The sequence below is a fragment of the Bos taurus genome, chromosome 14, assembly GCF_002263795.3.
Source record: "Bos taurus isolate L1 Dominette 01449 registration number 42190680 breed Hereford chromosome 14, ARS-UCD2.0, whole genome shotgun sequence".
Classification (NCBI taxonomy): domain Eukaryota; kingdom Metazoa; phylum Chordata; class Mammalia; order Artiodactyla; family Bovidae; genus Bos; species Bos taurus.
The window spans coordinates 38150944-38223032 of record NC_037341.1 but is presented as its reverse complement, the minus strand read 5'-3'; the positions used below and the strand labels follow the sequence as shown (position 1 = coordinate 38223032).

The window sequence follows — 72089 nt, the reverse complement described above, 5'->3', positions numbered from 1 at the left end:
GAAAAACATATGCCAAACCAATCGAAAAAGATAAATGACAAACTGTGCAAAGGTGTTTTAAAATAAATACTCCAGACAAGGAACGGATATATTTACTAAACAAAGAGGTTATTCACATATAAGAAAAAATACAAGGGTCAGATAAAAAATCATTTGAAATCATGTAAAATTAATTTTAAAAACCACTCATAAGATGAACAATTAAAACTAATCTATGTTAGGGTATCATTTTTCTCCTAGCAAATATGCAAATGCTGAAGACTGTTTATAAAAATATTTTGACCAGGATGTGGATATGGATGTGAACTAGAGACAAATTAAGTATATTTATTAAAATTTAATTGTACTTCCCCTTGACTGAATAATTTTTTTGTCTATGTATTCAACCTATAGATAAATGCACAGCATGCATTCGCCATTAATTTTAGCATTTTTGCAGTAACAGAAATAAAAACAAAAGAAACTATCCACCAACAGGTTGCTGCTGCTGCTGCTAAGTTGCTTCAGTCGTGTCCGACTCTGTGCGACCCCATAGACGGCAGCCCATCAGGCTCCCCTGTCCCTGGGATTCTCCAGGCAAGAACACTGGAGTGGGTTGCCATTTCCTTCTCCGATGCATGAAAGTGAAAAGTGAAAGTGAAGTCGCTCAGTCGTGTCCGACTCTTAGCGACCCCATGGACTGCAGCCTACCAGGCTCCTCCGTCCATGGGATTTTCCAGGCAAGAGTACTGGAGTGGGGTGCCATTGCCTTCTCCACCAACAGGTTAGTCTATGTGTATTCATATAAATGTGTACGTGCTATATCCATTCAAAGCAATGAGTCCGGTGTATGTTTACTGACATGGAGTGATTTCCAAAGTATGTTAAATGAGAAAAGTAAGATGTAGAATAGTGTGCACACACCATCACCTGTGCCAGAAATGGACAGTGGACATATATATGTATTGTCTACATTGAAAGTTTGTAGGAGGATACACAAATAACTGTGGGGAACAGTTGCTGCTGAGGAGTTACTTTGTATTGATTGTAATTTTTATTTTAACAGCTGCATAAATTATCCATTTACAAAGAAAGAAGGAAAGAAGAGAAAGGAAGGAAGGGCTGCAAAAAGGAAGGAAAAAGGGAGAATTGGTGGAAGGTGATGAATTCAGTTTTAGACCAGTTAAATATCAGGGAAGCCTGGCACGCTGCAGTCCATGCAGTCACAAAGAGTCAGACACGACTTGGTGCCTGAACAACAAAACATTAAATATATGCGTTCTGCAGGGCCTCCTGGGACAAATTTTCAGTAAGCAGATAGAATTTCAGTCTAGCGGATGATAAAGGGAGGAACTGGAGTTTCAACTGCTGTGATTCTTCAATGTATAATAGAATGTGGAGGAGTAAGATCATGTTGAGAGAGAGAATTACTAAGACAGGAAACAAGAGAAACAGTATTTAAAAAGCAGGCAGAGGAAGAGAGGCCAACAAACGTCACAGATGAGTGGCCAGAGGAAGGGAGACAACCGAGCAAGCAAGGAAAAAGTTTCAAGAAAAAACACAGATTCTCCCACAGGTTTTAACACCATTGAAAAAGCACATGATATATTGTATGGACAGTGACTCTAGAACAGAAATTCTGTGTTAAATAAGACAATAAAAATAAATATATATTTAAAAAAGAAAAAAGTCTACAGTATACCTATGCTTATACTCTGCAGATGTAAAATACTACATTTTGAATTGGTAGACTGTATCCCTGCTTATGAAAATTATTATTAATATTTTTCTGTGAAGGGGACTATGGTCCTACAAAAACCTAGAGTTTATTTCTCATGGATCAAAGGGAGAATAAATATCTGATGTTTGACATATACAAAATCAGTAAGCAGCTGTTGAATAAATGTTGAACAAGTACAACGTACAAAATGTTAATAGTTTAAAAGATATAATAGATTCTACAACCATGAATTAACCAAGCAGCTATGAAATTGAGAAAAAATCAGTTATGAGTGGGAAAGCTCTGTTTATAGCCTTTATTCTCCCTAATTATAAGCAATGGACTTAAGACATATGTTAATTTCCTAGCTGTGGTGCAGGGAAGGAGAAAAGGAGGATGAGAGGAGAGAGGGGCTATTTAAACATCACTACCATTGCGATACACACTGTCTCACACACACACACATACACAAATATAATTGTGTAATTCACAAAGAACACATAAGACATAAAAATGAGCATTTTTCTAGTTACTATATTAAAGGTGACTCAAGATGACATTTGGGCTTCCAGGTGGTGCTAATGGTGAAGAACCCATCTCCCATACAGGAGATGTAAGAGACTAAGGTTCAACCCCAGGGTTGGGAAGATCCCCTGGAGGAGGGCATGGCAATGACTCCAGTATTCTTGCCTGGAGAATCCCATGGCCAGAGGAGCCTGGTGGGCTACAGTCCATAGGGTCCCAAAGAATCAGACATGACTGAAGCCACTTAGCATGCAGGCCCTCAAGATGACATTTAAATAATAAATATCTATTTATTACAAAGTAGAGAAGGCATTTTGAAAGACATTTTGGCTGTTTCTTACAAAAGTAAACATGCTCTGAGCATCAACCCAGTAATCATACTCCTAGATATTTGAAACTTATTCATGTAAGAAGTTACACACGAATGTTTGTTTATAGCAGCTTTATTCATAGGTGCCAAAAGTTGGAAGCAACCAAGAAATATTTCACTAGGTAACTTTATACTTCCTTTGGCCATGCTGCGTAGTATGTGGGATCTTAGTTCTCCAATCAGGGATTGAATTCACGCTCTCTGCATTGGAAGCCGAGAGTCTTAAACCACTGCACCAACAGGGAAGTCTCCAGTAGGTAACTAAGATGATGTTAACAAGGGCCTGAGAGGTATCTCTTTGATTATTAGGAAAGATAGGCATCAAACAAGAATATGTTGAATACTTAGAACCTGCCAGCTAATGTGAAAAAACATATTTGTTTTCTACACATTTTTAGGCATTTTAAAGAAATATTTTTTTATCCATTAGTTTTTTAAGGAGCTTAGTTTTAGACAGTTAAGATACCTTAAAACTGACTACATTTAAGGTAATGAAACTGAAAAAGTGAGTGTTAGTCACTCAGTCATATTCAACTCTTTGTGACCCCATGGACTGTAGCCCTCCAGGCTCTCTGTCCGTGGAATTCTCCAGGCAAGAATACTGGAGTGGGTTAACATTCCCTTCTCCAGGGGATCTTCCTGACTCAGGGATCTAACCTGGTCTCCTGCATTGCAGGCAGATTCTTTACTGTCTGAGCCACCACATTTCTCGTGGATGTGTACACAGATATCTTGTATGAAAATTCTGCTTATGTATACTTGAAAAATCAATATTTTCACTATTTCATAACCAAAATACACTATGGGTTGCAGATTCAAACAAGGGCATATGGTCCATTAATAGAGGCCTCCAACAATGCCACTATAAATTAGCCCAATAGTCTGCTGGCTTTCCAGTTTTAGAAGCCACTTGTTTTTTTTAAACTGGAGGATAATTACTTTACAGTGTTGTGGCAGTCTCTGCCATACATCAATGTGAATCAGTCATAATTGCATATGTGTGTGTGTGTGTATATATATATATATATATATGTCCTCTCCCACTTGAGCCTCCCACCCCCCATCCCACCTCTCTAGGTCATCGCAGAGGGCTAGCCAGGCTCCCTGTGTTGTATAGCAGCTTCCCACTAGCTATCTAGTTTACACGTGATAGCGTATATGTGTCCATTCTACTCTCTCAGTTCATCCCACCCTTTCCATCCCCAACTATGTCCACAAGTCCATTCTGTATGTCTGCCTTTCCATTTCTTCTCTGTAAACAGTATCTTCAGTACTGTTTTTCTAGATTCCATGTATACACATAAATATGCGATATTTGTTTTTCTCTTTCTGACTTATTTCACACTGTGTAATAGGCCCTAGGTTCATCCACCTCACTACAACTGACTCCAGTGTGTTCCTTTTTATGTAGAAGCCACTTTAGCTTTGTTCAGTGTTAGAAGAGAGCTTGGTCTTTGTTCCTTGGATGCAGTTAGATGTCAGTAAAGCATGACTTCCTCTGAGGGAAAAAGGCTTTTGGCCATAAGATAACTCTTACCAAAGTCTTGATGAGTTAAACGTAAATGAATCAGGAATGTATTATATTTCCCTTGTAATACACAGGGATTTAAAAGTTAAGGGGAAAAATCTTGGCAAAATGTGTAAGGAGAATGTGCCAAACCCAAACATTTGATATTCTCAGAATCCTAACTGCCACCAATTGTGCTGGCCCTTAAGTTTTACACAGTCTGACATTTAGTCATGGAATCTGGTAGAACAGTAGTGAAGATTTGGGGGGAAGTGGGTTACAAACTAATTTCCATTTGGTCTGTAAAGCTGTGTTTTTTGTAATCAGCTATTTAACAAAATCTAAATCTACATTCGAAGCAACAGATTTTCATTCTGACCTGGGTTTACATGCTGCTTCTTCCAGTTAGCAGCTGTTTGACCTTACCACAGAGTGACTTAACATCTCTGTGACTCAAATTTCTTATCTTTAAAATGAACATAATTATACAATATTATTTAGCTGCTCAGTAGTGTCCAATTCTTTTGCAACCCCATGGGCTGTAGTATGCTAGTCTCCTCTGTCCGTAGGACTTCCCAGGCAAGAATACTGGAGTGAGTTACCATTTCCTATTCCAGGGGATCTTCCCCACCCAGGTTTTGAACCCACGTCTCCTGCACTGGCAGGCAGATTTTTTACCAGTGAGCAACCAGGAAGCCTGTACGATGTTCCCTACATATATAATATATTTAAGAGCCTCAAAACATAAGATGTATTCAATAAATATTAACAACTATTAGACATCACAACTGCTTTGGTTATTGAAGACAGGCCAGTTAAAATAACTTTTCTTTCTTAATTCCAGGGTTTTCTCTGGTAGCTCAAATGTTAAAGAGTCTGTCTCCAATGCAGGAGACCTGGGTTCAATCCCTGGGTCAGGAAGATCCCCTGGAGAAGGGAATGGCAACCCACTCCAATATTCTTGCCTGGAGAATTCCATGAGCAGAGGAGCCTGGCAGGCTATGTATAGTCCATGGGGTCACAAAGAGTCAGACACAATTGAGAGACTAACACTTTTCTTAATTTCTACTGAAATTAAGAAATTAAACATCCAGACTCTAGTTATGGTGTATAGCTTGAAGCCCTAATCCAGTTTTACTCTAAGTTCTCCAGCTCCTTATCTCCACTATATACTGATGCTTTCCTGTGAGGTTGCTCTACCTTCTGTCTGCAGAGGAGGAGGTGTAGGCAGTTGGAATCAGGCACTGTTCCTCTGCTGGGCCATCTCATGGTTTACACTATTGCAGCAGCTCCATTCCTGGTTTCTTCTAGTGTTCTTTCTGGGAGGAGGATGTTTTCTGCCATCACAAAACCTCCTCCTCTCCAATTCTTGACATCACCAATAGAAACATCAATACCAGAAAGAAAGTCAAAATCTCATCTTGAGGTGGTAGATTTTCCCTGAGATGCTTCTCAAGACTGACCTTTGATCATTCATGCATTAAATCATCAAATATGTATTGAGGATGTCACAAATGGTTTAATCTGTTTCAGAAACCACACTTCATGAAACACAGGTAAGTTATTGTATCATTGCCATTCAAAATGTGTGATCTAGTGAGAAAATGGCAAGTAGCAAGTGCTCCCTCAGTCATGTCTGATTCTTTGTGATCCCATGGATGGTAGCTGTCCAGACTTCTCTGTCCATGGGATTCTCTAGGCAAGAATACTGGAATGGGTTGCCTTGCCCTCCTCCAGGGGAATCTTCCCGACCAAGGGATTGAACGCACGTTTCCTGCATCTCCTGCATTGGCAGGTGGGCTCTTTACCACTGAGCCAACTGGGAAGATGATGGATCCATAAGTCTTGATGTCACGGTGCAGACTACCTTTAAAGGTGGACCGAGGAGAACAGAACATAGTGCTGGAGAAAAGGACAGTGAAGGTGAGAGCTTTTTGAAAACTGAAGGGATCCAGAAAGGCCCTGGGAGACATGAAACTTGAAAGCTAAATCTTGTCAAATCAGACAGATATTAAATGGATTAAGGAAGGAGGCAAGGACATTCTGAGAGTCCAGAAGAAGCAAGCTGAGAATAAAGTCAGGGAGTTTACATGTGACAGGAATAAGACATAGCTGGAAAGAGTACAGTAAGAAAGTGTACATTAATGTTTTCTGAGAATGGTCTGCATATGGGGAATATCTATCTATCTATCTATATAAAGGGCTTTCTTAACGGCTCAAGCAATAAAGAATCTGCCAGCAAAAGAGGAGACACAGGAAATGCGGATTTGATCTCTGAGTCAGGAAGGTCCTCTGGAGGAGGCAATGGCAACCCTCTCCAGTATTCTTGCCTGCAGAATCTCATGGACAGATGAGCTTGGCGGGCTATAATCCATGGGGTCCCAAAGAACCAGACATGACTGAGTACACACACATACATGCACACACACACACACACTCACAACTTCCTAGTGAAATTGAATGTTCAAGACTCTAAATTTTGATGCTCTTATAGTCTGATCATTGACCTCAACTGTTCTGACATTTGTCACCCAGGGTACAGGGGTATTATGTGCAAATCAACTCCAAATGATCTACCTGACACACTGCAGTTCCCCAAATCAGCATATTCTCCAAACACTGACTCCCTCCTGCTTCCTTCTCTTAAACTTAAAATACAGAGAATTTGCAAAAATGATCCTTGGCCCTTTCACAACTCTGGTTTCCAAAACAATTCTTAAAGCCTATGAAAATGAATCTCTCGTTAACTATTTCATGTAGTTTCTGAAAGTTTGCTGATCTGAATTAAATTTTTATGGATCTCTTCTCATTAGGACACAATCAAGCCAGAAGTTTTGCAATATATGCAATTAAATGCAGAGTGGGAGCAAATGAAAAAGGTGGCTAAGGTCAGTTGGATATTGCCAACATTTCTAGGAGAAAGAATCTACTTTTATTAATGAAGAAGTGACATATATCAATTGATTAAAAAAACAGTGAAATGTATCACTTGATTAATAAAAATGCTCTTTAAAATTTTAGTGAGATAAATCAAAGTTGAAGAAATAATTGTTTTCTTAATTTAAACTTTTTATTTTGTATTGGAGTATAGCCTATTAATAATGTTGTGATAGTTTCAGTTGGACAGCAAAGGGGCTCAGTGATAAATACACATGCATCTATTCTCTCCTGAACTCCCCTCCCATCCTTGCTGCCACATAACATTGAGCCAAGAACCCTGTGCTATGTAGTACGACTTTGTTGATTAGTCATTTTAAATACAGAAAAGTGTACATGTTGATCCCAAACTCCCTAATCATCTCTTTTCCCCATTCTTCCACCTTGGCAACCATAGGTATGCGCTCTAGAAGAAATTTTAACAAAGATTTTTCAAAGGTTTGCAAAAGTCCAAGAAGAATTGTATCACTAATCAAAAGAATGTGTTCTGTTAACTTTGCAAATGCATTTGTACACGTTATTCCTTAGTTCTGGAATGCCCTTCCCTTTAACTTTATCATTTGCAGTTCATTTTATTATCTACCTTTTCTTCTCTGAGAGCATGCCTGTCTATAATTCAGTACAATCCTATGTTCTCATAAAACACTGAGATTTCCTCTGTTAAGGATGTTTTAAATCAGAAACATAGCAACTGAAATCTGATTTTCCTTCACCTCTGTTCTTCATCACTGGTGGACAATTTGTCTTGAAATCTGTATGTTTCTTAGCTACATGAAAAAGGAGTCTTATTAGGGAGTCACCAATGTTTCCAGGCAGATATGGAAGTTTTAGGATTGGAAATTATGATCACCATCTTTAGACTGAGATATAAGTTGAGATGTAATATGGTCTTTAAGTAGAAATCACAAACTGATTATATAAGCAATGAATCCAAGGGGAATAAATTAATTAATTCATACATGCATGCAATCAATCCTTCAGCCTTCATTTAGTTACCCATACATTGAGATGTGTCAATAAGTAGAATTAAAAGTTATTATAATCACTTAAAAATTACCTAAACATATAATTTAGGAGAGTAGAATTGCCTGCCATTAAACAATTTGAGAATTTTGGTCAGAATTCTCATGGAAAATCTGAGATCACTGAACAGAGATGAGGCATCTACAATGAAAACATAAAAATAATATTTTAATAATTTGCTCAAGATGAAAAAAAACACTGCTCTTTCAGGCTTCCAATAGTTTTTCTCACTGGCAGGATTTTTACTAAGAATCTTGCAAGTCAGGTTCAATAATTTCCCATAAAAAGAAAGAAACTGAGATTGTATTTTTTAGTTTTCATTTATTCCCTTCTGAGATTTTTGGCTAAACTTGAATCATAGAGTATTTAGTTGTTCTTACTATCACTTTTTTTTTTTTTTAGAGTTTCAGCTTGAGTTTTATTTATTTATTTTTAAATTTTATTTTATTTTTAAACTTTACAATATTGTATTAGTTTTGCCAAACATCAAAATGAATCCGCCACAGGTATACCTGTGTTCCCCATCCCGAACCCTCCTCCCTCCTCCCCCCCCCCATACCCTCCCTCTGGGTTGTCCCAGTGCACCAGCCCCAAGCATCCAGTATCGTGCATCGAACCTGGACTATCACTTTTTAAGTAAGGTTATTAGACTATGAAGTCTTACTGAGATTTAAATAGTTAGATCTAAGACATTGGGGAATTCACCCCATTGATTCAACCACTTGTTTAAGATTATAATTCCTTTTCCTGCCTAATGATACTGACCACGTCAAATTGGTCCCTGACTAGTGGCTTTCTATCTGGTGTTGCTAGTGCAAATAGAATGAGACCTAGTTGAGTTAAGAAGCAAAAGAAAGATTTACCCTTAAAAAAAATAAACTAATTTTTATTAGATATAGTTGCTTTACAATATTGTTAGTTTCTACTACACAGTAAAGTGAATCAGCTATACGTATACATATATCCCCTCTATTTTGGATTTTCTTCCCATTTAGGGTCACCATTGAGTGGAGCTGCCTGAGATATACAGAAGATTCTCAATACTTATCTGTTTTATGCATGTGTGCTAAGTCATTTCAGTCCTGTCTGACTCTTTGTGACCTCATAGACTATAGCCCACTAGGCTCCTCTGTCCATGGGATTCGCCAGGCAAGAATGCTAGAGTGGGTTGCCATGTCCTCCTTCAGGGGATTTTCCCAGCCCAGGGATGGAACCTGCATCTTTTGTGGTTCCTGCACTGCAGGCGGATTCTTAACGCTGAGTCACCAAGGAAGCCCCGTCTATTTCATCCGTGCTATCAAACATGTATATGTGTTAATTCCAATCTTCCAATTCATCGAACCCTCCCTCTTTCTCCACTTGGTATATCTATGTTTGTTCTGTATATATGTGTCTCTATTTCAGCATACTATATATGTGGAATCCAGAAAGCTTTCTTCTTGGATTAAAGATTGAAAAAGTGTGACCTTATGTTCTAGAGCAGTAGCCCACAACCTTTTTGGCACCAGGGACCAGTTTCATGAAAGACAGTTGTTCCACAGACCAGGGTTGTGATGGGGGTGGTTTGGGGATAATTCAAAGTGTGCTACGTCAATTGTGACTTTATTTCTATCATTATTACATCAGGCTTCACTTATGGCTCAGCTGGTAAAGAATCCACCTGCAATGTGGGAAACCAGGGTTCAATCCCCCAGTCGGGAAGATTCCCTGGAGAAGGCAATGGCAACCCGCTCTAGTACTTTTGCCTGGAGAATTCCAGGGACAGAGGAGCAAGACAGGCAGAAGTCCATAGAATCGCAGAGTTGGACATGACTGTGCGACTAACTTTCACTTTCACAGCTCCACCTCAGATCATCAAGCATCAGATCTCAGATGTTGGGGACCCCTGCTCTAGAGCACACACTTCTCGCTCTCCCTGGCGAGGCTGCTTTATACCCTGTCTTGTCATCCCGAGAGGGGGAGGAGTTCTCGCGAGGCTGCACTGCTGTGCTGCTCAAGGCTCCAGATCTCAGCGCTGGGTACATTGTCTCTGCACGTGACTCGCCACTGCTATCTTGAATTGAGTGCCCTGTGCAGGCTTCTGCACACAGTCGGCAAACCTGAGGTGTTGACACTGCCGTTTCCAACCTTCAATGCCGGTCTGAAGTGCCAGATTCAAGGCTTCTGCATATGACTCCCAGTGAGTAAGTGACATTCAACTGAGCATAAAGGGGGGAAAAAAAAAAAGTTAGACTTTATTTTATTACTCACATTCTGTTTTTACTCTCAGGGAATTGTTAACAGGCTTTGCTGGTGACAGGAACTTTGAAAAATTATTAGAATCTTTTATTTTTTCAAAATTAATTGAGTTTACTAGACTAATTATAAGGTCTTCTCTCGATAAAACAGGCTTCCCAGGTAGCTCAAATGGTAAAGAATCTGCTTGCAGTGTAAGAGACCTGGGTTTGATCCCTGGATTGGAAGGTCCCGTGAAGGAGGGCATGGCAACCCTCTCCAGTGTTCTTGCCTGGAGAATTCCATGGACAGAGGAGCCTGGCGGGCTACAGTCCATAGGGTTGCAGAGTCAGACAGGACTGAGCAACGAACACTTTCACTTTCACTTGGCCATTAGCTAGTTTCTGTATAATTGATACACATAAGGTTTTGCTAGTGACACTAACTTTGCAAAATTATTAGAATTTTTATTTTTTTTAAAAATTAATTGACAGTTTACTAAACTAATTATAAGGTCTTCTTTTGATAAAACATGAACATAAATAGTACCATAAAACTCCCTGGATTGAAAAACTATTGAAAATATATTTTCTTATTTGGCTTTTTTCACTCAGCATAATTATTTTGAGATTCTTCCTTGTCATGAATATCATGTATAGCATATAATTTATTTACATAAAACTCTACCAAAATACACACAGAAAGCCAATTATAGGTTGCCTAGGAACCAGAAGTTCAGAGGAACCCAGGATAGAGGAGCAGAGGGAACTTTGGGAGCGATGGATGCAGATATTCCTTATCTTGATCATGCTGAGTATTTTATAGATGTCGTTGTTGTTCAGTCACTAAGTGATATCTGACTCTTTGCAACCCCATGGACTGTAGCACACCAGGCTTGCCTGTCCTTCACTGTCTCCTGGAGTTGGCTCAAACTCATGTCCATCGAGTCGGTGATGCCATCCATCCATCTCATCCTCTGTCATCCCCTTCTCCTTTTGCCTTCAATCTTTCCCAGCATCAGGGTCTTTTCCAAGGAGTTGGCTCTTCGCATCAGGTGGCCAAAGTATTGGAGCTTCAGTTTCAGCATCAGTCCTTCCAATGAATATTCAGGGTTGATTTCCTTTAGGTGTATTCATACACTAACTCATCTGCCATGTAATTTAGATGTATGGTTTATTGTATGCTAATTACAGCACAAAAAAGCTATTAGAATACTGTTTAAAACATGAAAAAAGTTTTCACACTTTTTTAGATAAATCGCACCAATGCTTCTTACGGTTCAAGTTCATTAAAAATTCATTAATGGTGATCTTGTTTTTAAAAATTTTGCCTCCCAAAACCTATAAAAACAATAAAATGCAATAGTCAAAGTTTTCAGTATTATATATGAGCAAACATGCATCCAGAGGACAAAACCTCAGTCCAATTTATGGCTCATTTTTGAGCTATACCTACCATCTGAGCCAATATGGAAGCCATAGCTAATTGTAGCCATACTTTGGAAAACATCTCTCAAGAACAAGACTTAAATGTTGAATGAAATAATCTAAGTTAAAAAAAAAAGTGTCCAGTAGTTCTATGTAAAGTAACTATGTCATAATGGTAGTTAAGTAATATTTTTCACTGTTCTTTCTCAGCTGTGATAATGGAAATATCATAGCATATTTAGTATATATTTTAGTTATCTTTTTGGTATATGTAAACTGGCTCAGACAGTAAAGAATTTGCCTGCAACGCAGGAGACCCAGGTTTGATCCTTGGGTCGGGAAGATCCCTTGGAGAGGGGAGTGGCAACCCACTTGAGTATTCTTGCCTGGAGAATTCCATGGACAGAGGAGCCTGGCAGGCTACTGTCCGTGGAGTCACAAACAGCTGGACAAGACTGCACAACTACTAACACTGCTAAACTCCTATTAGATTCTGTCCTTGTAAAGTGCAGGGCGTGGGTACTCAGTCATTCCAGTTGTCTCCCATTCTGTGCTACCTGATGTACTGTAGCCTGCCAGGCTCCACTGTTCATGGGATTCTCCAGGCAAGAATACTGGAGTGGGTTGCAGTTTCCTCCTCCTTTGGATCTTCCCAACCCAGGGATTGAAACTGCATCTTTTGCAGTTCCTGCATTGCAGGAGAATTCTTCACCACTGAACCATGAAGCAAGTCCCTTATGCTTGCTGTGTGTGTGTGCAAAGTTGCTTCAGTCTTGTCCGACTCTTTGCGACCCCATGGACTGTAGCCCACAAGGCTACTCTGTCCATGGGATTTTCCCGGCAAGAATACTGAAGTCGGTTGCCTTTTCCTTCTCCATGGAATCTCCCCAATGAGATGAGTGTGGAAATGAGGTGCTTTCCACACTTAGGGAAGAACTTGCATCGATTATAGTCTGGTACCATTGATCCCAGTTTTTCCTGGGTCAGGAATAGAAGTTCATTTGACGGTGGATCGTATTCTACGTAGTGACTTAGGTCTACTGCGGTGTGACACTGAATTTAAATTCAAGCTCAAGTTGAACAAAGTTAGAATTTGAATTTCAAAAAAGATTGTCAAATATTGAATCAATATAGAGCTATTTGAGAAAAAGCCAATTAAACAGTGTTCTGAGGTTTTTCTGAATATCTACGTTTCTCCAATTTCCCTCAAAGAAGCAAGTATAACATGGATGTTTCTTTTTGAAATTTCTGATGGTCTTGCAGCATTTCAATATTCATTCAATATATATCAATATCTATCTGTCTAAAACTTAGGAACACAGGTATACCTGTGGCAGATTCATTTAGATATTTGGCAAAACTAATACAATATTGTAAAGTTTAAAAATAAAATAAAATTAAAAAAAGACCATCTTAAAAAAATAAATAAATAAATAAAACTTAGTTTCCATTCTCATTAAATTTGCTATCCTGGGGAGGAAATAGACAAAAGAAGTTAACTAGCAAATTACTAAAATAGTAATAAATTGTGCTGTGAGGGGGAAAATCAGAGCAAATACAGAAAGTAGGCAGAAACAACTTTAGAAAGCATGGCCAAGAAGGGTCTAATTGACAAGGTACTGTTTAAGTGGAGTTTTGAACGATAAATGGTAATTCGTGCAAAAGTCTGGGAAAAGAGTTCCAAGCTGAGAAGAATAGGTAGAGAGTTGAGAATGGAAAGTCCTGAAAAAACTTTTTGGACTATTGTTAGTTTAGGGTATAATATGAGATGGGCAGATCTACCCAAGAAACAGCCAAAATCTCTTGAGAGATTTCTATGGATCAGACACTTCTTGAAGTCCTTTGTACATAACATTCTTAATCATCCCAACAATTCTATGAGGTTGTTATTACCCTCATTTTATAGATAAGGAAACTGAGACACAATGAGGACAAATAGCTTCCCAAAGTCTCAAAATCAGATTCAAGAAAGGCTTTTGTCTTTAGAGTCCATGCTGCATACCGTGTGCTAACTTGCTTTAGTCATGTCCGACTCTTGGCGACCCTATGGACTGTAGCCCACCAGGCTCCTCTGTTCATGGGATTCACCAGGCAAGAATACTGGAGTGGGCTGCCATGCACTCCTCCAGGGGATCTTCCCAACCCAGGGGTCAAACCTGCATCTCTTATGTCTTCTTTATTGGCTGTGAGGTTCTTTAACCACTAGGACCACTTGGGAGCCCTTTAGGCTATTTTGCGCCCTCTGTGGTCTAGGGCTTTCAGAAAGCTAATATGAAAATATCATAATCAAGCTTGTTTGGACAGTAATGGGATAGGTCAAAAGAAGATGTGATGGGACGAACTAAAAGTCCATAGATGCCTCTCTGCCATATACCTCCCTCCCTTACTTAACTCCCTTCAGGACTGAGAGTAAAAATAATTGGAGCACCAGAGTTAGTCCATTACCTCACTAGATATAAATACAAAGGGAGATATAAAGCCAGCATGCCAATTAAAAGAGAAATACACAGGTATAAACAGAAACTGTGAATAAGGCATTTCACATTCTGGTGCTTAGAAGTGCATCTATTTATTAGTGATAGCTTGAGCCAAAAAGGGTACAGAATCAATATGAGAGTTCAATTTTGATTGTATGTATATGGTTTCACATATTTTTTTCTGATTGATGATAGCTATAGTCATAAAATGGCTAGAGTTCAGAGATGGGATGTTTTTCAGAGGGAGAATTAGAAGAACCCAGTCAAAGGGGACCTAAGAGCAAAGGGACAACCCATGAGAAAAGATGAGTTCAGATACTAGAGAACTGGAATAGCAAGGTCCTCGACTAATCAGTAGTATTATGGAAGTTAACCTATTACAGGCATAAGTTTCTTTATTGTCTTCTTGCCTAGGTAGAAGATCTCAGACTTTAAGTATTAGTCTATGTGTTAACTGACCAAATCTGAGAATCGTGAAGTTAAAGACTAAAAAGCAGTTAACAGTACAGGGTACCAATGCAGAGGTTAGTCAATGTGTAAATGTATTTTGAGACCCACCATGTGCCAGGCAATGGATTATTTCCTTTGTGGCTGTCTCCTCAGATAAGCCAGTGGCGGGACAAAGGTACCCCGTAGACTCTTCTTGACTATTCCTCCCCAAACTGGGCTCTTATAAATGGGAAGATAAGTGGGCACAGAAAACACTTTACTTGAAAATAAACTTCAACAACATTGTACACAACCTGTGCTTTCTGCCAGTTAGATACTCCTGAATGGATCTAAGCCAACATTTTGAGAGTATAGAACAGTGAAAGAACCAAGATGCATAAGCACATTTGATATTGCCAGAACAAGAGGTCATCACAATGTCTCATAAATCTTTCTCTTAACTCATCTCAACTCATATTCCAGAAATCTCCAGTCTAGTCCGCTATCACCTTGCCCTGCCGTAGGAGTTGAATCTATGTGGAAAAAAAGGACAATGCATTCAAGAAGACAGCTTTTCCCACTTATTCTCATAGAGAAAATAAGTGTGGCTGACCCCTCTAGAAATGCTGCCCTGATTCTTCTTTATCCACAACATCGAAAGAGGCTATGTTTTATGCTGTTATAAGCTGAAATTGCACAGAGTGCCACAAAGATGTCCCTGAGATAGTTGTCTGTGCAAAAAGACAGACGATGAGGACAGGGTATTATTTGTAGTGTGTGGAAAATCTCATGTATGTACTCTTTAGGAACAATTTGCCAAGACTGACAGTAACACCAAATGAAAAGGGAGATTGGGATAATCAAAACAATACTCCACTCAGGGCCTGAGCTCCACTTCAGCTTCACATTTAAGCTTAGAAACAGAGCAAATCATTTATGCACTGAAACCCTTTCCAGTCACTGTTTCAATAAAGTAAATGTCTCCTTAAAGAGCATGAAGAGCTCATGCAATTTTAGAGAGTAAATGCTGTCCAGTTTTCTATCCACTGTGATACAGAAAGTGAGGAAAAGGGGGCTAATACATTAATATCAGGTGAGCCCACAGACATAGTTGCCATGGGAGGCTGAGGGACAGTCCCTTGCTCTTTATGTTCTCAAATAATTAATGGACTACCAATTTGAATGCAGACAAGCATTATATGCAGGGCAAAGAAAGTGCCAATTTTTCCCCTCTATGCTGGAAGCTGGTTTTCTACCTTTTGAAAAATTACTGAGTATGAGCAGGCACTAAGACCTCTGCTCAGGAACCAGCCAAACTGCAGGCCGTGGTTAGTAGATATGCTTATTTGTTCTGGGAAGCAAAACTAGTGGGAGGAAGAAAGGCAACTGTTGAACAAAATACTAAAAAGAAACAGATCTGAGAAATCTGGTAAACGGAAACTTTAAGTCCAAAAAAGATAATAATGACTGAATGGAAAATAATCTTCATACTCTCATATTTTAATTTAAAACATTGGAAATTCTTTTATGGTCTAAAATTGCTGCCATTGTAGTGTATAATTGTGTTCCATGGACAGTTGTTTCTTGGAGTTTTTTCTTCTCTTAACCTCGGGTTAACTGATCGCAGCAAAATAATTAGTTGAGGGAATTTACTTCAAAGATCATTGTTCCGAATGAGAGGCTGTCAACTCATAATGGTCTCCTTTTGGCTTCCAGTGGCAGAAGATCCTGTTATAAAGTCAGGAAGAAAACTAAGCATAGCATGAAGTGTCAGTTGCTCAGTTGTGTCCGACTCTTTGCAGCCCCATAGACTGTAGCCTGCCAGGCTCCTCTGTCCATGGAATTCTCCAGGCAAGAATATCAGAGTGGGTGTCATTCCCTTCTCCAGAGGATCTTCCTGGCAGAGGAATTGAACTCAGGTCTCCCTCATTGCAGACAGATTCTTAACCGTCTCTGCCACCAGGGAAGTCCACGCATAGGCAGGGCTACTTTCTAATATCAGCAGCTGAGCCCTGCTCACAAGTGTCTGTCCCGGCTACTGATGGGATCTTGCTAATGAACAAACACACCGGCTATGTTTTAGAGGATATATCAGTGTAAATATGTGCCCACTCATAATCCATGTCCAAAAGCGCCATGTTCTCGTTTTGGAAAATCCAGGTGGGAAAACGATATATACTATACATTAAAACTAGAAAGATAGACTTTCTAGCCTGTTGCTCATACCTGGTGGTGATTCCTTGGTTGGATGTTTTAAAACACCATGATGTGGTTATATATGTTAAGCATGAATTTTTAATTTTTATCTAAAGTTCTCTCAATCCTCTATAGAAACCTCGCAGACATTTTTTTTGTCAAAGTGAAAACCATAATTGAAAGCGTAATTAAAATTATATCCACATTTTAAAGTGAATTACTGTTTTACAACTTGAAGTAATGGCAATAAGGGCTTCCCTGGTGGCTCAGATGGTAAAGAATCTGCCTGCAATGTAGGAGACCCAGGTTCAATCCAAGGGTCTGGAAGATCCGCTGGAGAAGGGAATGGCTACCCACTCCAGTATTCTTGCTAATAGGAATAAAGGTATCTTGTGTGATTTCCTTTCATTGTTTCATGAACTATTTGCTTTGCAAAGTATCTATTTGAATTATTCATCAATATAAAATATAGTATCTCTAATGCCTATGTGCCTGTGTGCCCAGTGTGTCTTACTCTTTGTGATCCTATGGCCTGTAGCCCATGAGGCTCCACTGTTGATGGGATTTTCCAGGCAAGAATACTGGACAGAGTTGCCATTTCCTTCTCCGTGGTATCTTTCCCACCCAGGGAACGCACCAAAATCTGCATCTCCTGATTGGCAGGTGGAGTGTCTCTAAGGCAAGCCTAAATTCAACTCTTTCTTTAAGTAAGGGTGAGTCTGAGATAACCAGTAGAAAAATTATATTTCATCATAAACAACAACAATAAAGCATTCTAGAAAGAATATTAACCTGTTTGGTGGAACAAGAGTAATTATAATAGCTTTTTATTATAAAAATTTTACCTTACACATTTTTTGACTTTAATATTCCCCAACTCTGTCTACCCTTTGCCCAACAGCAGACATCCAATTAGTCTTTCAGAATATCAATATAGCATTTATCCAAAAAAACCTAAAACCACCTAAATTTTATGCTATTGTACTTAAATTACATATTATTCCCATTTCTATGTTCTTATTGAAATCTGGTGAGTTTCAGCATTTACAGTTGTAGGTTGGGCAATTGTTTCTATTCTTTTAAAATTTTAGAATCAAAAAATATATTCAAAACAACTGAAACCAAATTTTAGTTATGTGCTAAAGGTTTTTAAACTGACACAAGTGCACTTTAATTATCATATTAAAGTATTGTGTATTAGGATTTTTTTCTCTACCATCAGTCCATGAAAGCTCAAATTACTGGAACATATAGTACTCTTTTAACCAGTGGAGAAAATCTGTCTTTGACAAGACTATTAAAAATCTGATGAGCTCTCTAAAAGGGAAAAGTGTGAACAGTAGAATTACCTACCAATATTGAAATGGAGAATGTAGGCAAGTTATGGAAATTTCATTTATGTTTTACAAAATTCAAATTGCAAAAGTGAAAGATGTAGTTTGACTTAGGAGAAGGAAAGTCAAAATGTAAAAGACATTTTATTCTACAAAAAATATGAGTATGTAAGAAGTTAAATTATACACAGTGCCTAATTTCAGAGAAGGATCAAAAACATATCAATGCATAAATATTCGATGATTTACTGTCAGATGGTGGATCCAAAAGCAAGATCATTTCTCTTGATGCAATTTTGGGTGAACACATGCAAAATCCATAAGACATAGTTCTTTGGTTTTCTTCAAGTGCTTTCACATCTATAATCACTCACATGTTTTTACTTATGATAATTATTGCTATTATTTATAACCAGTTATTTGATCCTTATTAGGAATAATGCCACTGTTCAATATTTATCAACTTTCCACTAATTCATTAGTAACCATATCAAGAAATCTATATACAAAATTGAATAGTGGTTGAGAGCACAGTCTGGAGTTAACTTGTCTGGGTTCAAATCTTGGCTTTGCCACTTATCAAATCCTGGCTTTGCCACTTACTGGCTGAAGATCCCCTTGCTCATGTTGTGTAACTACTGGTTCAAATCCTATTCAGATTATGCAAAGTTACAACTCTGTTTCTAATAGTGTGGTAAAAGACATGCTTTTAAAACCCATGCTACTTGAAATTATTACAATCCTGCATAGAATATTTATTTGTCTTAATTCATTACTGAGCTGACACAAAAGGAAAAATATGAGGAATGTTATAATAAAAGAGGAAGCAGATTGTCTCACAGGGGACTTCACATAAAGCTGGACCCCTAAGAGAGAAGGGAGAAATGAACCCACCACACGAGGGGACAGCTGGAAAACTTGCCTGCCTTGATCTTGGCGCTAGGTGATAAAAACATAAAATCCTCCTGGAGAGTTTGTAACCACAACCTAGCCCTTACACGACAGATATTTCTAGTCCAAATCCACTCTGTCTTTGTGGTCTGAAAAATCTGAATCAAGGAACTTCATTTACAGTAGTTTCAGATTGGTAGTGTCCCTGTGGGACTAACTGGAGTAAAGAAACTCATCTTAGTGGGACTGGGCTTCAGCCCAGGCGTCAATAATCTACAGATAACCTTCCTGGTTGTGTGAGGCAGGGGGAGGGGAAAGAGAGCTTTGGCAACATCACCGCAAAAACAAACCAGTAAGAAATTCAGATATTCAAATTAGCAGATAGAGAGTCCAAGATAACTATAATTTCTTTAAGAAATAAAAGCCCATAAATGTATAAAGGGAATAAGATGTTATAAACAGTGACTAAGCAATTCTGAATAAAAACCAATTACATCTTGAAAAACAAAAATACAAAATATATCATCATTTTTTAGTATTATGCCTGTCTTTTTCTAATTGATTTATTCAATAATTCTGGATATAAAAACTTTCAGAAGTGCATTACAGACTGTTTCTTCCAGTTCATGCTTTGCCTGTTCTTTTTTTAATAATTGAAGTTGATTTACAGTATTATATTAGTTTCAGGTATAAAACGTAGTTCAATATTTTAGATTATATTCCATTTAAAGTGTTTACAGTATAATAGCTGTATTTCCCTATGCTATACAATATATCCCCATAGGTTATATATTTGATACCTAGAATCCCAGAGATGGGGGAGCCTGGTGGGCTGCCGTCTATGGGGTCACACAGAGTCGGGCACGACTGAAGTGACTTAGCAGCAGCAGCAGCAGCAGCAGTTTGTACCCCTAATCCCCAGTAGCTATTTTGCCCCTCCCTCATTTCCTGTCTCCACTGGTAATCACTGGTTTTTCTCCATAAGACTCTTTCTGTTTTGTTATATATGTGTGTGTGAGTCACTCAGTTATGTCTGACTCTTTGTGACCCCATGGACTGAGCCCACCAGGCTCCACTGTACATGGAATTCTCCAGGCAAGAATACTGGAGTGGGTTGCCATTTCCTTCTCCAGGGGATCTTTCTAATCCAGGGATTGAAGCCCTGTCTCCTGCATTGCAGACAGATTCTTTACCATCTGAGCCATCTTGTTTTGTGTATATATATATATATATATATGTTTGTTTTATTTTTTAGTTCCCACATATAAATGATAATATACTGTATTAGTTTTCCTTTGTCTGACATTTCACTAAGCATAGTACCTTCCAGGTCCTTCTGTGCTGTTTGCTGCAAGTGGGAAAATTTCATTCTTTTTTTATGGCTGAGTGTTATTCCATATTAAATACATATATATTGAATAATATATAATAATTGAATAATAACTGAATAATATATGTTATATATATATTTAATATATATTTAATTTTTTCTTCATTTATTGATGGACCCTTGGCTTGTTTCCATATCTTGGCTATTCTAAATAATGCTGCTATGAATATTATGGTGCATGTATCTTTTCAAATTAGTGTTTTTGCTTTTTTCAGATGTATACCCAGGGGTGGAATTGCTAGATCATACAGTAGTTCTATTTTTAGCTTTTTGAGGAACTTCCATAGTGGATTCACCAATTTGTTGTATATTCCCATCAATAGTGTTCAGAGGTGCCCATTCTCTACATCCTTCTCAATATTTGTCATTTGTAGACTTTTTGCTGATAGCCATCCTGACAGCTGTGAAGTGGTATCTTGTGGCTTTGATTTTCAGACCTCTAATCATTAGTCATGTTAAACATCTTTCCATGTGCTTTTTAGCCATCTGTATGTCTTCCTTGGAAAAGATGTCTATCCAAGTCTTTTGTCCATTTTTTAGTTGGATTGCTTGTTTTTTTTTTGATATTGAGTTGATATATGAGCTATTTATATATTTTGGGTTTTAAACTTTTGATATCATTTGTAAATATTTTCTCCCATTTCATAGGTTAACTTTTCATCTTGTCGGTGATTCTATTGTGATGCAAAATATTTTAAGTTTAATTATGTCCCACTTGTTTATTTTAACTTTTCTTTCTTCTGCTTTACAAGACAGATACAAAAAAAAAATCTGACTCTGGTGTATGTCAGAGTGTTCTGCATATGTTCTCTTCTAGGAACTTGATAGTTTCAGTCCTTACATTTAGGTCTTTAATCCATTTTGGGTTTATTTTCTATGTGGTGTGAGGAAATGTTCTAATGCCATTCTTTCATGTGTAGCTGTCCACCTTTTCCAGCACAATTTATTGAAGAGACTGTCTTTGTGTTTTGCCTTTTCATTCTCTTGATGCCATCTTTTGACAAGAAGGTCTTACTTTTAATGAAATTCAATTTATTAATCTATCATTTTAGGTTTAACATTTATTGTGCCATGTTTAAGAAATGTTTATCTACCCCAAAGTCATGAAGATACTGTATTAGATTTTCTTCTAGAAAGTCTATTGTTATACTTTCCACTTATGTATCTATGAATCTATCTCAAATTAATTTTTGTGCATTATGTAAGGTAGGGTTTAGTATGTTTTCAAATGGATTTCAGTTTGACAAGGAGCCACTTACAGAAAATATCAACCTTTCCCCAGTGAACTACAGAGGTGCCTATGTCATACATCAGGAACCATACATGTAGGAATTTATTTCTGGACACTCCATTCATTTTGATTTGTGTATCCTTATGCCAAAATCACTCTGACTTTAGAGTAGTTATAAAATTAGTCCTGAGATTGGGTAATGTATTTCCTCCATGTCATTGCTTCTGCAAGCATTCAAGATTTTCTCGAGTATTCTGGATTTTTTGCTTTTTCATATAAATTTTCAATTCAGCTGATAGACTTTCACAGAAAAACACACTGGAACTTTAATAGGGATTGCATTGAATTTGTAGATCAATTTGGAGGGTATCAGCATCTTTAAAACATTAAGTTTTCCAATACATGAAAAAGATATGTACCTTTCAATCAACGATTGAATCAAACTTTGTTCAGCATTTGTTTTTTGTATATATTTTTTTACACTAAAGGTCTTACACGTTTCATTAAATTTATAGCTACTTAGTAATTTGATACAATTATAAGTAACTTTTAAAAATTTCATTTAGTATTTGTTGCTAAAAAGAAATTCTCACTGGCATTAATATATATTATAATTTGTTACATTATAATATAATGGTATTTAGTGGTATGTTGTTGTTGTTGCCCTCAATGATATTTAAATACTACAGTTGAATAAGATATAATTATTTACATTATGAAGTTATATTTTGCCAAAAATCATTAAATTTTCTTAAGGGGACCAACTCTTACATTACAATCAGTTTCTAAATTTTTACTAAATAAAAATTACCTGTATCTGATTCAGCTTTAAAAATACTTCTTAATAAACATAAAGTATAGCAGGGGTCACGTATGGTTGTAAGAGCTGAACCTTAAGAAGGCAGAACGCCAGGGAATTGATGCCTTTGAACTGTGACGCTGGAGAATACTCCTGAGAGCCCCTTGGACAGCAAGGAGATCAACCCAGTCAATCCTAAGGGAAATCAACCCTGAATACTCAGTGGAAGGACTGATGCTATAGCTGAAGCTCCATCCAGTATTTTGGTCATCTGATGTGAACAGATGGCTCATTAGAAAAGTTCCTGATGCTGGGGAAGATTGAGGGCAGAAGGAGAAGAGGGCGTCAGAGGATGAGATGGCTGGATGGCATCACCGATGCAATGGACATGACCTTGGGCAAACTTCGGGAGATGGTGAGGGACAAGGAGGCCTGGTGTGCTGCAGTCCATGGGGTTGCAAAGAGTCGGACATGACTGGGTAACTGAACAATAACAACGTAGTACTGAACCATTTTTAATATTCACAATTCTATGTCCATTATTCAAAGTCTTAATTAGTCAGTGTTTCTCTTCAACTTTATTCTGAAATATCTTTCAGAAAATTGCCACCCACTTGCCAGTACACCTGAAGAATGAATTGCATTACTTTCTCAAAGGTTGGGAAACCTAAAATCATTCACATAGTTTCTGTAACATGCCCTGACTGTCACTTCTGTATTTAATATAAGTAATGCCAAAGAAATACTAATTGTTCCTATGATATAAGCCTTCTAATTTCCCGTAAGTTTTCTACAGAAGTGTGCTGCTACAGATAGTTACAAGAGTGGCCTCTGTTGGTCACTCATGTACCTGCGGATCTGTGACTACAGCAGAAATACCGCGGCAATTGACTTGACCACAGCCTTGCTTAAAAGCACTGACTACTTCATGAGTGAATACCAAAGTGACCCTAGCATAGACCTTGGAGTAAAATGAAAAGGTTTTTAGAAGGTTTATAAATATACAGCAAGGGAGAGTGGGAGGTTAAGTGCAACAATAGAAATACAGATCAAGTGCTATTGGTGCTCAAAGGAGACAGTACAAGGTTTCAACTGTGGGAAACCAAAGATCTCCAAACGAGGTAAAATTAAAGCCATATGAGAGCAGTTTGTGTTACGAAGGACACACATGTAACACACGTGCATACCCATCCAGACAATGTAAACCACCTAAGACCAGAAAGATATGTTGGCAGGTGTAGGTTAGGGTATGAGTGATGTCCCTTAGAAAAGGTGTGTAAAACATAGCAGGAAGAAACCGTAAATATAAACCTTCTCCTCTGCATAAGAGAAGTTAAATGAAGGAAATGTTGTTTGCATTTATTCGATAATGGGTAAGATGCAAAGCAAAGTATTCTAACAGGGGAGTTACATGTCAAGGCTGGCCTCAGAAAGACTCATTTAGTAATAAATTTAATTTTATAAACTCAGTTTAGAACTTCATTATTTCTCAACTGAACCACTGAATATCCCATTCTGTACTCTCCTTGGCCATTCTGTACTTCTCTTCTGGCCTCAGAACCCAAGGAGAAGAGTTTTAAAAAATGGAATGAATTACTATTTTGGATGCAGCAGAAAGGTTGAAGAAAATACATGCTAGCTATTTTTCAATAAGTGTATCACAGAAATCTTCCCCGGGCAGTTTCATCTGATGAAGAACAAACATAATTGTTGTATTTCCTTACATTTCACCTCCTCAGTGAGGTCTTTCCTGACCATCATTATCTAAAAACATCTCCATCCTCTCCCTCATTCCCCTGTTTATTTTTCTTCATAATAATTATCTCCACTGGGATTTTAATTATGTATTTATTGGTTTGTTTATTTTTCCCCTTGTCACTTCAATGTAAGCTTCTGGTGTGCTGGACTTAGTCTGACATTTACCTTTAATAGTACCTGACATGTAAAATGTGCCTGATAAATATTTGTGGAATAAATGAAGTAAAAGACCTCAAGGATTAAGTCTAGGCTTTCCTGGTGACTCAGATGGTAAAAGAATCTGCTGCAATGCAGTAGACTTGGGTTTGATCCCTGGATTGGGAAGATCCCATGGTGAAGGGAATGACTACCCACTCCAGTATTCTTGCCTGAAGAATTCCATGGACAGAGGAGCCTAGTGGGCTACAGTCCATGGGATTGCAAAGAGTTGGACACGATTGCCTGACTAACACTTTTTTTTCAAGGATTAAGTGGATAACCAGGATCTGAAGTCAGTGAATATAAATGGCATATTTATGATTCTAAGTAATAAGGGTCTAAAAAGTGATAAGATAGTAACTATTTGTTGTGTTATCCTGGGCTTGGAAGAAGAACGAAAATACAAGAAAAAGAAAGGATGAATGTTCTCTCTGTCTCTCTGACTCTATATGGCTTATTCAAACATAGTAGCGAGAGAGGTCCTTCTGAATGTGTCAGATTATGACACTGTCAATGACTTTCCATTTCATTCAGAATAAAAACTAAAGTCCTTGCAATGGTCTGGCCCACCGAACCAGGGATTCCATGACCTCTTTGCCCTTCTTCCAATCCAATACTGCTTTCTTTCCTCACGCCACTGAGTCTGTGGACACAGCAGGCCTCAGGGCTGCCTTCTTCCTCTGCCTGGAAACTTTTCCCCCAGAGGTCCACATGGTATGTACCCAGGAATAGATTCCACATGGCTATCTCCCTCACATTTTTTACATCTTTGCTTAAATGTTACCTTAGTTTGGCCTTTCCAGACCCCATATGTGAAACTTAGTCCCCTCCCTTCCCACATTTTCCATGCCTCATCCTTCCGGCTCTTTTCTCCATAGCATTTATTGACCTCTGATAATTCCATGGAGATCAGTGGAGAAATAACTCCAGAAAGAATGAACGGATGGAGCCAAAGCAAAAAGAATACCCACTGTGGATGTGACTGGTGATAGAAGCAAGGTCTGATGCTGTAAAGAGCAATATTGCATAGGAATCTGGAATATCAGGTCCATGAATCAAGGCAAATTGGAAGTGGTCAAACAAGAGATGGCAAGAGTGAATGTTGATATTCTAGGAATCAGCGAACTGAAATGGACTGGAATGGGTGAATTTAACTCAGATGACCATTATATCTACTACTGCGGGCAGGAATCCCTGAGAAGAAATGGAGTGGCCATCATGGTCAACAAAAGAGTCCGAAATGCAGTACTTGGATGCAATCTCAAAAACAACAGAATGATCTCTGTTCGTTTCCAAGGCAAACCATTCAATATCACAGTAATCCAAGGCTATGCCCAACCAGTAATGCTGAAGAAGCTGAAGTTGAATGGTTCTATGAAGACCTACAAGACCTTTTAGAACTAACACCCAAAAAAGATGTCCTTTTCATTATAGGGGACTGGAATGCAAAAGTAGGAAGTCAAGAAACACCTAGAGTAACAGGCAAATTTGACCTTGGAATACGGAATGAAGCAGGGCAAAGACTAAGAGTTTTGCCAAGAAAATGCACTGGTCATAACAAACACCCTCTTCTGGCAACACAAGACAACACTCTATACATGGACATCACCAGATGGTCAACAGCGAAATCAGATTGATTATATTCTTTGCAGCCAAAGATGGAGAAGCTCTATACAGTTAGCAAAAACAAGACCAGGAGCTGACTGTGGCTCAGACCATGAACTCCTTATTGCCAAATTCAGACTTAAATTGAAGAAAGTAGGGAAAACCACTAGACCATTCAGGTATGACCTAAATCAAATCCCTTATGATTATACAGTGGAAGTGAGAAATAGATTTAAGGGACTAGATCTGATAGACAGAGTACCTGATGAACTATGGAATGAGGTTCGTGATATTGTACAGGAGACAGGGATCAAGACCATCCCCATGGAAAAGAAATGCAAAAGAGCAAAATGGCTGTCTGGGGAGGACTTACAAATACTTGTGAAAAGAAGAGAAGCAAAAAGCAAAGGAGAAAAGGAAAGATATAAACATCTGAATGCAGAGTTCCAAAGAATAGCAAGAAGAGATAAGAAAGCCATCTTCAGCGATCAATGCAAAGAAATAGAGGAAAACAACAGAATGGGAAAGACTAGGGATCTCTTCAAGAAAATCAGAGATACCAAAGGAACATTTCATGCAAAGATGGGCTCGATAAAGGACAAAAATTGTATGGACCTAACAGAAGCAGAAGATATTAAGAAGAGATGGCAAGAATACACAGAAGAACTGTACAAAAAAGATCTTCACGACCCAGATAATCACGATGGTGTGATCACTGACCTAGAGCCAGACATCCTGGAATGTGAAGTCAAGTGGGCCTTAGGAAGCATCACTACGAATAAAGCTAGTGGAGGTGATAGAATTCCAATTGAGCTATTCCAAATCCTGAAAGATGATGCTGTGAAAGTGCTGCACTCAATATGCCAGCAAATTTGGAAAACTCAGCAGTGGCCACAGAACTGGAAAAGGTCACTTTTCATTCCAACTCCAAAGAAAGGCAATGCCAAAGAATGCTCAAACTACCACACAATTGCACTCATCTCACACGCTAGTAAAGGAATGCTCAAAATTCTCCAAGCCAGGCTTCAGCAATATGTGAACCATGAACTTCCTGATGTTCAAGCTGGTTTTAGAAAAGGCAGAGGAACCAGAGATCAAATTGCCAACATTAGCTGGATCATGGAAAAAGCAAGAGAGTTCCAGAAAAGCATCTATTTCTGCTTTATTGACTATGCCAAAGACTTTGACTGTGTGGATCACAATAAACTGTAGAAGATTCTTCAAGAGATGGTAATACCAGACCACCTGATCTGCCTCTTGAGAAATTTGTATGCAGGCCAGGAAGCAACAGTTAGAACTGGACATGGAACAACAGACTGGTTCCAAATAGGAAAAGGAGTACCTCAAGGCTATATATTGTCACCCTGTTTATTTAACTTCTATGCAGAGTACATCATGAGAAACACTGGACTGGAAGAAACACAAGCTGGAATCAAGATGGCCGGGAGAAATATCAATAACCTCAGATATGCAGATGACACCACCCTTAGGGCAGAAAGTGAAGAGGAACTAAAAAGCCTCTTGATGAAAGTGAAAGTGGAGAGTGAAAATGAAGATCCTGGCATCTGGTCCCATCACTTCATGGGAAATAGATGGGGAAACAGTGGAAACTAGTGTCAGACTTTATTTTTGGGGCTCCAAAATCACTGCAGATGGTGACAGCAGCCATGAAATTAAAAGACGCTTACTCCTTGATAGCATATTCAAAAGCAGAGACATTACTTGGCCAACAAAGGTTCGTCTAGTCAAGGCTATGGTTTTTCCTGTGGTCATGTATGGATGTGAGAGTTGGACTGTGAAGAAGGCTGAGCACCGAAGAATTGATGCTTTTGAACTGTGGTGTTGGAGAAGACTCTTGAGAGTCCCTTGGACTGCAAGGAGATCCAACCAGTCCATTCTGAAGGAGATCAGCCCTGGGATTTCTTTGGAAGGAATGATGCTAAAGCTGAAACTCCAGTACTTTGGCCACCTCATGCGAAGAGTTGACTCATTGGAAAACACCCTGATGCTGGGAGGGATTGGGGGGCAGGAGGAGAAGGGGACGACAGAGGATGAGATGGCTGGATGGCATCACTGACTCGATGGACGTGAGTCTGAGTGGACTCCAGGAGTTGGTGATGGACAGGGAGGCCTGGCGTGCTCGATTCATGGGGTCGCAAAAAGTCGGACACGACTGAACGACTGATCTGATCTGATCTGATCTGAACATTCCATGTCTTATGTATTTGCTCATTATTGATCCTCCTCTCCAGAATGTAAATTCCATGAGGCATGGATTTTTATCTCTTTTTTTCAGTGCGTAGCTCTCAAAGAGTATGACGCATAGTTGAAAATAAAATACACCATGAAGAACATGTGTGACTGTGCATAATTACAACATACAGGAATGAGCAGCCTATATAAGGAGTTTGGTGCATCAGTCAGACTTGTTTGGTTTTGATTTTTCACTCATGAATGTCTCTATCAATGATGCTTACTTAGGGGTATTACTCCACCCTTACACCTCCAGGAAGGTGCTTAAGAATGTGTACAGGTAATTTGGTTGTCACATTTTGTGGAAACTGGAGAAGATTCTATAAGGCATTTTGTGTTTTGAGGATTCAGGCATGATAAATGCCTGTTGGGAATGGGAGTCCCTCAGGACAAAATATTTTCCCACCCAAATGTCAACATCATTCCTATTGAGAAGCACTACTGAAAAATCATGTTTCCTTATGCATAAAGATAACAAAGGTCTACCTGTTACTATTATGAGGCTGCTTTTTAATAACTAGGGAAAATATTAAAAATACATAGACATTATATTTTAAGAATTATTTATAATTTACCTGAAAACATTAATATAAATACTATTGATATCATTATTATACTATATAATATGATTTGTCATTTTGTTTTCTATCTCCAAAAAGGTGTCTCATGTTCTTAGATTTTTTTTTCTGTATGACTGTTTAAATTGGTTTAATGTCTCAAGTTCATGAATCCAGTTGAAATAGAATTCTTACTTCCTCTGTGTTATGTGTTCAGCACCTCACTAAAGCTACAGGGAAAAGACCCAGATTTCAAACATAGCAATCAGTTTTATTATTTACTGATTTGATTCAAATGGAATCACTGAGCAAATGCAGCCCTTCACATACTTCTCACTTGTTCTTTTTTTTTTTCCCTCTCTGGCCTACCCTCATTTTTCAGCACAAATGATGGAGGAAAGGCTGAAGAACTCCTTGCTCTTTTCTCAAAACCTGCATAATTTTCCTCATTCTTCTTCAAATAAAAATGAAGTCTTACCTATTTCTGCAGTGTAGTGGTTGCCACATTCATTTGACATATGAGGGTGAAATCAGGGGTCAACATAAAAATGTCTCTTCAAGCAATCCATATCTTAAGTTAACCATTTAGACTGCATGGACCTGTTCCTCAAAAGACATTAATTTAATAAAAATCTGATTTTAGCTTCAGATTTTTTTAAAGTCATTTAAAGGATAAAAGATACTGTTTTTCTGAGAAAATAGGGTTGTTTAATCACTTTTGTGGTAAACTAATTATGTTAGCACATACTCTCTAGGGATAGAGAACCCATAGATCCCTTGTCATATTTAAGAACACCATGAAAAAATTATAGTGACGGTAAAAATAATGATTTTTTTTTGTTTATTCCTTATCAGGAAGAGTGTGCATGCAGTGCTTTACATAATTACTTCATTTAACCTTTACAAACTGCATTCATCCATTGGTCTGCCTAACACATATTTATTGGGCACTTAACTAGGGTCTGGACATACATCAATAAATATAGCAATAAACAAGCAAGTTTCCTTCCTTCAAAGAGGCTTACATTCTGGCGGGAGAGATATGGAGGGCAGAAAAGTGTCAATTGGAAGGGGGCCCATATTGAAGTGAGAGAGAAAGAAACCGTTGTGACTGTCTGGGAGAATAATGTCCCAGTCTGTTTGTAGAACAAGAGAAAAGTCTGAGGTGGGGATGAACTTGGCAAAAGGGAAGAAGAGAAGTCGGTGCAGAGTGAGCTGCAGGGAGAATGGGAGAGAAGGATGTTGGAGAACGAGGTAGAAGCCAGCCAAGCCATAAGTGGTGATAAAGCACTGTGTTTTATTAAATGCTTGGGGATGTCTTTGGAAGGTGTTGTGTAGGAGAGTCATTAGATGTGCTTTATTTTCAAAAAGAGCGATGCAGATGCCATATTGTGGTGGGAAGCAGAGAAACATGCTGGGAAGCTGCCAGGCTTTAGACCTGTTTCCTCCAAACTGTTGGTTGTGCACCCTTATTTGTAGAAAGTTCTAGATCTTGCACTCCCACTATATACAATATAAATATACCACGTGCTAATATATACTAGACAGTTTTCTATGCACTAGTATGTGTGCACTATGAAATAGAGATAAGTAAAATATTTAAACAAATGTAGGAACCAGAAATCAAATTGCCAACATTTGCTGTATCATGGAGAAAGCAAAGGAATTCCAGAAAAACATCTACTTCTGCTTTATTGACTACACTAAAGCCTTTGATTGTGTGGATCACAAGAAACTGTGGAAAATTCTTAAAGAGATGGGAATGCCCGATCACCTTACCTGTCTCCTATATGTGGATCAAGAAGCAACAGTTAGAACTGAACATGGAACATCCGGTTCAAAATTGGGAAAGAGTACAAGGTTGTATACTGTCACCTTGTTTATTTATTAATAACTTATATGCAGAGTACATCATGTGAAATGCTGGGCTGGATGAATCATGAATCACAAGCTGCAATTAAGATTGCTGGGAGAAATAACCACCTCAGATATGCAGATGATACCACTCTAATGGCAGAAAGTGAAGAGGACCTAAAGAGCCTCTTCATGAGGGTGAAAGAGGGAAGTGGAAAACCTGGCTTAAAATTCATCATTCAAAAAACTAAGATCATGGCATCCGGTACCACCACTTCAAGGCAAATAGAAGGGGGAAAAGTGGAAGGAGTGACAGATTTTATTTTCTTAGACTCCTAAATCTCTGTGGATGTTGACTGTAGCCATAAAATTAACACATTTGCTCCTTGGAAGGAAAGCTGGGAAAAACCTAGACAGCATACTAAGAAGCAGAGACATCACTCTGCTGACGGAGGTCCAAACAGTCAAAGCTATGGGTTTCCCAGTAGTCATGTATGGATGTGAGTGTTGGACCATAAGGAAGGTTGAGTGCTGAAAAATTGATGCCTTCAAACTGTGGTGCTGGAGAAGACTCCTGAGAGTCCCTTGGACTGCAAGGAGATCAAACCAGTCAATCCTAAAGGAAATCAACCTGAATAATCATTGAAAGGACTGATGCTGAAGCCTAAGCTCAAATACTTTGACCACCTGATGAGAAGAGCCAACTCATTGGAAAAGACTCTGATGCTGGGAAAGATTGAGAGCAAGAGGACAAGGGGGCGGCAGAGGATGAGATGAGTAGATAGCATCACTGACTCAATGAACCTGAGTTAGAGCAAACTCCGGGAGATAGTGAAGGGCAGGGAAGCCTGGCATGCTACAGTTCAGGTTGCAGACTTGGCAACTGAACATCAGTGGTGAACTGGCCTGGGAGCTCTCCCGTCTCACCAGAGGGAAAATTTGCCTGCTGCAAGGCAGAACCATCTGTAAAACACCAGCCTTCTTGGTCCAACTAGTGACCAGACATGGTGCATCCCCCCATAGGAATGCCTATGGTTTCTCTTCTTGCCCTCAGTATGAAACATGGAAATATTTATGTTCAACTACTGCAGTTTTTCTCAGCCAGAACTTCTTTTTTTTTTTTTTTTTTTTCAGAACTTCTTAACATAATGTTCTTCTCCTCTTTCTCCATGGAAATGTCTTTTGCATTGGGGTCTCAAAATATTTTGTGGAATTAAATAAAAAAAGAATGGAAGAAGGAAGGAAGGAGGCAGGGAAGGCAAGAAAGTTTTACTATTGTAAAACTATTGAAAATCAGGAAACAATTAAATTCATCAATTATGAATTAAAATCTTAAACACAAAACAATTAATTATAATATTTTATTGAAGGAAAAATAATATAGTGGGGCTCAAAAAGCTACACTTACTATGCTTTATAAAGTCAGAGGTTTACACAGGTTTTATGTATGTACACATTCATGACATTATATCACAACATCAAAGGCACCTTTTACTGCCACAGTATTAGGTAACGAATAAAAAATATCAAATTGATCTTTTAAAAAATCTAAAATGATACAATCTATTTTAGGATTATGTACATATTTGAAGCATTCAGATATTTTTAAACATGTTCTATGTGCATTACAATTATCTCTAATTCTCAAAATATTATGATACCAAAATTCTGTTTGTCAAATAACAAAGCACAAGATGCTGTAATCTATAACCAAGCACCAGTTAAAATCAGTGTTAAATGCTCCATCAATTAGTTTGACTTAAACACATGCAAAGTGAAGTGGGTACTTAAGAATTTAAGATAACCATTGCAAAACTTTTAGGGTCTCCATTTTTTTTTTTTTTTGGTCTTTAATTAGTTGATTTCTTTTGAGAAAATGGGGAGAACTGGATGACTTTGATCAATGTTTTCCTAGTGGTTTTATGGAATCCTAGGGCTCTTAGAAGAAACTTCCAAGGCACTGGAGAAGGTTTAGTCCATGTTATGCATATTATATATTGGAGCTTTGTATAAGATGAGATCATACAAAGGGTTTATTGCTTTAAAATACATTTGAAAATACTAACATGGGAAACTGCTTTAAAGTATATTTCATTTGGTTATGCTAACACAGTTTAAGAAATATCTTTGTTGAAACAGATTATCACACTTAGTGAACTGCACAACTCAAGTGAAAGGTTATCTAAAAATGTTGCTTTCATTAGTTACAGAGGATATAATCCTAAATTTTTATGTATATTTTTAAGTCCAGAAGGAATTTGAATAGAACAATAAAATGTCATAATTAGCTCAAAAGTATGACCAAAGAGCATTATCAAATTATAGATCAACAAGTAAAAATGGAGAATCTTTTGGTATATGAAAATTGTTTTAATATATAAAAATAAATGATCACTTAAAGTGAAAAAGTTCTCTTCATTACTTTTACCTCTTATCGTATTTATGATGTAAACAAAATTAAAAATATATTTTATTAATACCTAGTTCAAAAAAAGAACACTGTTAATAAGCACCTCAGGACTAGAATGCCATAAAAAATTATTATTTAGGAAAATGGATGTCAAGATATATGTATTACCCTCATAGAAAATTATTTAAATAGAATCAAGCATCTTTAATGTCATCAGAGTTACTGAGTATCCAAGAATTTAGTATTATGCAACTTAAATTTTCATTGAACTGAAGAAATGGTTTTATTGGCAGGCCAAGTTGCCATCAAGAATTTGTTCTTACAACCACCAGAGGGCGCCAGTGCCTGAAGCACGGTTGGTGTAGGTGTAATCTAACCTTTAGTTGATAACTTGAATTTTACATTCCAAGTTTAAAAATGCTATTTAAAAAGATGAATAACTTCTAAGAAATATATTTACATTTTGTAACACCCAAATAATGTTGGATTATTATATAAAAATAGAGCACACTGGCTTATTTTGGTTAAGATTCATTTAACAGGACGTTATTAAGATTTCTAAATCAGAAATTGAAAGGACATCATTTGTAACTATGAATAAAAAGAGACTTCTTAACCTACTAACACTAACAATTCATTTAGCACCACATATATAGCACCAGAATAGATACTGATAGTTCACACTTATTAAAAACATTAATTGCAAAGAAACTTCAAAATTAAAGCAAGTATATGGTGGTTGTAATGAATTTTCAGCACCATTAACCAGTGAACTGTGTAACTTTCTAAGTTGTTGACTGACCTCTCATAAGTCAAAGTTAGAAGATGAAAGAATTTTAAAAAATCATTTTGCATGTGTTTAAATGTCTTTCCTCACACATATAACAATACAAAAAAATGCAAATATAAAACAAAGATAATTTTAGACATTGATAGAAATCTAATTTTACTCTTCCTAAACACTTCCATAGGAAACGGCTTCCTATGGAATAGGAATCCAAGATTGGTGTCCTATGCTACTGCAGAACATTGGGAATGTTGTTATACAAGGGGGAGAAAACAGACCCCAGTTTAAGCATGACTTTTCCTTCCTGAACGCATTCAAATGATCTGTTTAACTTATGTATTCACTTAATAGGCAGGATATGAACACAGAACACTTGAACTGGCCTAAATATGTTTTTGATTGCTTATGTAGATGTTGTAAGTTGATCTAACACAAGCATATACTAATGAGAAAAATATATATTGTTTCAATTCAAATATTCTGAGTAAATTATACTGATTGAATTTTCCCTACTGTTTGGTCAGTTCTGTGCTAAAACTTCATGGAACTTTCAAATGAGTATTTCCACAAAAGTTTCGAATGAACTGCCAAGTGAACTTGGTAGGGAAGTCCTAACGGACCACGGAAGTGATGCTGCTTAGACTACAGGACAGGAAAAAAAACCAACAAAACATGATAACGATGAAAATCGTTTCGGCCACATTTTAAAAGCAAACTTACCTACCATAACCAGGAACATTATGAGTATGCCTACACAACTCAAATACAATTCTGTAAAGGAATCCATCAGTTTAACAGATCAACTTGTAATTTTTCCAGTCTTTTGATGACATGGAAGCCAAAAAAATTGATGTTATGACAGAATTTTTTAAATTTTTCTACTGAATAAAGGATGTAATGAAAAATCCATACCAAAGATAAAATTCAACGCTGTAGAATATGTATGCCAATCACCATGTCGAATGAAACCTATTGAAATGAAAACCTCAATACTATTTAAAGCTGCTTTTATGAAATAGCTTATGCCCAGACCCTTTTTCCCTTTGGGAGTTACAGTGAGAAACAGCTACCCTAGCACCACTGTTGCATGCTGTGAAAAGTATGACCCTCTGGGTTGATTCAAGCAAACGTTCATTTGGTTTAGCCTAGAAAATAAAACATTTCACATGGCCACTTTATATTACTAACTTTAAGAAGCACAGATAGAATAACAAATATACCCGTTACATTTTCAGCTCAGTTGTTAAGTTATAAATAAACTTATATTTGGAAAGGACTGTTGTGTACAAGTTTATGAGTATGTGGTTCCTAGTCTTAATCTGATATATTTGGTGCTTTATCTGGATTGTTGATGCACTCAAAGCTTTGTATTTAAGACATTTTTGTCTTAATGAAATATGGAAAGGTGAGGTTCCTCTAATTCTTGCAATACTAGACTGTTGAGTTAATTCTAAAAACCCATTCATATAAAAACTTATTACACTATAGCCATTATATAAGAAGCTGGTATAAATACACAAAGATAAGACAGAATTTCTGCCAAAGAGGAGCTCATGAAAGACTTAATTTTATCTCAGATAAAAGCTTCACAACATTAATGATCATTTTAATATTCATGATTTTCTATTAATATGGTAATTTTACCTTCAAATGAACTTCTGTGAATCATGTGGCAAATAGCATTATTCTTTTTGAGACCTGAGAAATCAAGCCACACAAGTAAACCAGCAATAGGATGGAACTGATTAAAACCATTTTTTTGGTTTAATAGTTATTTTACTACTTCTGTAGAACTAGTTTAGGAAACTCAAGAAAGACTATCTAGATAAAGGAGACAAATATTCCACTAATGAGTTTTCTCTCCAATTGCCTGTATATATTAGCTAAAAGTTGATTTGAGACCTGACTCTTACTGTTATTTCTGTTCTTCATATTAGTCTCCAAAAATACTTATTTTTAATAAAGTCTATATATGTTCCCACAAAAGCAAAGTCATTTGATAGGAAAACATTTGGTCAGATTCAATGTGTGAAAGAAATCTGGCCAATTATTTGTCATCATGAAAACCTGAACTCCAGATGCTGGATAATCCCCCATTGGATTTAATTAACTATCTGTCATCTTTCAATGAATCTAAACTAAGAAACTGTAAATGTGTAGAGAATTTTAAACAAGTAGCTTCTTTCTGTTATTTGTACTCTGGAACTAATTGTGTTTACTGATTCTGTAATTCTACTGCAGCATTATATAACTTGAACCACACACACACACACACACACACGCATGCACATGTAAAATGTAATGTGTTAAGTGTCTTGATCCATGTGTTGACTTTCTCCTCTCTGAAAGTGATTTGGAAATGAACATTTCCAAAATCACATGAGTGAAACTTTCACAGTGATTTGCTTTCCACCATGCTTCACTTCTGGGGCTTCCCAGTTTGTTCAGTGGTAAAGAATCCACCTGCCAATGCAGGAGACACAGGAGATGCAAGTTCAATCTCTAATTCAGAAAGATCCCCTGGAGAAGGAAATGGCAACCCACTCCAGTATTCTTGCCTGGAGAATCCTATGGACAAAGGAGGCTGGTGGGCTACAGGCCACAGGATTGCAAGAGTCAGACACCACTGAAGCAACTGAGCATGCAGACACGCAAACTTAATGCAGAACTGAAAAATATTCTACTTAGATATGGTAATAAAATTTGGTACTTAGTGCTTAGAAAATCATCTGAAGAGGCCCCTTTCACAAAATCATAGCTGTCTGTGGTGTGTACATGAGATTTTCACATGATACTCAAGGACCCTCATGCTGAATAATTCTCATCAAATAAGGACAAGCAGAACAATGAAGAGCAGGAAATATCCTTGGCACCTGCATGTTTCTTTCTGGTATCCCTCACCTCCTGCTCACAGGCTTCAAGGTATACTAAACCTTCAGGATATGCCTTTCTGAGGCTCTCCGTGTGTGTGTGTGTGTGTGCGCGCGTGCGCGTGTGTGGTAACCCTATTTCCGTGGGTTTGCATGCCTGTCTCCTGAATCTTACTTCTCTTGGACTTGTCAGTTCACTTAGGTCTTGTTTTCCACCTTCCAAAACAACTATTTACACTCACGGTTGTTCGTTCTTCCCTGCCTCATTTAGTTCCAAGTACTATAGCTACATTTTCATGCTAACCAGGAGACTTACATATTACACGGCGTGGCCTATCATCTATTCCACCTACATGTGGACATCGTTGGGTTCACTTCCTCAAATTTACATGAAAAATCAATTTGTTAACAAAATAACATTTTTACAGCAAGATATTGAGTTGGCCAAAAAGTTCATTTGTTTCCCCGTAACATCACAGAAAAACCCGAACAAACTTTTTGGGCAACCCAATAATTAGGCTGCATTATTTCCTGAATATTTTTGTGAGCTTCTTGAAGACAGGAATTATGTCTTGTTATCCTTGCATGATCAGAACATAACTAGCAGAGTGCCTTGCCCATCATAACCACTCCACACATGATTACTGGTTCAATAAAAGAGGTTAAGCAAAATAAATGTGTTCAACCTTACATAAATTGAGAATATCTTTTGGTGGACCCAAATAAAACAAAATATTTCCATAATGAAATCTTTGGTTCTTAATTAAATTATTATATTTAGATATCATGGAGTTTTATTAGTAGTTTGCTAATGATCAGTTTTGGGATATTAAAGAAATGGGTGCAGGAGATGTCCTACCACCTAACATATTGTTTACAATAGGATTTTTAAAAAATTCCTCCAAGCTAACTACAAAATCAAATTATGTATGTATGTGTATTTATAGGCCAAATATATGTTCTATTTGTTAGGAATGTAACATAATTTCTTTGGAAAACAAGCTTTGGAATTGGATGCATCAACTATGTCAATACTACATACAGAGTATTTTAATTTAGACTTAGAGGTCAGAAAATAGAAATGGATGTTTGATTACCTCAAAGGATTAAACAAACATATAAGATAAACACTAATCTTTACAATGAATAATAAAAGGAAAACAAGATTATGATAAAATATGTATAGTATGTGCAAAACTCAATATATATATATGCCTATGATTCCCAGAAACCACTATATTTCCTGGAGGAAAAGATAAGCTTATTTAAACCAATACAGGTAGTTTGACGTTACACCTGGAAAGCAGAGATTGTCAGTACAAGACCCTCCATAACTTGGAGGGCAAGCTGAACATGGTACCCCTACTTTATATGGTGCTTCTCCGATCCAGTTGCCCCTAGGAAAAAAAAGAAGAGAGCATAAGTGTTACTTGCTCATTTTTTAAAATCTGATTGCCCTTAAGCACATGATCACACATTGACATGTGATGAAATTTTCAGAAGTGTGTCATTTTTAGAAAAGCACTGAAAGTTACATCCATTTCTTATTTCTGTAGCAATTTATTCTATATATCTTACTTTAAAAATACTTTCTTTCTGAGTAAGTTAATATCATGTTAATTTACAATAATTTACAATGCATGGTGACATTATTAGTCAACCCACATCTGACTTGATGCTCTATCCACCACAGCTGCCTCTTTCCTACTGCAGCCTTCCAGAACACATACGCTGTGTCCTCTTAAATGTACTTTTTAAAAAGTCATGCTAATGCTATTATAAAGATAGTAAAATATAAACAAATACATATATATATATATATATGTATATAAGTGTGTATGTGCTCAGTCACTGTTGTGTTCAGTTCTTTAGGACCCCATGGACTGTAGCCCAGTCCATGAGATTTTCCAGGCAAGAAAACTGGAACAGGTTGTCATTTCCTTCTCCAGGGGATCTTCCCGATCCAGGGATCAAAGCTTCCTCTCTTACATCTCTTGCATTGGCAGGTGGGTTCTTTACCACTAGTGCCGCCTGGGAAGCCCATATACAGCATATATACAATTCGGGGAGGCTTAGAAATGGTGACATGAGCAAGAAGTTGTCATAAGCACAAAAAATAGGTTTTAAGAGTTCAAAGGATTTCTTTCTAAAGTTGAATAGTTTAGATTCTCAGTATTCATAAAATGAGACATGGAAAACTCAGAGAATAGTGGCTTACAGAAGCAGCCATTAAAGATGATTCCAAAACATTTTCCCATATGTAAACTCACGGTTATAATTTTTAGCAATACTGTTAATTTTTTAAAATAATGCTGAACACATTTAACTGAATGTTGTCAATATTTTCCTTCATCTTGATGGCCATAATGATACACCAAATTCAGCATTTAGGATAAAAACAGTCACAACGTCTTACTGTTACTAAGCTCTTTTAGCTATGATGGAGGAAGCAATGGATTTATTTACAGTAGCATGGTGATTAGTAACTACAGTACTAACAGATAACCACAGAGCCAGAAGTGTGAAGGAAACCGAATGGTCAGGAGAAAATGTGGTGTGTGGTGGGTTGAAGATAAAACAACAGTGGAAAAGCTAAAATATTGAGCCATCGGGGAAGCCCCATATTCAATAGTAAATCAGTCAGTGGATAAACATATTTTAATTTTTATCCTTTCAGGCTAATTCATTTTCATTCTCTCATTTCTCTCTCTTTCTCTCCAACCACCCGACCCCCAACCACCACCCAACCCTGTATTTCTTTTTTCCCTGATAAACAGTTGGCTTGAGATAACTTTATGCTGCTATTCAACTATCAGTCGGAATTTTTAAACTTTCTTCACTGCCTGTTTCAAAAAATGGTTCTCTGTTACAGCAAATACACCATACTAACACAATATCTTAATCTCTTAGACATAAAACAATCAGACATCTCATCAATAATATTGCAAAAATCCCATCATTGGCCAAAAACAGAATAGCCAAATGAATGTAATAAAAGCCTCTTTCACTAGAGAACTGCCTGGCCTATTTATGTCAGAAAGAAGAGTTAGAGTCTTAATAGGAAAATATAAGGTGCATAACTGAAAATATCAAACAAATGCACAGTTTTAAAGCTTTTCATGATGCAGTCACATTTTACTTTCCAAATCTTACTATTCTAATAACTGTGGAGAGGAGACCATTGGGAAAATCGCTATTTTTCTAACTTTGCAAAAACACTGCCCCTGGCATACAACCATATAAATGAGTAATGCAGTTATTTGTGAAACGTTTTCTCATTCCCTCCCCATACTGGCAAAGCTGGAGAAAAATCTTTGTTTGGGACTTACTTTGGAAGACACCAGGCGTGTCATAAATCCTTTGCACATTTTAGTATTTACTCCAAAAGGGAAAAGACTCATGTATAAATACTGGAACTCTTTATCCAAAGAGTCATTGTTATCAAAAAGGCATTTTATCAAATGTCAACAAATGCTTGTTTATCTTCATAATACAAAAGAATGCTCATAAATATAAAATACAACTATATTTTACAATATTTGATCAATTTTCACAATATGAAATATACAATTTTAATGTGTGCCACAGGATGAAATTACTGAATTTTTTATTTTATATAGTTTAAATCATGGCACAGCTTTCATTAAAAAGATGTCATAGCATTTAAATTTTCCCTTCTGATTCTGAATGCCTCCTTAACCACCTATGGAAAAAATAAACTGTGATTTTAATTCTACCCTTAAAAGAAAGAAGAAGTGCTTGTTTTCTTTTCCTAGTGAAAAAGTTAAGCCAACATTCTAGGAATGATTGATGAGAATACTGTGGTGTTGATAAATTCCCTAGAAGATCTTTGCCTGAGACTTTTATATAAGCTATCGAAAGCCTGGAATCACATGTTTATTTTATAATTACCAGGTCTAAAGAAAGATGAGGAGGAGAATTTAGTGAATCTCCAAATCACAAATTGTCTTGTCCAAAATGTTAATCTAGAATCCTTGTGAAAAGAAATCTTTCAGCTTTTAACTTTTTTGATATATGAGAAGATGGAAGATTTGAGGATCTGAGCTTGTTAGTTAAGTCTTACTCATATTATTTACCTGTTAAAAATATCTATCAGACTGAAGATATTTAACATCATTAAGGATTTCAGGAAATAGAAGCCAACCAGATACTTACTTTGGGGCATAGTTGCATACCAAATAAACTGCACGGCGCCATACAGCTCCCCAAACATTCATGTTCTGACAAGTATGAATTGCACATCCTATTCGATTGGAGGTGGCCCAAACCATCTGAGAAAGTAAACCAATATACCATTATTAGGATCAGGAGTTAAGAAAACGCAGGTTCACCAAAATCAAAAGAGTGTTTTTTAAAAAAGAATGAATCAGAACTGAACAAGACAAAATAACCTGTGTATAATGTGTGCACATGGGGCCGAAACATCTCATAGGACATCGGGGATTGCAATCCTGGGGATATGGAAAGGCGTAGTCTTTCACTTCATCATACCATGGCTTGACCAACTGGAGAATAGAGCGGTATCTAAATATCAAGAAACACAATGAGAACTCACAGTTCAGCAGTGGCAATATGTAGTGGACTCACACTAAATTACAAGTTAATTGTTCTTTTGCAGGCTATTAATGGCAAATCAAGAGCATATCCACCCCCTCACAATAACCATCACCACCCAGCAGAATCCTCTGTTCCTCCCAGTAGAGCCAAGCATGAAAATGTTCAGGCCTGGAGCAAGTGATCCTATATTTGTTTAAGTATGAGTCTGGTTGTTTCAAAAAGAGAAATGCAAATCTTTCGGGAATTATCATCTTTACCTTATATTTACCAATGTCAGAAATGTCTTCCATTGGAATCTTATACATAATTAAAAATTAGATATTAAAAAAAACTGTGATACTAGACTCAGAGTGATTTCCCCCCTTAAAGTTGTATCATTTTAATTTAGTGAGAATTCACCCGATTTTTCTCCCCTCTATGGAAGGGAATGAGTCTTTGAATGTTGGATGATGACCTCTCACAGTGCAGAAAAATTATCCTGTTACCGGAAGCAGCTTCATTCACAGTTGCATATACTTGCATATACATATATGTGCATAAGTATATGTACATATGCATGTAAATACATTGAATTTGTATAACACATATATAGGAATATGCAAACATGGGAAAGCTGCATACATAATAATGGCTTCTGCCACTATCAAGGGATTTTTCTGAACTAGAAGCGATAGGATAAGGATACAACCTGATTCTTTCAAAGATTCTGTGAGATTAGTGTAGAATTCACTTTTCACTTTCATGCATTGGAGAAGGAAATGGCAACCCACTCCAGTGTTCTTGCCTGGAGAATCCCTGGGACGTGGGAGCCTGGTGGGCTGCGGTCTATGGGTCGCACAGAGTCAGACACGACCGAAGTGACTTAGCAGCAGCAGCAGCAGTGTAGAAAAGATTAAGGGATGGTGTTCCAAGGGTGAAAGAGAAAACTGGGGGTTTTTTTAGGCTTTTTAAAAAATTTAAATAATTTTTTAAGACATCTAAAACAGTCATAGGCCAAGCATCAGCAACTGGCATATAGTGAGTTCTCAAATAAATACCTGTAGATGTTACTTGAAATTGACACTACTAACACTTGGAGTCCATAGGCAATAAAGTTATCAATAAAGTTATCTGGATAAACAGTATCAGTGAAACTATTTCTTACCTTCCAGTTCGTACAGATAGATTTTGACCCAAAAATCTCAATAAGTAAGAAGGTCCATGGTCCCAAATGCAGGTAGCTGCCCAAGCCTCTGCAGACTTTGCAAGATTTTCATCCCAAACCTGTGTAAGGGAAAAAAAAAAAAACCTTCAGCTTACTGAGTTTGCTAGTAACAAACAAAAAGAGGCAAGAAAGAATGCTACCATTTCCTAAAGTTCTTCCTCTTCTACTTCCTGACTAAAAGAAAGCAAGATTAGACCATTGTTATTTAAAGTTCTACAATACAGTATGGTTATTCCTCAAAAATCTTTATTGTTTTAACACTGTCATCTAGACCCAAAGTCCAGACATCAATTTTAGTAAAGGATAGGTTAAGTAAAATATCGTGTCTAGATGTAACTTGGAGACAACTCCTACTGACCACTAAAGTTTGAATCTACCAGCGTCAAATGATTTCCCTGGAGTTTATTCAGAGCTATTAATATATCTCAAAAATTAATATGATCAAATTTATTCAAATAATGAACCAAAACTGACAATGTAAAATATTATAACTTTTATTGAGATATAATTGATATGTAACAATATATGCTTCAAATGTATAACTTAATGATTTTTATATATGTATATATTGTGAAATTATCATCACAAGAAGTCTAATTAACATTCATCACCACACACAGTTCAAATTTTTTTCTTGTGAAGAGAATTTTTAAATTCTATTTTTTAGCAACATTCAAATATATAATACAGTACTATACATATAGTCACCATGCTGTATATTACATCCCCAGGAATTATTTTATAACTGCAAGTTTGTACCTTTCAGCCACCCCCAACCTCATCTCTGGCAACCACCTATCTGTTCTCTAGATCTGTGAATTCAGTGTTGTTTTTGTTTTTAGATTTCACATTTATGTGACATCATATGTTGTCTTTTTCTGATTTATTTCACTTAGCATAATGCCTTTAAGTTCCATCGATGCTGTCACAATGGCAAGATTTCCTTGTTTCTTATACCTGAATAATATTCCACTTATCCACTTATCTGTTGATGATAATTTAAGCTGCTTCTATGTCTTGGCTATTGTAAACAGTGCCACTATGAACACGGGGGTGAATGTATCCTTTTGAGTTAGTATTTTAGTTTCCTTCAGATGAATACCTAGAAGTAGAATTGCTATATCTTATGTCCAACCTAGACAGCATATTCAAAAGCAGAGAGATTACTTTGCCAACAAAGGTCTGTCTAGTCAAGGCTATGGTTTTTCCTGTGGTCATGTATGGATGTGAGAGTTGGACTGTGACGAAGGCTGAGCACCGAAGAATTGATGCTTTTGAACTGTGGTGTTGGAGAAGACTCTTGAGAGTCCCTTGGACTGCAAGGAGATCCAACCAGTCCATTCTGAAGGAGATCAGCCCTGGGATTTCTTTGGAAGGAATGATGCTAAAGCTGAAACTCCAGTACTTTGGCCACCTCATGCGAAGTGTTGACTCATTGGAAAAGACCCTGATGCTGGGAGGGATTGGGGGCAGGAGGAGAAGGGGACGACAGAGGATGAGATGGCTGGATGGCATCACCGACTCAATGGACGTGAGTCTGAGTGAACTCCAGGAGTTGGTGATGGACAGGGAAGCCTGGCGTGCTGCAATTCATGGGGTCACAAAGAGTCAGACATGACTGAGCGACTGATCTGATCTGATCTGATAGTAGTTCTATTTTTATTTTGGGGGAGACATTCTATACTGTTTTCCACAGTGTTGGCACCAATTTCCATTTCCATCTACAGTGCACAAGACTCCCTTTCTCCATATCCACTCCAACATTTTTTATGTCTTGAGTCTTTGACAATAGCCATCCTAACAGGTATGAGATGATGTCTCATTGTAGTTTGGATTTGCATTTATGCCAATTTTTAAAGGTCAAACTACATCTAAGTATAATATGATATAATTTGATATGTTGTGTCATTTGAATATTTTATAGTAATAATAATATTAGAATTGTCATGAACTGGAAACATAGATGTATTTAATATAACAATGTATTTAACTGAAAGGAAATTAATTTAGTGACTTTGAAATAAAATAGGAAAAACAACAACTGGTGAACCCTTCAAGAGACACTTTCATCCTAGGAAACCATGACACCCACCCTCAAAAAAGATTTGTTAGTTCAAAAATTGTCTTAAATTAGAAAAATGAAGTTATGTTACATAAATCTATCTAGAATTATACTAAAATATATTCACTCACAAAGTTACATAAATCAGAACTATCGAGAAAGGATCTTGAGTAATTCTATGGTGACAGTGGCCACATCTCCACTGTCTATGTAGAAAGAAAGATCATTCAGAAACAACTTTCTTTTAATTATCTAGACTATAATCTTCCCATTTGAGGATTAAGTTAAATATGGCAAGATATCACATAATACCCTTTTAATACTTTGGCTACCTAATGGGAAGAGCCAACTCATTTGAAAAGATGCTGATGTTGGAAAAGATTGAGGGGAGGAGGAGAAGAGGGCAACAAAGGATGACATGATTGGATGGCATCATCGACTCAACGGACATGAGATTGAGCAAACTCTGAGAGATAGTGAAGGACAGGGAATCTTGGTGTGCTGCTATTCATTGGGTGGCAAAGAGTCAGACATGACTTAGTGACTGAAAAACAACCTTTTAATAGATGAGTAATCAATGTTACAGAGTACCTGGTGAACTATGGATAGAGGTTCGTGACATTATACTGGAGGCAGTGATCAAGACCATCCCCAAGAAAAAGAAATGCAAAAAGGCAAAATGGCTGCCTGAGGAGGCCTTACAAATAGGTGTGAAAAGAAGAGAAGCAAAAAACACAGGAGAAACGGAAAGATATACCTGTTTGAATGCAGAGTTCCAACAAATAGCAAGGAGAGATAAGAAAGCCTTCCTCAGTAATCAGTGCAAAGAAATAGAGGAAAACAATAGAATGGGAAAGACTAGAGATCTCTTCAAGAAAATTAGAGATACCAAGGGAAAATTTTATGCAAAGATGGGCTCAATAAAGGACAGAAATGGTATGGACCTAACAGAAGCAAAAGATACTAAGAAGAGGTGGCAAGAATACACAGAAGAAGTACAAAAAAGATCTTCATGACCCAGATAATCATGATGGTGTTATCACTCACCTAGAGTCAGATATCCTGGAATGTGAAGTCAAGTGGGCCTTAGGAAGCATCACTACAAACAAAGCTAGTGGAGGTGATGGAATTCCAGTTGAGCTATTTCAAATCCTAAAAGATGATGCTGTGAAAGTGCTGCACTCAATACGCCAGCAAATTTGGAAAACTCAGCAGTGGCCACAGGACTGGAAAAGGTCAGTTTTCATTCCAATCCCAAAGAAAGGCAATGCCAAAGAATGCTCAAACTACCACACAATTACACTCATCTCAAATGCTAGTAAAGTAATGTTCAAAATTCTCCAAGCCAGGCTTCAGCAATACGTGAACCGTGAACTTCCTGATGTTCAAGCTAGTTTTAGAAAAGGCAGAGAAACCAGAGATCAAATTGCCAACATTAGCTGGATCATGGAAAAAGCAAGAGAGTTCCAGAAAAACATCTATTTCTGCTTTCTTGACTATGCCAAAGCCTTTGACTGTGTGGATCACAGCAAACTGTGGAAAATTCTTCAAGAGATGGGAATACCAGACCACCTGACCTGCCTCTTGAGAAATCTGTATGCAGGTCAGGAAGCAACAGTTAGAACTGGACATGGAACAACAGACTGGTTGCAAATCGGGAAAAGAGTACATCAAGGCTGTATATTGTCACCCTGCTTATTTAACTTATATGCAGAGTACATCAGGAGAAACACTGGGCTGGAAGAAGCACAAGCTGGAATCAGGATTGCCAGTAGAATATCAATAACCTCAGATATGCAGATGACACAACCCTTATGGCAGAAAGTGAAGAAGAACTAAAGAGCCTCTTGATGAAAGTGAAAGAGGAGAGTGGAAAAGTTGGCTTAAAGCTCAACATTCAGAAAACTAAGATCATGGCATCTAGTTCCATCACTTCGTGGCAAATAGATGGGGGAAAAGTGGAAACAGTGTCAGACTTTATTTGTCTGGGCTCCAAAATCACTGCAGATGGTGACTGCAGCCATGAAATTAAAAGATGCATACCCTTTGGAAGGAAAGTTATGTCCAACCTAGACAGCATATTCAAAAGCAGAGAGATTACTTTGCCAACAAAGGTCTGTCTAGTCAAGGCTATGGTTTTTCCAGTAGTCATGTATGGATGTGAGAGTTGGACTATAAAGAAAGCTGAGCACTGAAGAATTGATGCTTTTGAACTGTGGTGTTGGAGAAGACTCTTGAGAGTCCCTTGGACTGCAAGGAGATCCAACCAGTCCATTCTAAAGGAGATCAGTCCTGAGTGTTCATTGGAAGGACTGATGTTGAAGCTGAAACTCCAGTACTTTGGCCACCTGATGTGAAGAACTGACTCATTGGAAAAGACCCTGATGCTAGGAAAGATTGAAGGCAGGAGAAGGGAACGACAAAGGATGAGATGGTTGGATAGCATCACCAACTCAATAGACATGAGTTTGGGTAGACTCCCAGAGTTCGTGATGAACAGGGAGCCCTGGCATGCTGTAGTCCATAGGGTCACAAAGAGCTGGACACGACTGAGTGACTGAACTGAACTGAATCAATGTTAAGGGCTCCCTAGGTGGTTTGGTGCTAAAGAATCTGTCTGCCAATGCAGGAAATGTAGGTTCAATCCCTGGGTCAGGAAGATCCCCTGGAAAGGTAAATGTCAACCCAATCCCACATTGTTGCCTGGGAAATCCTAAGGACAGAGAAGCCCGACAGGCTACAGTCCATGAGGTTGCAAAAGAATTGGACACAACTTAGTGACTAAACACATACATACAATCTATGTTAAATATGGTATATTAAATGGAACATGTTCATTCTATAATATTTTAATAAAAAGTTAGTGTCTGTTTCTTAATGTACTTTGTTTTTCTTTGATATAACATTCTTTTACAATTACGAAAAATATTTTGTATTATGTTTTTCATTGTTATTTAGCTCTGTAAATTATTATAAGGACCTTGATGCTGGAAAAGATTGAAGGCAGGAGAAGGGGACGACAGAGGATGAGATAGTTGGATGGCATCACCGACACAATGGACATGAGTTTGAGCAGGCTCCAGGAGTTGGTGATGGACAGGGAAGCCTGGTGTGCTGCAGTTCATGGGGTCACAAAGAGTTGGACATGACTGAGCAACTGAAGTGAACTGAACTGAACTGATAAATTATTACTTCAAATTTCTTTGTTTTATCTGCAAAAATCTCCACAAAATATCAATAATATAAAATAAATTTATATTGAAAATCATAGTATTCTAGGACTGAAATTAACTTTTAAAAGTATTTTGTTTCTCTAATAAAGGATTTGAGTATTTATTCTTCTGATATTTTTAATGAAATATGAATTTATAAAATGTGGATTACAGTTCATCAAAATGCAAAATAGCATATTTACCTCACAAATGAATTTTAAATGGAATAGCATCAACAAATTATGTCCCATGAACTAATTATAATGACTCTGGGGGAAAAAAACACATCTAAGTATTGTTAACACATTGCAGTATAGTGCACTCAGAATAATAACTGCCAAAAACACAATTTTTCTGTGTTTTTATACAGTCATTTGAGAAATAACCTTTCTTACAGTCTTTCTTTTTAAAGATTTTTTTTTCATGTGGACAATTTTTTTGTAGTCTTTATTGAATTTGTTGTAATATTGCTTCTGTTTTATGTTGGGATTTTTCTGGCCTTGAGTCATGTGGAAGCTTAACTCCCTGAGAGAGATTGAACCCATGCCCCCCTATAGTGTGGAAGGTGAAGTCTTAACCACTGGACTGCCAGGGAAGTCCCTTTCTTATAGTCTTGTCTAAAATATCAGGACTGCATAGAACAAATAATACTGAAAAAGAAAATATTCTGCATTCTAAGTCTACTGTTAAGACCATCTGCAACTGAGGACATATCAGTTATTCTGTCTCCCAGTTATAGACATATAACTGTCTCCCAGTTAACTCATCTATAAATAAGGAGAGTAGATGAAGCCATCTCTACAGTCTCTTTCCTCTTCAGCATCTTACGATTTAATATACCTGAGTAGCCCTGGCATCAGGACCAAGAAGATCTATTATATTGGCTTATGAATTGTTCAGTTCTAGCCTTTTGCACACTAGCCTTTTATTGAAGAATAAAGCTACATTCTTCACAAAATAATTTAAAATATTTAAGGTAGTGAACAAATTTAATTTAGCATATAATAATTCTATGTGCTTACTTCACATACTTAAAATGTATTGTGTATATCAAAGAGATAAACCAAAGAGTTCATGCCTCAAAAATATCTTACATGACCACCACTTTAAAATTATTATAAAGGATTCTAATAGGAAGATCATGTATTTGGCATTACTGATGCCCACATTTGTATATGTTTCTATGTACAGATATCATAATTAAAATTTTTGAGATGATAGTTGTGAGGGAAGAGGGATAACCATGTTTTTTTATGTTTGCTTTTTGGGAACTGATGGGAGGGATTTCTGTCTGCCCCTAAAGGAAGATGCTGGAGAGCCTGGCAGACTGGCCAGGTCCCACACAGAAAATGGGGTTACTTTGCCTTCCCATGGGAGATCAATCATCTTTCTGAGGCCCACTGCAGAGATGCCCACTTCTCACATTCATCCTGTAGAGAAATGAAGATCCAGGTCTTCAACTTAGGAACTATTTATCTACTGTATTTTGCTGTCTCTTTGTCCATTGGTTACAACTCCCAGGAGAATATGGGTAAGCAATGTATCCCTTCAATCTACATTGTCACTTAAATTTATTAATATGATGAGAGGTCTTTGAGTTTTGAAAACAGCAAATCAAGATAGCCTCTTTCCTATCCAGAGGCTCTAAACTGTGATTAATGTTGTCAGTTTAATCACGTGAAAGAATTCTAACAACTTACAAGTTTCAGGAATGAAGTTATAATCACCTAAGCATTTGAGTAATATGTACATTTCTGGATGCTAAATGGGTAATCAATCTGCTGAATTTCATTAAGCATCTGTGATATTTATTTGAAATAATTTTAGTATCATACCCTATAAATTTGCAAAAGAAAAAAGGCCACAAATGTGCACTTTTTTAACATTCTATGAAATAACTAGAAAATATGCAACATGTGATTATCAGGTGTTAAACTAAACACCTGATATTTATTTAGCTTTTATGGAGCCAGCCTCAAATTCTGTATTTCTAGGTCTTGTCCCTCTGAAAGTGAATGTGTCAGTCTCTTGGCATTGTCTGACTCTTTGTGACCCATGGACTGTAGACCACCAGGCTCCTCTGTCCATGGAATTCTCCAGGCAAGAATACTGAAGTGGGTTGCCATGCCCCTCCTCCGGAGGATCTTCCTGACCCAGGGATTAAACTTGGGTCTCCCACATTGCAGACATTTTCTTTAACATCTGTGCCACAAGGGGAGCCCTTTGTTCCTCTAAATGGATAAAATAATGTCATAGATAACTGAGTTGCCAACACTTAAACTCTTATCTTGCCTTCTAAAAATGAGGCAAAAATTAAGAAAATTATGCATGGAGACACAAAAATATTTACAGGAGCTAGTAGAAGTTAGATATTATGATTAAATAATTCACAAAGTAAAGATGGTTTGAAACGGTGTCAGAGCATGCACAAGCCTGTATATACGGGCACTACTGCCCTGCATGGCTTTCTTCCATTCTTTGTGTTACAAACTATTTAGTTGGTCAGCTTGTAAATTGATTGATATAGCTTTGAACTAAAATGTTTACCATAAGCTACTGTGCTTATAAATAAATTTAGCACCTTGTCTGTGGAAACCACATAGTCTGATTAAGCCATGAGAGACATCCAGAATTCAAATTGATGTTATTTAATTGCTAGAAGAGTGTGGCTCCAAGAGATAGGAGAGACAGGAAAAGAATGCAGATCCTTATCAGTCCAGGGGTCTTCAGAGCTTGGGTCAAAGAAATAAAAAATTGAGTCAAAGAGTGTCTCAACATGACACACTGACTTTCATAAATAGAAGAATTAGAGAATGATATGATCCAGCCCAAAGATGGGGTCATTTTATAAGCCATTTCCTTAAGTCTTGGTACTCATGACACAGTGGCCACCAGGACATCCAAAGCTCCCTCCTTAAACCCCAGTCATTATTGCTGTACAATAAGAAATGTAGACCAACTGAAAGACAACCCTAAAAATTACTTCAGAATGTATACCCAGCATTGTTAGAGATGGCATACTGGTTTGTTTTTTTTTTCAAGTGGGTAACATATTTTAATTCCAAGCATAAGAATTAAATGTAGAAGCATTTGAAAGAGTTAAATGCTAAGAGTTAAGTTGCTAAAAAGAATAACTATTTCTGGGTAAGGAATCTATACATATTTGATATTATTTATAGTGGTTAAAAGAATGTGGCAACAGGTTGTTAAAGCAACTAGTTAGCCTTGTAATTGCAATATAAAATGCATTCATGAATAATTATTTATATTTGTGGTTTTAAGTTAAAAATTGTAAGACTATCTTGATATAATTTTTAAACAGTATTGCAAAATTTAGAACTTAAAAGTCACTGAATGTCTTAGCCTCTTAAGACTTTTAAATATATGGAAATGATTTTCAATAAACCAAGTGAAATACTAAAGGTCAAATATGTTAAATCTATAAATGTAACCTAAAATTTAAATTAATTAGATTTGTAAATAGTAACAAACATTAAACAAGTGTGGTTGCCAAAACTTGCTAGATTTATGCATAGAACAAAAATATGTATAAGTGAGGCTAAAGTAGAAAACCATAAATATTAAATTTGAAAATGACCTCTTAAAAAATCTACTCTGCACATGGCAACCATCTTCAAAGACATAAAATACTAAAAATAAAAATACCACACTGAATTTTTGAAGATATATTTCTAAATCAGTTATTGTCAAGGATACTATGATAGCAACACTGGAAACAGTATGGCATGTCCTACAGATACTTGTTTTCTTGGACTTTTAAGCAGTCATTTCTCATATATTTAGATAAAACATAAAGGCAGTTTAGATAGACAAGCTTTTGGTGTTTAAAAATATTCAACTGGGGTTCTTTGTTCTTTTCCTGGGTTAGATTGGGAAAGGAGAGATGACTTACAGAAGTGAGGAAGAGCCATTGAAAAGATATTAAGTGATGAAAAAATTATTTCCCCTGAGGGCAGCCAAAAGCTTTTAAAAAACACTTCATGGGCATGGTTGTGGTTCTGTTTTGAATTGATGGGTTTATTCCCCTTAGGTGGAAATGCTTGTGAGGTGGCCAATGAAGGAAACTGAGACCCAGTGTTAAGAATGAGCCTTGGTTAACCTGGAGGGGGTGGAGTGGGCAGAGGAAGAGAAAAGGCTTTCACATGGGGAATTTTTGGCACTAGTTAGATTAATTAAATGCTATTAAACTGATTGAACTTTAAAAGAGAAGTAGTTAAAGGAACTTGATTTAAAAAAAATTCCCTCAAGCCTCAAAAATGAATACAGATATGGGATGGCATTATAACATAAAATATCAAAGTGGGGTCCTGAGTGTTTTTTAAGTGTTTAAACAAGGATAACAAGGACTTTCCTCAGGTAAGATGAGTGCTCCCTTTCACATAGGTTGGGAAGGTAAATTTCTATAAAGAGATGATGTAAAAGTATACTTTTTTAGAAGAACTCTGAGGCAATCATTGGCAGCAGCATAAATTTCTTAAAAACTAACAAAAAAGGCCTTTTCTTGACCCCTCTCCATCTTCATATTCCAATGTATCATTCCTCTTATTCCTCTTACAATGAAATTTCTTGAGTGTTGTCTTAACAAGAGAATTCTCGATTTTTGCTCTTCCACACTCAAGCCCACACCCGCAGGCAGGTTTCCCTCTGTGTCCACTCTACTCAAACTGATCTCATCGATATCATCAATGGTCATTCCCCAGTCACCATCTTATTTGGTTAACCAGCAGCTTTTAGAGTATCTAACCACCTGCTCCTTCTGGACTCACATCCATTCCTTGGTTTCATGACCCCACACTTGCCTTGTTTTTCTCTGACTGCTGTGTCTCCATATCTTTGCTGCTTCTTCCTCATCTCCCTAACCTCTACATGCTGAAGGATTCCCAGGGCTCAAGCCATGTCCCTCTCTGTCTCGCTCTCTGTCTCTGTCTCTCTCCACCTCTCTTCCCTGTTTCATCTACACTCACTGCTTAGCTAATCACATCCAGTCTCATGCATTGAAATACTGTTTATAAGCTAGTGGTATTATTCCAAATTATATCTTTATCCTTCTCCACTGAATTCCAAGCTAATCTACCCACTTTAAATCTTTACTTAACAAGTCCAAAATTGAGTTCCAATATTCTCAATCCTATCCCTACTCTCTACTCCCTAAACAACACAGGCAGTCTTCCTCCCATCAGTGAATGGTGTAACCCTATTTCTTCCAGTTCAGGGGTCACCAAATCTGAACCACTGCGTGCTTATATATTATCTATGCTGTTTCTGTGTTATAGTGGCAGCATAGACCACAAGGCCTACAAAGTTAAACATATTTATCTTCCAGTCCTTTACAGAAAAAGTTTACCAACTGCTGTTATAGTTGCTCAGGCCAAAAAATCCATAGCTGTCTTTACTCTTTGTTTGCTTAATAATCTTTATATGCTCTGTCAGCAAATCTTGTTGATCTTACCATCAAGATCCTGTCTATCCAGATTATACCCACTGATTATCACCATTATTGGCACCACCTTGAGTGAAGTCACCACCATTTTGTTATCTGAATTATTGAAAAAGACTCCTAGCTCAGAGAATGTTTCATACACATAAAGCCTTAATATATAAATTAATGAAGGCATGGATAAAATAAAAACATTCAGAATTTGAGGTAAGACTACTTAAACAGGATTGGTGATTAGGAAATAAAGGAAAGAATTTTTCAGTGCTTTAATTTATGCATGGCTCAATCTATACTTCAGTCAAGTGCTTTGAAAATGCCAAAGTGCTGTTTAAATGTAATCAACCTCAATGATTGGTTTCAGGGTTGTTCCAGTAATGAAAATGAGTAAAGAAATATTGGGTATAAGATGAAAAAGTACAACTGTTGCTTGATGTCTGGACAATTATTTGAAAGACAGAGACACTTGGAAATGAGTGAATTTTCCTATACCCAAACATGCTATTCTTTTTAACCGAATGCTGACACGTAGAGGGAGGGAATAATGGCTGTAAATGTTGCAACTTTCCAGGATAATGTAGAAATCCTGATGTGTATGTGAAATGTACCCACCTCTGTGCTGCGCTTAGTCACTAAGTTGTGTTCAACTCTGGGATCCCATGGACTGTTGCCCGACAGGCTTCTCTGTCCGTGGGGATTTTCCAGGCAAGAATAATGGAGTGGGTTGCCATGTCCTCCTCCAGGAGACCTTTCCAACCCAGGGATTAAACCCAGGCCTCCCACATTGCAGGTGGATTCTTGTTCCCAAATAGCTTTTTAAAATGTAAAATTCTCTACAGTTCAACACTTGCAGAGCAAGTTAAACATGACTACTAATTGGAATGGTTGATGGGCCTGTAGTTTGTGAACTCCAATGGGAATTATCATTGTCACCAACACACTTCTGTAGATAAGTGATCTTAGTACACATGAATGGTGGCAAGAAACAATGACCTTGGAGATACCTTGGCCCCAAACCTCCTTATACCAAACTTCCCAGATGGGGATGCTGTGTTTTAATCAACAGTGGAAAATGTAAGAAATGCAAATTTCCGGATCAACCAATAGTATTAGTTGCTCAGTCATGTCCAACTCTTTGCAACTTCATGGACTGTAGCCCACCAGGCTCCTCTGTCCATGGGATTTCCCAGGCAAGAATACTGGAGTGGGTTGCCATTTCCTTTTCCAGGGAATCTTCCCAACCCAGGGAATAAAACCAGATCTCCCACACTGCAGGCAGACACTGTACCGTCTGAGCCAAAATTCATTGATCTAGGCAGCTAGTAATTGAGTATATATTGGGATGCACCGGGTAATGTGAATTGAACAGTCAGCAAGACTGATATGGACTCTGCCTTATAGTTTAGGGAAGAGATAGGCAAGTTAAAGAATTACTTGTTTAGTTTCTAAGTTGTGTCCAACTCTTTGCAACCCCATGGACTATAGCCTGCCAGGCTCCTCTGTCCGTGGAATTCTCTAGGCAAGAATACTAGAGTGGGTTGCCATTTCCTATTCCAGGGGATCTTCCCGACCCAGAGATTGAATCTACATCTCCTGCGTCTCCTGCATTGGCAGACAGATTCTTTACCACTAAGCCACCTGGGAAGCCCTGCCAAACAAATAAGTGAAAAATCATAAATTACAATACATTATATAAATTAATTAGTATGTAATATAATACATTACCCATTATCTATATGCAATGTATGTTATAAAGCCACTTCCAAAAAACGTGCTACTTAAAAGTCTGCTTCTTTAGAAGCATCCTTAGTCAATCATGTATATTCCCAAATAAGTGTCATTCCACACTGCAGACATCTGTAGCTCACCCACAATGACCACAGGATGTCTTATGAAAATGAGTGCTGAGTGAGTATTCAAGTGAAATTTTGTGATAATATAGAAATTATCACTGGAATAATTCTTTCTTATTCTTCTAGTATATAGTCTCTTGATAAATAAATGGATATTTGAGCCACAAAATATTTTTCTCAGCTCAGTTTTATGTCCTAAATCATAATCTCAGATATTTTCTCTCACCTGGGAAATCACTCCAGGGCCTCCAATGGAAACTTTTTGAGAAAGCAGATCCCCAGCCCAATCCTGGACCCAGTGAATCAACATTTCAAGTTGGAGACTTTGAATGTGTGCTTACAAAGTTGTTCTGTGTTCTTCCGGTTAGAAATGATAGTTTAAAGCTTATTCAGTGAAGTGCCATTCTGATTGCAGAGGACTTTGGGCCTCCCCTCTTCTATCTCACTCCTACTCACCACACCCTGCTCCTGCACCCCCATACACACACCACAGAAGAGGTTTGGGAAAAGGGGGGCATTTCTAGAAGTTAGTTTTCACTTAAAAGGACTTAGAACAGTGTCCTTCCTCTCTTTGCAACCCCATGGACTATACAGTCCATGGAATTCTCCAGGCCAGAATACTAGAGTGGATAGCCTTTCCCTTCTCCAGGGGATCTTCCCAACCCAGGGATCGAACCCAGGTCTTCTGCATTGCAGGTGGACTCTTTACCAACTGAGCCACAAGGGAAGCTCAAGAATACTGGAGTGAGTAGCCTATCCCTTCTCCAGCAGATCTTCCTCATCCAGGAATCGAACTGGGGTCTCTCACACTGCAGGTGGATTCTTTACCAACTGAGCTATGAGGGAAGCCCTCCTTCCTCTCAGCTCTTGTACATTATTGATCCAAGAGTTGATAAAAAATAAACATAGCCTTTCATCAGGAAAATGACTGGTTGTCACTGATACTGACTGCTAAGCTCTGTGAGGCGGTTTGCTCTGTACCTTCGTGAAAGACAGAATTACGAATGAGAGAGGTAATTAAATCATCCTGTTTGCTGCTATGCAAATAAGACAACATCATTCATTCTGAGCATGACAGTTCCAGGAGGAGGGAACATAGTCTGTGGTGACACGGATATGAACAGAGAGAACAGATGAGGCTCATGCGGCTTATTCGGAAATCGGAGGGAACTCTAAATGCCTTTACTAAATGATATATCAGAAGTGACACACACGTAACATTCTGAGAACCCGAAATCTTAGAGAAAGAACAGATAAAAAATTTTAAAGGTAAGGCGATCCTTTTCCATGATAATAATGTTGACTCTGTATTTAAAATACACATTTGATCTATAAGCAATTTGGTTCATGAGGATATGAGATGACTCAGCAGGAGCATGTTCTACCTCATCTGCCAGCCTAATGTGAAAGGATGCAGCCACAGAAGTAGAATGAATGAAGACTAACTTGTCATCGCTACTCTGTGCAGGTCGGGTCATGTCACTTCTATGCACCTCATTGCCAGAAAAGCACACAACATTGTAAAGCAACTATACTCCAATAAAAACTAATTTAAAAAGAAGTAAACAAAAAGAAAGTCACCCGTCATGAAAAAGGCCAACTATTTATTCAGACACGTTTATTATGCAAATAGATACATCCCTTACAGAAAAAATAGAGAACACACATGTTGGAACCCAACCAAGGACAACAGCCTAGTAAAAGGCATTCCTTGCTCAGAGCCAAGCTGCTCGCAGACCCCAAGATGATCTAACTGGCAGCATTCCTGTGTGTATGTGTAACATAAAGGGTGGAGGGGAGCGGGGGAGACTTGATTTTCCATTTCCTTAATGGCACAACTTCTTACCTTTTCCAGGATTTTCAAAAGGCAAATATCTTTATGCCGCCTTCCCGATGCTGGCCATACTCTGGGTGAAAGAGGTAGTGTGTATAGGTATTTAGCACAAAAAGGCTGGAGGGTTAGAAAGAGCTGGGTGATTGGGGGTCAAGGTCTAATGCATGGATGCTCATAGCCTTCAAAGACTTGAAACAGTATCATAATACAGACTTTTCCTATGTGGCTGCCAAGGTTAGAAAGAGTACAGGAAGCAAGATTTGATTCCACATGAAGAAATACTTTCTAATATTCAGTGATGTCCTCAGATAAAATGCATGTGGAGACATTCCCAAGCCAGTGGGCTCAAGAGCAGGAGATGAACACATGGAGGGGAGTGTGCACTGTATAGTCTCTTAAAGCATGGGCTTTGCCGTCAGACAGAACTGCGCTCTCATCATTTTGATTTACTTGCTCTGTGACCTTGGGGAAGCTACTTACGCTGTCCAAACTTCAAATTTCCTGTCTCTAAATAAAGAAAATTGTTCCCATTTCACAAGACTGCTGTGAAGGTTAGGCGAGATAGTGACTAAGAAGAATTTAGCACAGTTTTAGCAGGGCAGGTTGTACAGAATGGTAAATATTATTGTCGGAAGATCAGACACTGGAAGAGTTGTGGTCTGTGAGCTAGAAAGCTGCCTAAAATGGGAGACAAGGTGAGGTGCATTTTCAATCGCGATATCTGGCAGCCTGAAGTTTAAGAGACATGAAACCTTAAATTTAGCAAGCAATCAGATAAGGTGAAAACAGATAAACCCTGAAGCAACTAACTAATCAGAAACAGAATTGTGTATAGATAATAAGGACCTTGCTTCCAGGAAAATAACATCAAACAGTGGAAGATAAGAATTATAGAACGTTTCAGAGTTTTAAAATATAATAACTCCCTTCCTTAAATCCCCCTTTAACATATGATTTATCTTTAAATTTGAAGACCACTTACTGATGGATTCTAGCAATAGTCCTCCTTTTGCAGGAAGTTACTACCTACCAGCTATCATTTAATACTGTGCTTATATGCCAGGAAGACATTTTCATGTGCGGTTAATTTTTTTTTACCAACTCAGTGTTATAATCATCTAAAACCTGACTTCTTCACTGTTAAACTATCTTATGACACTCACATAAACCCTGTATCTTGCTATTGCCCACTTAGTCAGAAGAATTCAAATGCCTTTCCGCCTCCCTACTGCCTGCTGAAAACATGCTCTCCCTGGAATGCAGAGGCAGATTGGGTAGAATGCTCATATTTAATGAAATTATGAAATGTGAATTTGATGCACTTTGCAGGATAAAAAAAAAAAGATTGTGCCCTTAAGCAACATTTCTGGACTGTTTCAGTTGGGAGTATGTGATGTGAAATTTTAAGAGTCATGAAAAGTCTAGTCTAAACACACAACTTTGGGGGCATTCTTCCATATTTGTGTCAAAAAATATGCTTTTGGACGCTAAAATCTATCTGATTTTAGACACCATGGGTTACATGGATTGGAAACATTCAAATCATATCCCTCCAAACCTCAGTCCATGATGTATTCTATGCCAGACATTTCTCTTGACCACTTTAAACTGTTAGTCTTTATCTTCCCTGACCTCCTCCCACATCATTCTTTAGAAATTCTCATAGACAATTAAACATCTCAAGTATAACTATTTAATGGTCATTGACTGACTATTAAATCGTTTTCAGATACATTAAATTCAGCACACCAGACTAGTCAGACGAGTCAACTTCTATTTTTCTGAAGTCCTTTGATTAATTTTCCCCCGAAACCTTATGCTGAATAGGTCAGAAAGACTAGATGGACCTGGCGCTATGCAGCCCTCTGAAATAGATTTGGATTCATGTTGATTTAAGGCTCAGCACTGATTCTAAAAAATAAAATAAATAAATAAATAAAGATACATGAAACTTTCTTGCAAAAATTCTTGAGTAGATTCCCAGACATAAAATCATCCATCCATGCTGTCTCCATGACACTACCCTACCCCCATTATGTAAAGTGGTCCATTCTGATTACTAAAGCATAATTCCCATCCCAAATTCTTTGTTTTGAAAGAATGTTCCCTCCCACACACTAGCTACTATTTTCAACCTCTCTAGATGTGCACCCTGAATGACAAACCTCCAGCTACCTAATGACTCCCAGAAACCTGCACTTTGTTTTCTCCAGCTCAGGGAAACTTAATTGTCTTAGTCAAAAACAGAGGTATCCTCTGTGGCTGCCCCCCAATATAAATCCTCATGCTACTTCTTCATATAAATCCCTCACCCCTACTGATTCAAGGCCCAAATTCATTTTTTCCCTATGCCCTTAAGCATCACTAAGGCCAATTCTCCCTTCCCCAGGCGATTATAATGGTCTCTTGACTATGCTGTTACTTCTGCCTCTCTCCAATCCCTCTCTCAAGCTAAAGCCAGAATGACCCTTCTGAAAGGCAAATTAATTCCCTAACTTAAAACCCTCAACCACTTGCCTTGATCTTAGAATAAAATTCAAATTTCTGCTTACCTTCCCAGCCCCATCAAATACCACTTTTTCTTTTATCCTCTATGTCCAAGCCACACTGAATTTTATCCTTCAATGTATGTGCACCTTCTCAGAGCACCCTTCCTCACCTACCACCCAATTCCCTTTTTCCCACTCCTGCCTGTACAACTTTTATTTATTTTCATATTTAATATTTGAAATCATTTCCTCTTGGAAGTCTTCCCTGCCTCTCTAGCCCAGTCCAAGTTTGGGCTAGGTATGTGCCTTGTGATCCCAAGTACCCTTTATTTATTCTACTTTAGCACTCAGCTCGCTGCTTTGCCCACTTGCTTGTCTGTTTTCACAGTACTTCCTATAAAAAAAGTGCCTTTTTGCTCCCCATTGAATCCCTCAGCCTGTCAGGACTGAGTGATTCCTGCCCAGCAGACTGTGAGTCCTATACTTACACGCTCTTTACCTGGAATGCCCAGCAAAAATTAGAAGATGTCATTCAGTTGTTCCACACATTTTGACTGAGTGTTCTCTGTGAGACAGAAATGATTCTAGGTTCTACAAATAGTCAAAAGGCAAAAGGAGAAGGGAGCAGCAGAGGATGAGGTGTTTAGATAGAATCACCAACTCAATGGACATGAGCCTGAGCAAACCCCAGGAGGTAGTGAAGGGCAGAGGAGACTGGCATGCTATAGTCCATGGGGTCGCAAAGAGTCAGACACAACTTAGCGACTGAACACCACCAACGAATAGCAGAAATATAATAAAATTATTTCCTATACCATGGCATGTGGTCAAATATTATTTGCCACCAGAAAAAGCAACGTTGAGTACTAGGAAATATGGTCCACACATATATAGCCTATGTGTGATTCAAAGCTCTTCTAGCAAGCATGGTGGGGCTCTGAATCACAGCTTGATAACATTTTCACATTTGCACTTCTTGGAGCCTGTATTCAAAACAATCACAAACAAAAATGTCCTTGCCTTTAGCTGGCTACACAAGTGGAGAGCTGAACATTCATATGTAAGCAATACTAACTTAGAAATGCTACGCAACACGCACCTGGGGAGAAAATTCCTGTAAAATGTGCCTGGTCTCTGTTTGAAGCCAAGACACTTAAAAGGTTCTACATGTAGGAGAACAGGAATGTGGAGTTTCAAATGTGCTGGACAAATGCCTTCCTGTCAGCAGCCTTTCTCACTTCCCTGTTGGCTGGCAACATTCTCAGGAGGCTTTCTAGTGGTCAGAAAAGCACTCATTGGAAAAAAAAAAAATTGGTTAGATACATCAAGTTACTCATGTTTATAAAAGGGAAATTGAGTTATCCTTCCCAAATGAGAGGAAATGTGCCATCTAGTACAGTATATGATTTCATTAAAAAAAAAAAAAAGATAAGGATAGACATCACAGATGTTTAGTCAACTATTGAATAAAGGGGAAAAAGTCATTTATATTATCTACATTTTCTTCCACATGAAGCCCAAATAAACAAAACTTGAGTTTTTCCTTATTCTCAAGACATAAATTACTGTAGGCCAATACTTTATTGTGCTGTTTCTGAGGACAGATTAATCTCTTCTCCATTCACTCGTTTGAGTCATGCTTTCTGTAACTTTACCACCTGCTGTGACTTGGAAACTAGTATTTTTCTCTTCTCCAGAAAAATATAGGAAGACTTACTCCCTTAGCTCTGCAAGTAATATTTGCAGGCACCAAACAAACAAAATTGGCCATATTATCAATTTAACAACTTTGGCTTCTTGAAATTACATTATGCATTTTTAGTTTTAAGGTTTTAGCTCATATCCATCATTATCTTCATGCTGTCCCCTACCTGTCTTTCCACCATTCTCTCATCTATGAAGTCTGCTATCACATGTGCCTATGAACTATTTCCATTAGCTGTTCATATCTGTCAAAGCATGTAGGTGTAGATGTCTGGCTTCTCCTTTGTTGTTGTTTTAGTCACTAAGTGGTGTAGGATTCTTTTGCAACCCCATGGACTGTAGTCTGCCAGGCTCTTCTGTCCATGGGATTTCCCAAGCAAAAAGAATACTGGAGTGGGCTACCATCTCCTTCTCCAGGGGATTTTCCTGACCCAGGGATCGAACCTGTGTATCCTGCCTTAGCAGGTGAATTCTTTACCACTGAGCCACCAGGGAAGCCCAGCTCCTCCTTACCTTTGCTAAAAGAATGGCCCCACTGATTCAATCGTTGCTAATTCTTGGCCCATCTTCACAGCCAATCTAAACTCCCTCAATTGCCAGGTGCCACTTTTCTCTGCACCTTTGACCCGGATATAAAGCCTCCATGGCCTTCCTAATTGCTCTTGTATTAAGTGATCCTCAACCTGTTCTCAAAATCCTTGACAACATGGATAATGTGCTATGCTTTTTCTCTCTTGGTGATTTTGTTCATGTACTGATTTACTTACTGTAACAGTCAATCCTGCCCCTTCCTGAGCATCTATTTTAAATACCCTTCCTCCAAAGAGCCTTTCATGATTTTGCAACTATGGATTACCTCCTCTTTCTGTGATTTCTCCATGGTATTTTGGTATTTGTCTGTACTGTTTTATTACACAGCAGTGTCTTACACGGGTGGCTCAGAGGTTAAAACGTCTGCCTGGAATGCGGGAGACCCAGGTTCGATCCCTGGGTCGGGAAGATCCCCTGGAGAAGGAAATGGCAACCCACTCCAGTACTCTTGCCTGGAGAATCCCATGGAGGGAGGAACCTGGTAGGCTACAGTCCATGGGGTCGCAAAGAGTCAGACACGACTGAGCGACTTCACTTTACTTCACTTCATATTGCGTCTTACAGTGTGCTTAGGGTTTTTTTTTCTCCCTGCTTGTTTCTCCTGTTTTGTTTACACTTTAAATACAAGGTTTTCTGTTATCTTTGGCTCTTATCCTCTCACAAAAGGACTTCACATTTTTAAAAATTCATTCAACTGACTTAAATTCAAGAAATATCCTACAAGTTTTACTTCATGTATGAGTCTTATAATCTTATTCTTTTAAGGATGACTCGTATTCTGAGAAACTAGTGTGGTTTGTGGTTCAGAGTCATAGTTTAAGTTGCCCTTAGGAAGAATGAAAAACAGCTGGTATCCAAGCAGCTCTGGAAATTTGTCAAGAAACTAATTGTAGAATAGAAGCCAAGAGTTTGACTTGCATATCTTAAACTCTATTATTTTTTAACAGGATACAGTGTTTGGAAAATTAAATATTTCTAAGTATGTGCTTTCCACTAAAATCATGGCCAATATACCCAAAGAAAATATTATACACTATAATATGAATGTCACCAATCTCATGTTCAAATTGTGTCCACTTAATTCACTCAAGCATATATGAACATAATCCAGTACTTGAAGAAGAAAAAAATCAGTTAATTTTAAGGGGATTTCTTTTTTCAAATTTTGAAAAACTTTTGTATTTTAGGTGCACAAGATAAAATATTATTATAAATGATGAGTGAACTCTAATTATAAATAATAATATCAAAATTGATCCATGTTAAACATATAACAATTCATAGGGATTTCAAATAAATTCACCAAATAATGCTTGATTACTGTTTGTACACAAGAAATTTCCCAAGAAAATAAAAGCTTAAAATTAGGAAGTTTGCAGGAAATATACAAATGACTATAAATTGGATCTGATTTTGATGAGAGCAGTATGATAGACATAATAGGTTACAGTGACTCAAAGGAGAGATCAAATGTGGCTGTGATTATAGGAAGTGTCAGTAAAGAACAAAACATTCTTAAAGAACACAGGAGATTTGGGTTTGATTCCTGGGTCAGTAAGATCCCCTGAAGAAGGAAATGGCAACCCACTCCAGTATTCTTGCCTGGGAAATCCCATGGACAGAGGAGCCTGGTAAGCTACAGTGTATGGGGTCGCAAAGAGGACACACCTGAGCACACACACACAAGAAGACAGTAGAAGGTGAGGAAATAGCATGGGGAAAGTTTTAGAAAAGTTGTGAATGAAGGTGATTTCAGGTCAGGCTGGTGCAATTAGAAAGAACCTTGAGCTGAAGAACATCCTCTGTGAGGGTCCCATGGTGCTATCATGGTAAACACAGAGTTTCAAACACAGTTTGAACACAGAGCTTGGAGCAACAGTGAGATAAGTATCCTCAGTTTCTGAGGCCTATATTTGAGGTTAGGAATGGAACTTACTTTCAAATTGTTCACAATCCAAAGCAATGTTAAACAAATTAAAAGTAGGTGTGTTCAACTGAGATTTGTATTTTTCACCTGACCTGGGGGTTAAAGTCGCTTGATGTGAGAGTTGGACTGTGAAGAAAGCTGAGCATCGAAGAATTGATGCTTTTGAACTGTGGTGTTGGAGAAGACTCTTGAGAGTCTCTTGGACTGCAAGGAGATCCAACCAGTCCATTTTTTCATTCTAAAGGAGATCAGTCCTGGGTGTTCTTTGGAAGGAATGATTCTAAAGCTGAAACTCCAGTACTTTGGCCCCCTCATGAGAAGAGTTGACTCACTGAAAAAGACCCTGATGCTGGGAGGGATTGGGGGCAGGAGGAGAAGGGGACGACAGAGGATGAGATGGCTGGATGGCATCACCGACTCAATGGACGTGAGTCTGAGTGAACTCCGGGAGTTGGTGATGGACAGGGAGGCCTGGCGTGCTGCGATTCATGGGGTCGCAAAGAGTCGGACATGACTGAGCGACTGAACTGAACTAGCTGAACTGAACATTCCTGCTCTGACCTCAAAGTTTTACTTCCCTCAAAGTTTCTCTGAGTCTGCCAGAGGGATCCAGTGAATTATTTCAGCTGGTCCATTTACTCATAGAGACTTTTGTTGTTATTTAGTTGCTAAGTCATGTCTGATTCTTTTGCGACTCCATGGACCAGGGTCCATGCTCCTCTGACCAGCCCACCAGGCTCCTCTGCTCATGGGATTTTCCAGGCAAGAATACTGGAGTGGGTTGCCATTTCCTTCTCCAGGGGATCTTCCCAACCCAAGGATCAAGCCCACGTCTCCTGTGTTGGCAGTGGATTCTTTAACCCTGAGCCACCTGGGAAGCCCCACAGAGACAGGAATTCACTAAACCGACCATGTTTTTCTAACTGAACTGATCTGCTCCCCTCCCGCCCACCTTAGAGGCTTTACTCAGGCTCTTCCCTCTGTCTGGAAGAGTCTTCCCTCATCTATCCATGTGGCTCCCTCCCTCCCCTTACTCTAGGACATTCTAAGGGCCTTCATGATTACACTATGAAATATCCAAACCTCAACCTGCTTTATTTTTCTTCATAAACTTATCACTTTCTGACATACTATGTAATTTGTTGATCTTGTTTATTGTCTGAATCCTCACCCAGGGGGCCAAGGAATATCTATTTTATTCACAAATTTATGCTGGGTGTTTAGAATAGTGTCTCACATATAGTAAATGCTCAATAAACAGTAACTGAGTAAATATATGTGTGATGAACTATATGGAGTATTTACATGACAACTTGAGACAATGTTACTTTATAGTATAGTACTATACTACTGTTTTTCATTCTTTACTAAGTGAAGAAGAAGTGGAAGTGTTAGATGTGTCTGACTCTTTGTACCCCTTTGGTAGACTATAGCCTACCAGGCTCCTCTGTCCATGGAATTCTTCAGGCAAGAATACTGGAGTGGGTTTCCATTCCCTTCTCCAGAAAATCTTCCCAGTCCAGGGATCAAACCTGGGTCTCCTGAATTGCAGGCAGATTCTTTACCATCTGAGGCACCAGGGGCACCCTTACTAAGTGGAGGAAGATTTATAAAGCATTTACCATACAACTAGCATTGTATCTGGTTCTTAAAAAATAAATCATATATAGTGGCTCCCATAGTTCAAAAGCAAATAATAAGAAAGGGATGTCAAGCAGAATACAAAAACTATATGATTTCAGCTAGCACCATAAAGGAAGAAACAGATATCCTAGCATCTCCAGCAGTTCCCCCAATGTAGTATTTGCTCAATCTAACAAATGGAAAGATGCCCCCCAATACAAGCATAGGCTTTGAAATTGCACAGACCTAAATTATAATTCCGGTGATACTATTCATTTTCCAAACCACCTTTGCCTAGTCATTAACTTTTCTGGGCCTAAATGATCTCATTTGTAAAATGAGGATCATAATCTTAACCTCATAGGGAGACTGTGAGCTATCAAATGAGATCATCTATGGAAACAATTAACCAAATCTTCGGCTTATAGAAGCAATTTAATAATTGCATGTGGAATCAATTTGTGATCAGTGGGGAAAAACATAACTGGAAAAATATGGCTTTTTAAAATGCATTTCCACTGTGTTGTACCCTACATATTATTCATGATCATCCCTCTTCCCTCCATATTATTGAAATAATAAATTACACTACATATTGATTGGCTATTATATAAATTGTTGTTCCCATTTTACAGAGAAGAAAGTTCAATCTTATGTATATTAAGCAACTTGCACAAGGCCACAAAACAAGCAGCATAGTTAGGATTTCAACCAAGATGAGTTTCTCTCCAAAGCCAGTTCATTTGTCTTGATCCTCACCCTAGTCTGCATAGTGATGTGATCACCATCAAGTAGTACTCCCTAAACCTGCAGTCTGGAGAGCGTACCTTTTTGAGCTTGCACAGAATCTTATGTATCATAAAATGTATGATGCTTGAAAACATGGTTATTACTCTCCTTTCTGTATCTGGGCATCACTTCTAGAAACACCTGTTCAATGTGAGTAACTGCTCCTATTTTTAGATCTTGAACAGGTTTTCACTGGGCATGTTTCTCAGTAAGTTCACAGGCATGCATAAAAACTGATGTTTCTTGCACATTATTTTTCTGTAGGATCTAGTCTAATTGTCCTACCCCTCAGCTCATACATTCCCCATAATAACCCCTTGTGGCAGATAATACTTTTATCTTCATGTTAGAGATGATGAAAATAAAACAGAATTAGGTAATGAACTCATTCAACTTATAATTCCAGGACTGAGGTTTGAACCCAAGCATTTAAATTCCAGGCTCCACAGTCTTAATTATGAGACTGTACTGCCCCTCACACACAAGGAATGATATCTTCTTTTCCAGTTTCATTAAGAAATCCTAGAAAAATGCCTCTGAGTAAAGTCTGAATTGTACTTCTATGAACCATGACTCTCTTACATTTGGCAAGTCTTTATTTTTCTTGTGACAATGATATCTACAATTAAAAAGCTTAGTTAAATAAAAGAAAGAAATTTAAAAACTGACAGAAATCCCTAAATTTAGGTCAGCACTTATAAAAAGTGGTTAGTGATACCACCTCCCCCACCCCAGCTTAGAAATACCATATTGGTGGTCTTCATTGCCTTAAACAGGCTCCAAGCTGTGCTCTTGGGAGGTGCTGGAAGTTTAACCATAACCTTGTATAAATTCAAAACCAAATATTAAGAAACTTTAAAAAGACATCTACTCTTTTAATATCAACTTTAAAAAAAGTTACTTTCTAAGTAAAACAACTTAAACACAGAGAGCCTATTTTTTGTTTTGTTTTGTTTTGTTTTTAAGAGAGAGCAAAGAATGTGTTCAAGGCAAGTTGGAACAGTGCACAAATGTGCTGGCTTCACTGTTATCTGAACGACAAAGCATTAAATCACAGGGAGGAAAAAGTCAGCATGTTCTCTGAGAATACAAATAGATTAGTGTCAGAAGCAGCTTTGTCCAAGAAAGGGAAGAGACACCTACCCAGAAAATAAATCATGCACACAAAACCTATAATTTAAAAAAATTATTTTCAAGAAATATTTTAGTTGATAAATATGACTATTAGACCAACACAGCACAGAAAAAGTTCCCTGTGACTTTTTTTTTTTTAAGGAGGACCTTCCAAATGTGATCAGTCATCATACCCCACCCTTTATCTCTTTCTCATATAAGACCTGTTTCATCAAGGGTTATGGAACTCACACAAAAATATTAGATACTTTCCTTCCCTTTTAATTCTATGATAGAACAGTCTTTAATTTACCAGGCACTTCAGAACCTTCCCTAAGATAAAAGGTGCAAAAAGCCCCATATCCTTTAACACACAAACTCTTTGGATCCTCTCAACATACACCTTAAACAAAGTGCCCTCCCTCAGAATTCAAAGAAAACACATTTCTCTTACCATATATTCCATGTTTGCTGCTGGTGGGAACACTTTGCCCCGAACTTGGTTATGATAATCAAGAATGGCGATCATGTCATTCTGCGAAATGTAGCGCTTCCGCCTGGTTTTGGGGATATCCGCAGAGTCTAGTTGTGCTTCCAGGGCTGCTTCAATATCAGTGAAATTATTGGTTGGCGGGGATGAGTCAGTGGAATTGAGTAAGACGACGGCACTGGCTTCACAGAGAAGGGAGAACAGGAGTGCACTGTTGACGGCAGAGATTGCTATCATTTTGAGAGGTGGAGAGGAAGAGGCCAGGAGTTTACTTTGCCTTAAAGCGGAAAAGTAGAGTTAGGGTCTATAAAGGAAAAAAAAAAAAAAACACAACAACAATAGGGCCAGAGGGTATGAATTTACAAAATCAGTGCTTGATTTGACTGTCTTCAAAAAATCCAAACAAATGTTGAAGTCAAGCCTAGGAGACAACCTGTAGTGGTCTCTATACATTTTACTTGGTGTTATGAGGCAAACCCCTAAGAGGAACTTCCTCTAGCTAGAGAAAAATAAACAGCATGGCTACTCACCCTAAACTGAATGTGAGCCATTTACCCCAAATGCCTGAGTCACAGAATGCATTACTGCATATTTATTTTCAGAGGGAAAACTTAAGGAATTGAAACTCATCTTGAGAGTGAAAGGAAAACTGCATCACAGGTAATAACAGAGAATGTGCTGATAATGTCCCCCAAACATATATGGACACCCAGTAATAGAATAGATACAAAAAAAGTTATAATAACCCAATCTCACTTCTAAAAAAGTAAAAATGTGAGCTACTTTTAAAACAATGCATGCAAAATAAACTTGTTGAGCTAAATAGCTTACCTCTGCACAAAGCCAAAATGAATATAGTATTCTTCCAAAAATGTAAAGTTCTTTGCTAGGTTGTAGCATGAACTCTTGTGACAGGAGTGTGTCTTATTACAAATCTCAGAGAGCAAAACTCTACAAGGTTTGAGTGCTGCTGGCTACAGGAACAGCTAACAGCTTTTATATGTCACAGTCTGCAGCAGTCCAGAAAGGGCAGTCTTTCTTAGGGTCTCTCCTAGCCAAAATCAAAGGGGAGGGGTTTTGGATAGAAAAAACAGTGATTGGGTGGCAACCTTTTTATGTGGGTGGTGAGGAAATTGAGTCACACCCACAGCTTACCAAGTACAAACCATAAAAGACAAGCCTTTTTTTCTCTGGGCTTCCACCTTTTCTGAGTGGTTAATTTTCCTCATTTAATGCTTTCTAGTTCCTGGTTCCCATACAAAAAGGAGAAAAAAAAGGGGACTGTGAGTTCTTGAAAACACAGAAGGTTGAGTAACAAGCAGTACATTTCTTTTAAAAACAGTAAATGACATGGGAGCTGAAAAGAGCAAGCTGATATTAAATCAAAAGAACAGCTCACAGAGTTAATCTGGGTGGCCACAAATATGATTCAAAAGAGATGCCAGGCAAGTCGGTAGTAGCTAAACTATAGCATATGATATTAGGATAATAGATGCTCAAGTGGTTGTACTTTTCTGTCTCCATGTGGCTTCATTCCTCTAATTTATATATTTAGTCTCTCTCTATCTCTTTCTCTTGTTTCACTCTCTCTCCCTTTTTTCCTTTCTCTACAAAGTGAGGCAACAAATTACCTGCCTTTTATCTATCTTGTATATAATACAAAGAGAGACGCTCATGACAAATGACAGCAGCCAAGATAACATCTGTTTCAGGTTTAGAAGCATATAGTTGAAATTTTAAGCTAAGAGTAGCTTAGCTTCTCAGGAAACATATTGGAGGGCACAGCTTAGAGGCCATGAAGAATTTAAATGCAGCAGTAGCTGCTGCCAACAGTCAGTAGTGCCTTCTTAGAAAGATGCCATTGGAGCAAAATCTATGTCTGGCAAGACAAGAGCCAAGAATGTGACTATTAAGGCGATTTGTTTTAAAAAGACCCTCACAAATACCCTGTGTCATGATAACATTAACAAAATGTGGACCATTCAGTCCATGGCAACAGGAATCTTGTAAACCGCACATTATTCAGCTAAATAATTTGCTTAACATACACTGACTAGTCTACTTTGCCAACGTGTGTTGTCTCCTGCATGTTTCAGCAGGAAGAGTACTACGTGATTTTATATTTGTCAGAAATGATGGTCATGTGGTAAGAAGCACACCACGACTGCGAGCCAAGTTTCCTGGGCTATACTCCCAGCTGGGTCTCTACCAGTACGTGTGGCCTGATGCACATAGTTTAACTCTTCATGGGTGCATCTAAAAATGGGAGAGCAAAGGTGTGCGTCCAATGGTGAGATGAACTTCATCACCGCTGGATGCACACCACTTCCTTACAAGAGCAGTACAGTGTTAGAAACTGGGAGTGCTTCTGAAGTTCAAAATTCAGTGGTGAGATATACTCTTTGATGTTGATAGCATGAGTCAAAGTTCAGGTTTTGCTCTATTTTGGTATTAAGTTCCTAACTAAATTTGAGTAATTTGAGAAGACTTTAAGGTGCAATACTAAAAGCAGTAAATAGGAATTAACATGGCAAAATTGAAAAGACAAAAACATCTAAAACGAGCACAGAAGGTGAGAGCAGAATAGTATGAAACATCAGAGCAGCTTCAGGAAATGCTCATGACTGCTCCCAGCTGCAGAAGTTTAACAACTGGAGCTGTCCAGCTAGGATCTCACCCCTACAGAAAGTACTCGTGGCACCTTGACTGAATCTCAAAGATGCCGTGTTAAGGATTCCTAAATCAAATAGGAGGTTAAGCAACATATTTTCTGCGGGCCATCCAACTCAAAGATTCCCAAGACCTTTTGAGAAATTAGTACCACCACTGATTAGCCTATCCTTTTCAACATACCTCTTATAGCTATCTGGCAAAGGGGAAGATAAAGGACATTCAATGCCTAAGTCCCCCGATGGCTCATTGGTAACCAATCTGCCTGCAATGCAGGAGATATAGGAGTCATGGGTTCAATTCCTCGGTGGGGAAGACCCCTGGAGGAGGAAATGGCAGCCCACTCCAGTATTCTTGCCTAGAAAATCCTACAGACAGAGGAGCCTGGTGGGCTACAGACCATAGGGTCACAAAGAGTCAGACATGACTGAGCATGCATGCACCCACACAATGCCTAAGTAGCAGACAGGAGATTTTCTTTCTCCAGGGTGACTGAGTTCTTGCTTAGAATCTCATAAAAATCAATCATTGCCTTCAAGGTTACTTCTTTGTCATGTATACAAAGAGCTATTGTTCATCCATTGAACTTTGACTTGAGGTACTTCTACAGGGATAAAAATGTGCCCTTTGAAAAACTTGTCTGAACCATAAATGGGTTTCCTATAAGAGAAAGCGTAAGGAGAAAGAGAAAGAAGGAATTTCTGAGATGGACCCAAGCATGCCCAATTACATGAGGACAGAGCTAATAGTTGCTTAATTCTGAGACCCTGAGGCATGTCAATGATTTCAGATGTCTTTCAACACACATGAATTATATTGTGGAATTCAGACTATTAAGAGAACCCACAAGGCTATGGAATCATAAAAGAAGAGACCTGTGGGAGGAGAGTTAGAATTCTGCTTCCAAGCAGATGTTATTGCCAGAAGAAGTATTTGAAATGCTTTGGAAGTAATTTTAATTTTAAAATACTTGCAAAATTAGGAGGCATATGTCCAAGTTGTCAGTAAAAGAACTACTAATGAACAACTAACAATGAGGCAGTTCTTTATGGAGCTCTTCTTGAAAAAAGATCATTGATGTGTTTAGAAACCTTTAGGGGAATGCTTGCCAACACAGACAGAAATGGAATGCACTTGTATTACTGAGAATAAACACATATACAATTGGCAGCAACTATTGTCTACCTTGAAACCTGTGCAAAAATTGTTGCTGTTTTAAAATTGAAATCAGATATATTATATGTCCCCAAATGGTACAACTGCTTAAGCACTTTGAGTGTGTGGGGGTACAGATACACATATGGCTTTAGTATAAAACATTTCTAATCAAAATGTATTCCTTAGACTAGTAGCATTGACATCACAGGAGCTTGTTAGAAATGCAGGATTTGGGGCTCAATCCAAGACCTGTTGAGTTAGAATCTGCACTTTATCAGGATCCTCAGATGACTCATATACTCAAATCTCAGAAGTACTATCTAAATTACTTTTTTCAGACACACAGAGTCTCAAGCCCACTGGAATAAACTGTTTTAAAAATCCATTTATGCCCACTGAATAAATTGTTTTAAAAATCCATTTATGTATAATAGTAACATGCAGAGAATAGATATAGACAAGTATGTTTAAAAAGGCGAACACGTCAACTTCTACTTTATCAGGAGAAAAAGTTGACTGGGAAAAACTAAGTAGAGTGTCTTCACAAAGAAATGATTTAGTAGTGATTAGGGTCTTTTTAACATTCCTATACTAAC

At 37.9% G+C, this 72089-nt stretch overlaps 1 protein-coding gene across 2 annotated transcripts; it reads right to left on the bottom strand.

Moving 5' to 3' along the window:
• Positions 1–32021: 32021 nt before the first annotated feature.
• Positions 32022–68637, bottom strand: PI15 (peptidase inhibitor 15). Of its 2 annotated transcripts, none has more exons than XM_005215518.5 (6): positions 68497–68637; positions 67630–67969; positions 42464–42582; positions 41154–41286; positions 40918–41033; positions 32022–38138 (listed from the first exon to the last, which is right to left on the bottom strand). In XM_005215518.5, the coding sequence occupies exons 2-6, from the start codon at positions 67900–67902 to the stop codon at positions 38003–38005; spliced, it is 777 nt and encodes a 258-aa protein (XP_005215575.1). In that variant the 5' UTR covers positions 67903–67969; positions 68497–68637; the 3' UTR covers positions 32022–38002. The 2 variants fall into 2 exon arrangements, with proteins under 2 accessions (XP_005215575.1, NP_001179671.1); NM_001192742.1 differs by having other exon boundaries at positions 37129–38138; positions 67630–67942; positions 68497–68618.
• Between the last annotated feature and the right edge of the window lie 3452 nt (positions 68638–72089).

What these genes read in the sequence shown, in the direction of transcription:
- PI15 (XM_005215518.5), bottom strand. Translation starts at nt 67,902, where the DNA reads ATGATAGCAATCTCTGCCGTCAACAGTGCACTCCTGTTCTCCCTTCTC. An exon ending in CTATCTGTACGAACTGGAAG is followed by an intron (nt 41,287 to 42,463) that starts GTAAGAAATAGT and finishes CTTGATATTTAG; the next exon opens with ATACCGCTCTATTCTCCAGT. An exon ending in TGTGCACACATTATACACAG is followed by an intron (nt 41,034 to 41,153) that starts GTTATTTTGTCT and finishes TTACTTTCTCAG; the next exon opens with ATGGTTTGGGCCACCTCCAA.